The 72,089-nt window shown below is 35.1% G+C and overlaps 3 protein-coding genes and 1 long non-coding RNA gene across 9 annotated transcripts; 1 reads left to right on the forward strand and 3 right to left on the reverse strand.

The window, feature by feature from the left end:
- Window positions 1-10,712: 10,712 nt before the first annotated feature.
- LOC145048407 (Protein kinase superfamily protein) lies at window positions 10,713-16,695 on the forward strand. Of its 3 annotated transcripts, none has more exons than XM_078996881.1 (16): window positions 10,713-11,146; window positions 11,556-11,662; window positions 11,766-11,972; window positions 12,045-13,064; window positions 13,143-13,315; window positions 13,389-13,614; window positions 13,679-13,771; window positions 13,851-13,991; window positions 14,068-14,160; window positions 15,018-15,302; window positions 15,376-15,464; window positions 15,629-15,680; window positions 15,758-15,814; window positions 15,918-16,064; window positions 16,141-16,221; window positions 16,351-16,695. In XM_078996881.1, the coding sequence occupies exons 1-16, from the start codon at window positions 10,930-10,932 to the stop codon at window positions 16,447-16,449; spliced, it is 3,087 nt and encodes a 1,028-aa protein (XP_078853007.1). In that variant the 5' UTR covers window positions 10,713-10,929; the 3' UTR covers window positions 16,450-16,695. The 3 variants fall into 3 exon arrangements, with proteins under 3 accessions (XP_078853007.1, XP_078853008.1, XP_078853009.1); XM_078996882.1 differs by having other exon boundaries at window positions 16,144-16,221; XM_078996883.1 differs by having other exon boundaries at window positions 11,556-11,650.
- Window positions 16,696-19,253: 2,558 nt separating this feature from the next.
- On the reverse strand, window positions 19,254-20,724 carry LOC145045276 (uncharacterized). Its single transcript, XM_078993613.1, has 3 exons — window positions 20,286-20,724; window positions 19,903-20,166; window positions 19,254-19,780 (listed from the first exon to the last, which is right to left on the reverse strand). Exons 1-3 carry the CDS (start codon window positions 20,722-20,724, stop codon window positions 19,254-19,256), a joined length of 1,230 nt encoding a protein of 409 aa, XP_078849739.1.
- Window positions 20,725-20,835: 111 nt separating this feature from the next.
- On the reverse strand, window positions 20,836-21,240 carry LOC145045277 (uncharacterized). Its single transcript, XM_078993614.1, has one exon. It carries the CDS (start codon window positions 21,238-21,240, stop codon window positions 20,836-20,838), a length of 405 nt encoding a protein of 134 aa, XP_078849740.1.
- Window positions 21,240-24,833, reverse strand: LOC145047696 (uncharacterized). 4 transcript variants are annotated; one of them, XR_013682336.1, is made up of 8 exons: window positions 24,476-24,833; window positions 24,062-24,358; window positions 23,900-23,949; window positions 23,569-23,799; window positions 23,089-23,317; window positions 22,577-22,762; window positions 22,268-22,486; window positions 21,240-21,753 (listed from the first exon to the last, which is right to left on the reverse strand). It is a non-coding gene; the product is annotated as an uncharacterized LOC145047696 (long non-coding RNA). The 4 variants fall into 4 exon arrangements; XR_013682338.1 differs by having other exon boundaries at window positions 23,084-23,210; window positions 24,476-24,832; XR_013682335.1 differs by having other exon boundaries at window positions 23,084-23,317; window positions 24,476-24,831.
- Between the last annotated feature and the right edge of the window lie 47,256 nt (window positions 24,834-72,089).

Here is a 72,089-nt window from a genome sequence, read left to right on the forward strand (position 1 = left end):
CCGAAAATGTTGTTTTTAGCCCATTAAGCTTGAAATTTATGTTTTTAATCCTCCAAAAGAGTATATTTTCAGAAAATACATTATGGAAACTGTTTTGACTCATCTCACCCATCAGATTTCGAAATATTTCATTTTGGGCCCTTCAACTTTGTATTTTTAACATTTTATATCTAAAAAAATGAGTTTTTAGCCCAAAGTATGTGTTGTTAAGCCACTTAGCTATTTTTCTTGGTATACTTTGTATGTAGTAGTATATTTTATGCTAGTATCATTTAATATAGAGTATATCTCGGTTTTTAGTGATTCATGACTAGATCCAACATCATAATCATACAAAACACACATATAAGCATAGAAATCATACAAGACATACACATAATGATAGATCTACACATTTGCTTGTATTCTCCCCCACAAAACTTATAAAAACCGAAAATAAAGGGGGTATGAAGCTCACCTTAGGGGGTAGTTTCGGTTCTTGAAGAAAAGATGGAAGAAAACTTGGTGATTTTCGGCCCTAGCACCCTTGATGAAGTTCTCGAGTTTATGGAGTTTTCTAGGACACAAGTTTATGATTTCATGAGAGTTAAGAAGAGATTTTTGGATATAAGAAGGAGTCCATAGTATGGTTCCAAGCATTAACTTACCTAGATAATAATTTTAGTGGAGAATTCTCCTTGTGAATCTCTTGATTCTCGAAATTTTTGAAGAGAGAGGGAGGAATGCTCTTCAAGACTTAGAGAGATTGGAATTGAATTTTTGTGATGTGTGTGTGTATCCTCGGCCGAGAGTGAGAGGGAGGAAGAAGAAGAGTGACTTTGAGGTGACATGTGCATGGAGAAATGGGATTGCATGGAGGTTTGGAGTGTAATGCATGGATATCCATGAGGTATTATTGATGTGGCATGATGAAGTCAACTCTTCATCTTTGTCTTGGGCTTTTGGGCCGAAATTTAAAAAAAGAAAGAAGGGTTTTGGGCTTTAATGCCCTTAAGCCCATTATTAGAGTTAAGTTGGATGATTGTAAGATACAAGTGTGATTTTTATGTCTTGTTGGGCTAGTTTAGGTTAATTATGATTCACAATATTTAATTTATTTCATGCTAGGCCCAAAATGACCCCAAAATGTTGAATCAAAATTGATGTGGGTCCAATTAGAGCCCATTTAAGGGTTCTAAGCCTATGATAGTCAAATTGGAAGCTTATTGGTCCATTTGGGTCCAATAAGGGAGTCCTAGTCCAAAATGGACCTAAACAAGAACTTCTAGGGTTTCCAATTGCTTGATGTAGTGAATTGGGGTTTAGTTTTTCCATTGAGTAAGCATCATACATGCTCTTGAGTTTTTGAATTCAACATTTACTTGAGTATAGTGATTACAAGACACAAAATTTCTAGTTGTGACAAAAAATTAGAAAATGACAAATGAAAAAAACATTTATTCAAAAATATCACAAAATGACAAGTATCAAAACTCATAAGAGATTGACATGTGGTAAAAAAAACTTTCATTTATTAAGGAATAGTTTTAAGAAACAATCCTTATTTTCAAGATTTTGTAACTTGGTAGGCTTTGGTCCTGTATAGCAAATAAATTATAAAAATTGTTTTTGTAGTTTACATAAAGGTCTTTGTGTATTTTTTTAATTATAGAAACGATCCAAATGTTTAAAAAATATACAAATTCGAATATAATATATTTTTTAAGCTAACGAACGAAAGTTGTTATATGTGACCTGAATAATACGTAGGAATATATATGAAATTAAGTACAAAAATGTAAAAAAAAATGACATCCAAACGTAGACAAACTCGAAAATAATATATTTTTTAAAATTAACAAACAAAAGTTATTATATATGACCCGTCTCATACGAAAGTTATTATATTTTACCTGTCTTATACGTAGGAAACGTACATAAAGTTAATAAAAAAAATATACGTCGAAACATAAAAAAACTCGAATTTAAACCGATAAGTTTATAAGAAGACCCTATAAATTTTCTTTTAAATTAACAAAAGAAAATTAAATTATATATAATATAGGGTTAAACACGTAAATTTAGAAACTTTATTGGGTGAAAGTAATATTTTTCAAAATACAAAATGATATTTTAAAAAATAAATGAATATTAAAACCACAAACTCATAAACATAAAATAAAATAAAAAACATTAACAATAGTAATAAACCTCAGTCTCTGCTACTTGAAGAGACCTAATACCTTCATACTAACGGATGAACAATAACATCGTCAGAAAAAATGATCTTTCACGCAAGTTTTAGAAACAATAGGAACCATGTCTGTTAAAAAATTAGCAATGACTGAGTTTGCGATCTCCGATAAACCACATATTCCATTTTTGAGTTTGTATATAAAGAATGTTTTAAATGTGTATGATTTCTTTTATAGAGTAAATTTATTTGAAAGTAATCAACTCCTTTTACAGACTAAATAATGTGTTAAAAGTATATGATCTTTTTTATAGAGTAAAATATTGTGAAACTAATGAAATCTTAAATAACGTGTTGAAAGTATACAAACTCTTTTTAGAATAGAGAATGCTCTATAGTACATACAAACTCTTTTTAGAATAAAGAATGCTTTGAAAGTATATGATAGTACATAGTAAAGTGTGTTAAAAAAAAAAAAACAAATTCTATAAAGTAATATACGTTTAAAAAGTAACGGATGAAGTATGATATGAAAATTATGAGCATAACTCTCCTTTTTATTGCGAGCAGTGTGTTATAAAAGTATAGAAAGAATTGTAAAAATAATTTATGAAATCTACTGAAAGTTTTTTTATCACATGTTTTCTTCTCATTTATTTGGATCCATGATATTTTCTAGAATTTGTAAAATTGTTATTTTCCACTTGTTATTTTATTGTAATTTTTTATTTTATTAAATTAAAATTTCACATCTAATGTGTAAGGTAATATATATAATGTATTTAATACATTAAAATCTTATTAATTTTAATAAATCAAAGTTTTCTTATTTTTTTTTATAAATTCAAACTTTTCAAATTATTTAAATTTTATATTTATTTTTTTTAATTAAACCCATGTAATAAATGGATCTCACACCTAATGTTTCTATTACGAAAAGCTTTATGTGTTTATTTTATAATGAACGAGTACCAAATTTATTGAAATGGTATAATAAGAGAATAATAAAGATAAAAAAGGGATAAAAATATCATTTTTTACATAGAATTAACAATGATTATCAATGTTGTTTGACGAAAGGACCAATAATCGTTTTTATGAGTATTAATGTGATTATCATTTTTTACAATGAATTAATGATGTTTATTATTTTTATAACAGTGTTTGATTTCGAAACAATAAAACCAACAATATAATTTTTAACAAAATTGTTTTAAACTTGAGATTTTTGAAACCAAAAAATCATTTATACAATTTTATTTTAACGCTATGTGCATTAAAATTTCTTAGATATGATAAAAAGAAAAATCACTTTGACTTACCACTACCAACCTTCTTGAACGTCATGTTCAAGATAAATATGCACTAAAATAGCAATCTGTATGCAATTTAAAAATCAATAAATAGAGGATATCATTTTTTTGGAAATAATTACGACTTTAGATTATTAGGAATATTAGATGAAATTTCTCATATATGCATCACAAATTTAAATTTGAGTTGATATATGTTGTTTTTAAAAACCGATGAGGATTTTATACAGACATAAATAACCAGTTATCTTATCTTATTTTATCTCCAACCCATAACTCTAACAACCGACCCATACAAACAACCCCAAACTCATTGACATACCTTAAACCCAAGTGATATATTTTATTCAAAACCTCAAAAATGTTACCTCAAATAACCTACAACCCTAAAAACATATATCTACCTTATTAATTAGGCATTAACAAGAAATAACTAATATATTTGTCCATAGAAGCATGTAATGCACCACAATTTGTCTAACTTTGAATCACTTGGCGGAGGTTTAGTTACATAGATGATTTCTTAATAACTAAAAGTATTAAAAGATGAAAAATACTACCAATTTTAGTTGACTTTTTGTTTTTCAACAAATGATAGTGACTTATTAGCAAAAATTGATGATATAACAAACATCTTATATGGGTCTTTAAAATAGGTTGGTAAGCACGTTATAGAATCGGGATGAACAAGGACCAAGAAGTGGAAAAAAAAAATCGTAAGGTGTTGATTCACGTTAATGTTTAAAACAATTCTCTACAATTAACGAGTTAAATATCTATTTATTGCATGATTTTAACGATAATGTCATAACCTGATAACTATATAACGATGCAACTACAAGAATAAATTATTCATAAACCAAAATAAAATTGAAAGTGGTAAATGAGTTTTATATAATTCATTAAAAGTAGTTTAATATAATTCATTAAAGGTATATCTGCAAAGAAAAATTTAGTTTTTAGCTTATAAACTATCATAAATAGCTTATAATAAAACTAACTTACGAGCCATTTTATAACTTGTGATTATTGTCTCATCAAAGAGTGGTGTGTCCTGAATAGAAAACAAAACAATATAATTCACTAACCAGGTTCAATCTGATTTAAAAAAAAAAAAAAAAAACGGTTCAACATATATAAAAACAAGTGGTGAGAGAACCAAGCCAAAACTGTTTACTTCTTATTTCTTAAATTTGGAGTAAATCTCGTATGATGCCTCAAAAAAAAAAAAAAAAAAAAAAAAAAAAAAAGATGTTTGAAGTGTGAAAGATGAAATATGTATTTATAAAAAAACCTTCCACTATTTTTTATTGGAGTTCATATCACCAAATATGATATGCATTCTATCGTCTATAATTATACCTCTTTTTTCCTTCACTTTTTGTCCAACATTATATTCATTAGGCCCTTCATATTTTTTAAATAGGTACTCGAATTATCCTTGTGGTTTGGGGTAGCTTACGCGTTTGGTCTCTATTTTTTTTTTTTAACTCAGACAATCCTAATGTATATTTTTGTTGTGTGATTGGTCCCTAATAAGTATGAAAAGACTAATATGTCATTATTGATTTCTTTTACCTTTTTTTTAAATTATTAATGATTTGAAAATCTATTAATTAAATAGCCTATAAAAAGTATATTTTAAATAACTATGTGGTCCCATTTGAAAAACCTAGACTACCGCATCCATTCCCTCATCTCCTCCGTCCCCCTTTTGTCTTTGGTCATTGGAAAAACACCTCTAGCCACCATCACCACTAACCATGGTTGCAAGCTTCTTAACTGAAGGAGTTCACCACAAATCAAAAAATAAAAATTCAATTCATGGCTTCTGAACTGAAGGATTTGGAGAGAATGTGAGAGGGAAATAGACGTTCGATGCTGGATCAAAGACACTGGAAAACACCTCTCACCTACAGTCATCGAAAATCTATGCCTAACCTTCCACTTCTCGTTTTTTCTCCCTCGCAACCAAACTCACTCCGTTCTTGCAACCAAACTCATTCTGTTCTTTCATCATATTTGAGACACTCAATGATAACCACCACCGATTTTCTTTTTCACTCTCAAATTGAGCATTATCTCCTGTAATTAATGCAAGATTATGCTATTTCAATGAACATAGACTTGTTTCAAACTATATTTTCAATAGATAACTTACTAAACCTATACAGTTAGCCCTACAAGTTGAATCAAACTAAAAAACAACAATCATTAGATTTCAAACCCGAAAATAGTAAAACAGTTCCAAAATACAAAAAAATGATTTCCAGGTTTTCCAACATGTGGTGCATTTTTGAGGTCCGAATTCAATTTCGATTTCAATAAAAACAACAATCAAAGGTGTGGGGTCAACTTTAGTTCCGATTTCAATAGGCATTTTCGAACCAGAGCTCTTCCTTTCTCGAAATAGTGATTTAAAATCATCAAATCCTTGATGCGATTACAGAGGCTTCAAACATGAAAATAGATGAAGTGATTGCAAAGAAAAAAGGAGATAGTCCAGAAGATGTACCATTAGGTCCGTCTTCCATCTTTTACTCTTGGGCTGGTTCTTCCCAGCCTAATAGATTGACCTAAAGAATAAAAACAAAAGTGTAAGCAAGTCGGCCGAGAAGAGATCCCGGACGACGCTCCGATGGTTAAGCTAGCGAAAGGCTATGTTATCGATCGATTATACAAGAGAGTTAAGAGAGACTTCTGTGTACTTACCTTCTTGATGAGTCCGGCTATCTATTTATAGCAGAACAAGAAGAGGTAGTGAGTTCTTCCCATATCGATCTTGACATGCCATCTTATCGCATTTATGACATTATGCTTGAAGGTATGACTATCGGTATTGTGTATGTTGTTACACAATTATCATGTGGCTGTGCTAGGATCCACCTAATCACGTATCTTTGTACATGCTATATTCGCATGGTTTTGAGGTACTATTGCTAATGTTTTGACGTCAATTTGTACTTTCTCGTCGTTCTTTCCTTTACTTTCGAGTTGTCGTGCCAATTCGGTATGTAGGTGAGCAACTTCAAGACGTGCGGGACGGGTAACTTCGAGCGACCCTGCAACATGTTGGTTCGGTATATTTGGGAAGGATATAGGTATTTCCGGGCTATATCCTATTAACGCCGCTGGATACATCGATTTAAATGAGTTCAACCATGATGATGGAGATGGTACTGTTGAAGATGTCGATTTCCAACTTTTACACGTTGAAATTTCATAGGAACTAAAGATGACAGTGAACCAGTGAAGCCTTAACCCTAATGACAATTTTGAAGCTGAAAAAGTCAAAGCCTTGAAGTTGATAGCCATGAGGGTGAGACATGGGTTGTAGGGCCCATCATATTTATTAATATTTTTCTGAAAAATAAATAACACATAATTAATAAGCAAATAAACAGATAAACAAACAAACAAATAAATAAGGGCAATATAGTCTTTTTAATTATAGTAGAGACCAAGCACGCAATGAAACCAAACTATAGGGACAATCCGAGTTAAAAAAAATAATTAGGGATCAAACGTGCAAATTATCCCAAACCATAGGGACGATTCATATAATTTTCTATAATATTTTTGGTACTTTATTTATAGTAGACAAAACTACACAAATGGTCCTTGTGGTTAGCCGAAAATTGCCACTTTGGTCCAAAAAGTTTTGGACTAGCACCAGAAGTCCAAAGTTTTCATTTTGTTGCGAATTTGGTCCAATTTGTTTTGAACTTTTTTATATTGATGATTTTGCCCTTGATATTCTATTTTTTAATTTTTTCTAATTATTTTAATGTTTTCTGAATAAAATAAAAATAAAAAATAAATAAACAAATCTCTCTCTCTCTCTCTCTCTCTCTCTCTCTCTTTCTCTCTCTCTCTCTCTCTCTTTCTCTCTCTCTCTCTCTCTCTCTCTCCACAAATCCATCTTCCTCATTTAAACTTTCTGAAAATGAAAATACAATCATCAGTGACTTAGGCTTCCGGTGATTGAGTGTTCCAGTGACTGAGGGGTTCGGAGGCCACCAACATGTATTACCTACCGTATGGAGCACCACCATCTCTTCTTTCACCTCAACCCACTCTAAAGCTCCAGACCTGCGACATCTCTTCGATACCGCAAACGACTCCGACTCCGACGACACCATCAACTTTGATTTCGGCGGAGCACCACCATTCTATTGTCATTATCGTCTGGTGTAACACATTCTCATCGAATCTGGAAAGACGATGGAGGCGTATTCAAACTCACCCCCATTGAACACATAGTGATGTCACCCATTTCTCCGCCTTATTTTCTCTTCATCTCTAACCTTCTTCGACGACGATTCAAGCTACGAGATTGATAAACGCTAGCGACATTACTCCAATCGTCCGTTTAGGGTCTCTACTTCGCTATATCGTTCGTCTCGGTTCAGATTTGACGGCGCTAGGGTTAGGGTTCCCAAACAGCGGTGGAAGCTATCAAATATGAGGGTTTTCCCGTTGAAGGTTGGTGGAGGCTTTCAGATTTGAGGAACGATGAAGCGCCGGAGATGTAGAGAAACGAAGGCGGCGGAGACCTAATATTTGATGAGGAGGATGGCGTCAAGCCTCCCTTCTTCAAGTTGCAGATAAGATTTGTCGTGGTTTTAAGTTACCAGGTGGTGGAAAAATAGGTGACATCGATGGTGGTAGTCCGGCTAAATGGGTGGTGGGAAAATGGGTTAGAACCCTTTTGTCGGAGTCGCCACAGAAATGGTAGCAGTGGCGGTGGTTTCCAATTATACTTTTCAGATATGAGGTTTTCAAGGAGATGGTGGTGATGTTGACTTACAGTGGTCATATTGGCTAGATGTTTTGACCTGCCGTGGTGGTGGTGACGTTCATCATTTTCGGTGGTGACATTTATCTTTTCCGACGGTAGTGTTCAGACTTTCCGGTGTTCTTGTTAGCTGAAGAGAGAGAGAGAGAGAGAGAGAGAGAGAGAGAGAAATAATATTTAAATAAATTAAAATCTAAAAAATATAAAAGTAAGGGCAATATTGTCATTATGAAAAAGTTTAAAGGAAATTGAACCAAACCCGCAACAAAATAAAAACTTTGGACCTCTGATGTTAGTCCAAAACTTTTTGAACAAAAGTGACAATTTTCAGCTAACCACAGGGACCATTTGTGCAGTTTAGTCTTTATAATAAGATTTAAACTTTTCAATGGATCAAAAGAGCCACCTTGGCATGTAACAAACTCACTTCTGTCACCAAAAACTAATTGCCATAAGCTAAGTTATGCCTTAGGGTGTGGTTGTTTCAAAAACAATTGATGGCTTATATGTCAATATGGCGGGGATGTGGACACATCACATCCGCATCACCACTTCCACAATTACCAATTGTGGTGCAAACCATATATAACCACATCTAATACTCATATTTTTTCTTTTTCTCTCCTTATCACTCTCTCTCCATATATATATATATATATATATATATATATATATATATATATATATATATATATATATATATATATATATATATATATGTGAGTATTTTATAATGGTGTTATTTAAATGTTGCAATAATATTAATATATCATAGTGAGGTGATAATGCTTTTGGTGTGGTTTTGTAATCAAACAATTTTTTTTTGAAAAATAAAAAACTTATAGTAAGAGATTTTTTTAATTTCAAAGTTTTTTTAGTAAATTTTTTAATTAACAAGCTCTAACCAAGATATTTTTTATTTCTAATATGGGACCCAAATATTATATGTTAAGTTTGAATTTATTGTTGGGTTTATTATATATATATATATATATATATATATATATATATATATATATATATATATATATATATATATATATATATATATATATATATATATATATATATATATATATTGTATATTAAGTTTGAATCTAATGTTGAATATTGTTTGAATTTATTGCTGTAATAAAACTCAAGTTGCATTAGTTTGTGTTGCATAGTGCTACTTTTGGACAAAAAACCCGCCGTATGACCATATCCACCAATGGTAGTGAGGTCTACAAACCTTAGATATAATTATATCCTAACAAGAAGTGGTTTTCTACTTTGGTGCACTAACATGTCCACCAGTTTTTAGAAGTTGTTCGCAAACAGTAGGTCGACATATATCTACACAAATCAACGGATAGATGTAGATAATTTTTTGAAATAATACAACAACTTATATCCAATGTCCAATATTAGTTAGAAACTTCTTCTTTTAATTTTAGTCATTAAACTTTTTATACGATATACACCTAAGGTTCCTAAACAAAAACGACCATGTTTAGAGATAGTTTTGGTACAAGTTTTTTTTTGTATGCCTTTAAAGATAAAAAATTCCGGTATAACCAATGGATTGTTCTGCATTTTTTATGTAAAAAAAAATTGGATATAAATAAAATTTGATGTACTATTATCACGATGAGTTTTTGGCACTGTCGCACAATAATGTTTGACGAATTTATACATTTAGTTACTCACGTATTTTTTGTGTTCAATTGGTCCTTAACGTTAGGAAAGACCGACTAATTAATGGTTTGAAGGAACTTTTATCCGGTTAATGAGTGACATGCTGACGTGACTTCATATATATCAATTTTTTTTGACACTGTAGCAGAACAAAGTTTGACGAATTTACATATTTAATCACTTAAGTAATTGACTGTTCATGTATCAGGTCATATAATGGTATAATTTATAAGTAAAATTCAACTTTAATGGTCTATTAGACACAAAAAATACTTGAGTGACTTAATGTATAAATTTATCAAACTTTGTTGTGCTACAGTGCTAAAAGCCCTATTATGATTATTGTCGAGTTTAGTTATTAGTTGGTAATTTGTTTATGTTGCAATTACAATTACATTGGTGATGTTTGATTAATATTATTGGTTTGATGTTTTTATATAAAAAATTTGAGGTTGTTGTTATGAATTTCATATTTTACATTCTACTTGGACACATCTTTTTGGTCTCATGCTTTCTCATTTAGTCTTTGGTGTAATTTACAACACGTTTTTAAAAGAGAATAATTATATTATAAAAATAAAAAAATCAAACCAAAACATCCCAAATATCCATAATTATCTGATTTTAAGCATGATACTTTTAACCTTATTTGAATGGGCACCATTTCACATTTACCATGTTTTACATATTCTAAAACCAAAATATTTTGACATTTTCTTTCATATTTTATTTTTATAATTTGTAACTTGTAAATTGTAATTCAATCGACTTCTTTCGTGACAGACTCATTCAGCAGCCATGAAATTCGAACACACCCACCGTTATCTCTCTCTTTCAATCACCAAGCAATCAGCATAAGTTTCACAGTTTTAGGTTTCATATGATCATATTCATCTATGGTATATGATAGTTAGGTATTTCATTTTCACTTCTCATGAACAAGATTCACTAGTGTGTATAGAATACAGATGGCTGGACCGACTCGAAACGACGGTGAATCGTCGGAGGCGGTGGGGATTCCGACCGGTTTGAATCGAATTAAGACTCGTATTACGTCTTCTTCCAACGATAACAATCAGCTCAGCTCTAGTAATTTCCATAGAAAGTCTATAGCTAGTCGTTTCAAGCAGAATCATCAGAGGTCTTTTTCCAAAGGATTTGTGAAGCTTCATTCTTCTAAAGAAGGTGCTCATATTGTTTTTCCTTTAACACACACACAGATGAAAATATTTGACTCTGTTACTGTTGTTGTTGTCGTTGTTGCGGTTTGCCTATTTTAATTCGTTTCCTGATTAGTGAAAATTATGGTTGATTTTTTGTTACTCGATTGCTTGATATATTCAATTCGTTGTCGAACTAATCGAGATACTGTATTTACATGTAAATATGTAGAAGAATTTAGCACTAGAATGGATCATTTCTATTTTATAACAATCAGCGACTTGGCTAGCTTAAATTTTGCGGTTAATTGTAAGGGTTGACAAATTCAAATTATCAACATATGTTTTTCACTTACTCCTAAAAATGCTTGACATATTCAATTCGTTGTTGAATTATATTTTGAAATCTGAAAAGAGCATCTTCTATGTACCAGGATTCCGCAAAGGGAAAAAAATTGCTCGATGGTTGACATCTCATCTTTCCAAGGATTCTGATAGAGCTCTTAGAGATAAGCCTCCTGAAACTGAGGTGAGACTTCATGTAAGCATGATCAGATGAGTGTTTACTCATTTTAGATGATACATACTGTAGTTTTCAACTGGAAAATTTCAGTTATTGAATAATTCAATCTAAAATGTGGCAGAAAAGACAACATGAGGTCAAGGCATTCGATAAGGAAGCTGTTTCAAGTAAACAACAGAAGGTAAGAAGATCCACATTTGGAAAGCAAACTGAAGCAGGAAACATAGATAAAATGCCAGAAGTGATGAAAAGCTTTTCACATGAACTCGGGCCTAAAGGTGGCATTAGACCTTTATACACACGATCTCATAGCTTTAGTGATTTGAAGGTATACCTTTATTACCTTTGATGCGATTAAGTATTCACCTTTGTTCTTGTTTTCTGACTAGTCAACATTCAGGAACTTTTGGGATCATTGAGGTCAAACTTCAATGCTGCAAAAGATTTGGTAAACACAGAGCTAGCATGCTTCAAAGGGGAGGTGATTGAGGTATCACAAAAGTCAGAAACATTATCTTTAGAAGATCAAAGATCAATTCAACACCTTCTCATTCTTTCTAAAGAATGTATAGAGATGTCATGCCAAGACTTTCGCACCAAATGTGAAGCCATTGTTCAAGATTTAACAAAAAAGAGGCAAGATTGCCAAACAGGCCCATTGAAATGGCTTTTTACTCGGATGCTTTTTATACTAACACGCTGCACAAGGTTGTTGCATTTTGAGAAACACAGTGAGCATATTGATGAGGTGTCCCTTCTTAAAATGAAAGAATGTTTAGAAAAGATTCCTTCATATGAAATGAGCCGGATTTTAAAGTTAGGAATCGTTGATTCCCATTCCACTGATGGTTTAAATAATAAGTTATTGGATAATGAAAAAAAATTACATACACAAAAGGAGGATTCAACAGAGAGATGGCCACAATCTGAAGATTCGGGCGATTTAGTAATTTGTCGGATATGTGAAGAATATGTTCCAGCTTCACATTTGGAGTCTCATTCTTATATATGTGCATATGCAGAAAAATGTGATATAAAAGGTTCAGATGTAAATGAAAGCCTTTTAAGACTCTCAGAGATACTTGATCAAATCATCATATCCTGCACTCCTGCAGATGATAGCCCTCAAAATTCACAATTTCAAAATTTAGATGGATGCTCTCCTAAAATGAGTGAGTGGAGAAATAAAGGCGTTGAAGGTATGTTTGAGGATCTTCATGAAATGGACACTGCATGCATAGAAGATTCAACCCCTTGTAACTTTGTAAATCTCAAAGGGTTTCCTGGTGTGAAAAGTCTAAATGGCCCTCCCTCCTCAACAGGAAGCATGACATCAGCATCTTCCACACCAAAAGCTGCAAACTTTGACTTCTTCTGGTTAGAACTCAACCATCCTTCCGAGTTAGAGGATGTGCAACAGGTATGTTCTTTAATCTTTTACCTTTTCTTGCATTTGGTTTCTATAAGGGTATATAAGTAATTTTCCTTGTTTCTTTAGATGACAGATCTTAGAGACATTGCTCATTCTGCAGCAGAGACAGATCTAATGGAAGAAAGTTCACATGAGGCCTTGCTTACTTGTATGGAAGATTTACAAGATGTTTTACAACATAGCAAGTTAAAAGCACTTGTTATTGATACATTTGGTCATCGAATAGAAAAACTCATTAGGTGAAAAGCATACACGCATCTCTACTTTTAACAACCATGTTTTTATTTTTCACATTTCCTTATATGTATACAGAGAGAAATACATATTTGCATGTGACTTAGAGACTTCAAATAGAAGAATGAGTGATGTTGTGGACACTGCATCTCCAAGTAGTTCAGTTTCAACTCCTTCACATTCTCTACATAAAGAGAGAACAAGCATTGAGGATTTCGAGATTATTAAACCAATAAGTAGAGGAGCTTATGGGAAAGTATTTCTTGCACGTAAAAGAACAACTGGTGATTTATTTGCTATAAAGGTATAAGTAGAGTAAAATCTTTTCCTTTTTTAACACCATTGTTAATGATCACTCATTTGTACAGATCCTCAAGAAAATGGACATGCTAAGAAAAAATGACATTGAAAGGATAGTTGCTGAACGTAATATATTAATCACAGTTCGAAACCCATTTGTGGTAATGAATCATGAATTATGAACTTTGAAATTGTATATGAGAATATGTGAATAAACTGAATATTGGTTTTTATTTGTAGGTTAGGTTTTTCTATTCATTTACAAGCAGAGATAATCTTTATTTAGTGATGGAGTATCTAAATGGAGGTGATCTATTCTCTTTGCTAAGGAATGTTGGTTGCCTTGAAGAAGATATAGCACGCATTTACATTGCAGAATTGGTTTGTCAAAAACTTTATTTATTTATTTATTTATTTATTTTTTTGACTCTTTAAAAGATTTATTTTCATATCACAGGTTCTTGCTCTTGAATACCTTCATTCACTAGGCATTGTTCATCGAGATCTTAAACCTGACAATATATTAATCGCACACGATGGTCATATCAAGGTGTTAATGTGTTAATACTTTTTAGAGTAAATTACACAAATGGTCCTTATGGTTTGGGGTAATTTGCACGTTTGGTCCCTAACTCATTTTTTTAACTCGGAAGATCACGCTTGGTCTCTATCTTACATAAAATGACTATTTTGCTCTGGATTTTTTAAATTTATTTAAATAAAGTTATAAACACAGTAACACACCCCCATTCCATCTTACATTACTTTACCTTACCTATCACATCTTATTTAAAAAATCAAGGGCAAAATAGTCATTTTAGGTAACACAGGGACCAAGAGCGCAACAAAAACAAACTGTAAGGACCTTCCGAGTTAAAAAATTAAGTTAGGGACCAAACGTGCAAATGACCCCAAACATTAGGGGCCATTCGTGTAATTTACAAACTGTAAGGACCTTCCGAGTTAAAAAAATAAGTTAGGGATCAAACGTGCAAATGACCCCAAACATTAGGGACCATTACAAACTGTAAGGACCTTCCGAGTTAAAAAAATAAGTTAGGGATCAAACGTGCAAATGACCCCAAACATTAGGGACCATTCGTGTAATTTACAAACTGTAAGAACCTTCTGAGTTAAAAAAATAAGTTAGGGATCAAACGTGCAAATGACCCCAAACATTAGGGACCATTACAAACTGTAAGGACCTTCCGAGTTAAAAAAAATAAGTTAGGGACCAAACGTGCAAATGACCTTAAACATTAGGGACCATTTGTGTATTTTACTCTACTTTTTATTAAATATAATCATATCAAATCAAATGCATGAATATAAAAACGTACTTTAGTCTTGTTTATGCAATTACTATATAATTGTGGTTCTAATTATGTTATATATATATTTAATCAGCTTACAGATTTTGGGCTGTCTAAAATTGGTCTAATAAACAGTACGGATGATTTGACGAGACCAGAGTCAAAGGGTGTTATTGTTTCAGATGGTCAAAGCGTTGACCATGAATGGAGTAGTGTTGATAGAAGGGGGCGATCAGCTGCTGTTGGTACACCTGATTATTTGGCCCCTGAAATACTTCTTGGAACTGAACATGGTTATGCTGCTGACTGGTGGTCTGTTGGTGTTATTTTATTCGAATTATTAACAGGAACCCCACCTTTTAATTCAGATCATCCAGAGGTAAATTTAATTTTTTTTTTTTAATTCAATCGTAACTTTTATTCCTAACATATATTTTATTGAAATTTCTCAGAGAATATTCAACAACATTCTTAATGCAAAAATCCCATGGCCTTCTGTTCCAGATCAGATGTCGTATGAAGCCCAAGACCTGATTAACAGGTTGGTTTCTTCAAGTCTTCACTATATATATATATATATATATATATATATATATATATATATATATATATATATATATATATATATATATATATATATATCCTATTGTTGGAATGCAAGGGTAAAATGGTCATTTTGTCTCGTTTGAATCCATGTTTTTTTAGGTTTCTTATTCATGACCCTAATCAGCGTCTAGGAGCACATGGATCATCTGAGGTTATTACTTTTTATTTTTTATTTTTATAATTTTATTACCAAATATATCGACTCTTATACTTGTTTTTCACTTACAGGTAAAATCACATCCGTTCTTTAATGGTGTAAACTGGGATACACTTGCCATGCAGAAGGTGGGTCATGTTATTTCCATTTTCCACATAATTTGCGTTAATAATAATTTATTTATTTTTTCTAAATTTAGATATTTATATATATATATATATATATATATAGGTTGCTTTTATACCACAACCAGATGGCATAGATGATACTAGTTACTTTATTTCAAGACATAGTTGTAGTTCAACTGGAACACCTGATGATCAAGACTGTAGTGATGCAGCTTCAGACACTACTGAATTCTGTTCAGACACTAGAGAAGTACACATTTATTTTCTCTTTATTTATTTATACTAAATATTTTTCATAGACATTTATCTTTATTTATTTTTTTCAGAAGATGGATGTATGTGGAGATCTTGCAGAGTTCGAAGCACCTCCCGATGATGATCTTTCATGGATAAATTTCTCTTTCAAGGTACGCATACCAAGGGTAACATTGTCATTTTCCATGTTTCTATACATGTAAAATGACAAAAAGGGACAGGGGTAAAAGGGTAAATTGGTATGTGTAGTGTAAATCGTATGATATTGGTTATGTATGCAGAACTTATCACAATTGGCATCAATTAATCATGAAGTGCTTCAACAAAACAGCAAGGATGTGTCAAGATGTTCATCTCCACAAAATGCTCCAACCTCGTAGATTCTTGTATGCTTTCCTTTAGTAGAAAGCATACGTAGTTTAAAGTTGTCATCACTACCATAAATGCCCCTTTGAGTGTAAGATTTCTCCTTCCTTTTTCCTCATCGAGTGAGGGCAATATTGGAAATTCAATGTAGCATTGTTATAGCTAGCGACAAAGTTAACTTCCAACACCATATGGAAAAAAGCAATATTTGAAGTTAATGATTGTTATGTGGAAATGTAGTGGAAAAACTTTAACTTTTTTTTAACAGTTTACAAGTATTCATGAAACATAATGGCACTACAACTTTTTATGAAAAAAAAAAAAATTAAAAATAAACTTGTGTTCGACATTGCATTTGTATGTACACAAACACAAAACTCATTTTCATCGGTCAAAGGCTTAAGCCTTAAGCAACTGTATTTGGATTTCATGGTACGTGACTCGATATATCACATATGCACGGAGATTGTTGCTACTAATAAATTAAATTAATTTGTATTGAAATACGTGGGGTCTAATGAAATGTGTGGAGTTTTGACTCGTGAAACTAAAGAATATATAAATTGCACTGATATTCACTCGATTTCATGCATAGCTTCTTCTTTTTTTTTTTTTTTTTTTTTTTTTTTTTTTTTTAGTTTCCATTAACTTCATCAAACAATGATTAACTAAGTTATTCCCATCTTATGAAATGCATTAAAAGACATATTCATTTAAATTTCTCATTTTTACGCAAACATGTCAATTTTATGAAATAAATTATAACATGACAAAACGTAAAAACACGACCTTTTCATTTTTGTTTTGAAATATGAAACAAATAAATATGGTTATAGAAAAAAAATCAAAAATTATATTATAGATAAGAATTTAATGTGTAATATTGAATATTAAAATGAAGTATTATCTAATATTAAAAGTAAATTACTAAAATTGTCCCTGTGGTTGGATCAAAATTGCACGTTAGGTCTTTTTTTTTTTGCACTTGGATCGTCCCTATGGTTTGATTTTGTTGCGTTTTTCATCCCTGTGATTTGATTTTGTTGCATTTTTCGTCCCTTACATACATAAAGTTAGGGACCAAACATGCAATTTTTATCAAACCATAGGGACGAAAAACGCAACAAAATCAAATCACAGGGACGATCCGAGTGCAAAAAAAAGTTAGGGACCAAACGTGTAATTTTGACCAAACCACAATGACGATTTCAGTAATTTACTCTAATATTAACTAGATGAGGAACCCCGCTTTGTGAAGTATGAATTTGTTTACAGTATTAATATATTTGGGTAAATGGTAAAAAAAATACTCTTTTTACACAGAGATTCGATTTTGACACCGTGTTTTTTTTTGTGTCAATTTTGATATTGTGTTTTCCAATTTGTTACAATTCTGACCATTTAACCGGTTAACCAGGTTACATGCTGACGTGTCAGTTTTGATGACGTGGCATGCTGACATGATATGCTGATGTGTTAATATTGATTTTTTTTTCCACAAAAAACACTAAGTTTTCACTTTTTTTTCGATTTTGACACTAAGTTTAATTTTTTATTTCAATTTTGACATTATGTTTTTTTTTGTTCTAATCGAACATCATTTATCAAATTTTGTTCAATTTTGTCTATTTTCCATTTGATACCGTATAAATATATTTTTTTCTATTACATTTTAAATTGTATAAACATATTTTTTTCGTTTAAAACCCACATTTTTATTTAAATACAACGTGTTTTTTTTTTCTTACATTCAAAGCATTAGTTATATCATGAGAATCAAACTAACCATAAGTTTCTAATAAGATGTAAAAATTTGATGAATTGCAAACTTGATATCCGAGTTTTGATCGACTACACGTCTTCAAACCTTCAAACACATTTTAAAGTTGCATATTTAATATAAAATACAATTTTTATATAACTAATACATATTTATACATAAAAATATGGTTTGAGTGTAAAAAAATGTATTTATACAAAACTATGGTTTTTAAATGAAAAAAAAAAAACATATTTATACGATTTAAATATATTAAAAAACTATTTATACGGTTTCAAATAGAAAATTGTCAACATTGAACAAAATTGGAAAAAATGATGTTCGATTTGGAACAAAAAACAGTGTCAAAGTTGAAAAGGAAAATTAAACTTAGTGTCAAAATCGAAAAAAAAAATGAAAACTTAGTGTTTTTTGTGAGAAAAAAAATTCAATTTTGACACGTCAGCATATCATGTCAGCATGCCACATCATCAAAACTGACACATCATCATGCCACATCAGCATGCAACCCGGTTAACCGGTCAAGTGGCCAGAATTGTAACAAATTGGAAAACACAGTGTCAAAATTGACAAAAAAAAAAAACATGGTGTCAAAATCGAATTTCTGTGTAAAAAGAGTATTTTTTGTGCCATTTACCCAATATATTTTCGTCTATAACACGGCAAAGTCCAAAAGTAAAAGCATACAAATTCACCTCTAAGTAAATAGTTTCTTCCTTTTTTGGATATGCACTGCAATTACTGTGAACTTTGTCAAAGAAAGTCGAATTAAAGACAAATATACATGGTTCTGTCTTCAATTCACTGCTTCCACCACAATGTTGGTGCACACTGCAATTACTTTGCTAGTTATAGGTAAAAGAATCAAATGTGTTGCTATTTATTACCTTATTATGAATAAAAAGTCAAACTGCATGTAGTGGCAGACCTTGAACAATTAACTGGGGGGGGGGGAGTATTAGAAATTGAAATTAACGTTCTTAAAAAAAAAACAAATTGTTTTCAACAAATAAAAACCAAAAACACTTAGAAAAAGAATTACAACTCAGCCCGACAACTTTTAATGTCTTTAAATTCATCAATTACAGACTTCAAATCAATGTTTTCAGCGATTTCTCTTTCTATGTAAATCACCAAGTTGTTTGCGAGAAAATCATCCGACATCTTATTGCGAAGACGGTTCTTGAATATTTTCATTGTTGGAAATCCCTTCTCTGTTGTTGCGGTAGAAACTGGAAGTGTTAAGATTAACCAAACCACTCTATCAAGCAAATAATATGTCTTACGTTTCTGAGTTTCCACAAGACGCTTGCATAGGTTAGCAATAGTTGATACACCACTTAGTCTGCGATTCTTTGTGATATCAATATTAAAAATCTCCAATTGATATCGTAATTGAATCATCTCTTGCTCCGCAAAATCTTTAGGACAATACATCTCAACAAGAAGACAATTTTGATCAACATTAATCACTTTAGAAACTAAAGTAGAACTAAGTCTTAACAACTTCATCGCCCGATCATTGAATCTACTATTCAACTCATGTAACTGTTTGTCCAATGTGGCTATAAACAAATCCACTCGATAAAATGTTCAAAAGTAACATGATTATCTATTTTTCAAGGCCTGTATCGAGTAGAAGTATATGGAGCATTCATATCTGACATATTTATTTGATGTTTTTCACAAAAAAACTTTACTTGTGCAAATAAAGACTCCCATCCCTTGTTTCTGAAATCATTTAGACCCTCATTTGTTGCTGAAGCTAACTCCATGGCATTACGAATATCTTGAGATTTCTTTTGTAGAGCTTGAGAAAGTATTTCAGTTTTTCCCCTTACTTCCTTTATCAGGTGAAGAATAAACACAAACTCAAATGATTTCAGATAACAGTAAGCTGCATCAGCATCTCCGCGTTGAAAATAGGTAGCAGACACGTCATTAATTATTCCTTGGAGAACAACATGAGTACAAGCAAACATATTAAGAAGACTACAATGGAACGAAAATGAGAACCCTAACGTGTATCACCAGCTCTTCTTAAAGTCCCAACTTGATTCAATCATTTACCTGATTCGATTTCACCTACTTTCAATAATTTTTCAATCTCAGTTGCCTTTGCTTTTTGTAACTCATCATGACGCTTACTGGAAGCACAAACTACGTTAATTGTAAAAATTAAATTTGTGAAAAATTGGTGAACTGAAATAATTTCCCTTGAAGCAGCCACCAAGGCTAGTTGCAATCTGTGAGCAAAGCAGTGAACATAATATGCATAAGGACAATCCTCAAGAACAAGTACTTGTAATCCGTTCCATTCCTCTCTCATATTACTAGCACCATCATAACCTTGGCCACAGATTTTACTAACATCAAATTGATAGTGTAAAAGTTGTCTCCACATATTTGTTTTCAAGATTAATGATAATGTATCCCTAACATGAACCAAATCCAAGAACCTTTCCCGTATGATTCCTTCCGCATCAATAGATTTCAAAACTATCGCCATTTGCTCTTTTTGAGACTCATCCCGTGACTCATCAACCATGACAAAAAAGTATGAATCCTCCACTTCACTACGAATATGCTTTCGAACTTTATTTGCAATAATACTAAGAATTTATTTTTGAATTTCCCCAGAAGTATACTTTGAATTATAAGTAGCTTTCTCTAATACAATGTTTGCAACTTCATCATTATACGATGCTAGAAGTTTTAGAAGTTGGAGAAAATTACCACGATTTTTGGAATCAGGTGTTTCATCATGTCCTCGTAAAGCACAATCTTGGAAGGTCAACCAACGAACTGTGTCAATTAACACTTTTAATCGTAAACGATTCTTCAATATTTGTGCTTCATTTTGCTTCACTATGATATTTTCAATGTGTGCTGCTTGGTTCATCAAGTTTTCAGCAAATGCAACAACATTTCTATGTTCTGAGCAACCAATATGTTTCAAGAGCGCACAATTTTTCCCGTAATTAACTTTTTTTCCAATTGTCAAATCCTTTAACAGTAAATGCATTGTAACCATGACACACACTTGGTTTATCATTAAATATTTAACAAATAAAACAATAAGAAGCGCGTGTTGTTGGAGAGTATTCTAGCCAATTAGGGAAAATGTTGAACCAAGAATATTTGAATCTACGAGGATGTTTTGTTGAACCTTTACCTTGATACTCCTTAAGATCTATTTGGAAAGGTCCTAAATTCAGATAAGCTCGTCTCACTTGTTCTATTAAATTAACCGGATAATCCCACATTTGCTTTCGTTTAGCGGGATCTCTTTCTAGATTATTCAAATCAACTTCATTAGGATTTTCCTTTTCTTGTGGTTGTGGCTTGTTCTGTTGTTGTTTATCCTTTTCTTGCAATTGTGGCTCATTCTCTTGTTGATTTTCTGTTTCTTGCGGTTGTGGCTCACTTGTTGAAGCTTTGTGACGTTTACTCTCTTCATTTTGATGATTAGTTTCTTTATCATCTACCTTTATTTTGTAAAAATAGTCTAAGGTTTTCATCTTTCCCATGATTATATCTATAAAAATCAAAATGAAGGAACAATTGATTCAATCAAAATCAAAATTAGAAAAATAACCAATAACTCATTTACCAATTAACAGTGCGTGAAAATTGAAAAGTGAAACCAAATCAAATTGATAAATTGATAGCCAAATCCATTTTATAAAAATAGTCTAAGGTTTTCCTCCATCTTTGTTTTCAGTTTTTTTGAAGCATAACAATTAACAAAATCATTTTTTTTTTCTTTTCCATACTTCCAGTTTGGTGTCCAATGTCCTACTATCCTACAACTTACAATAAATAGACTTAGAAGAGAGCTAAACAAATCATAATTGAATACTAATAAATCAAATTGATAAATTGAAATCCTAGTTAAAAAAGAAACTCTAACTTCTAATTTGGAGTTTGGACCGAGAGAAAAGAGGAGTCAAGAGAAACTCGCAAACAACATCAACAATGCAACACAATATTCAATCAAAACAAAGAACAAGAGAACTGGAAAAGAAAGAACAAGATTCGGGATTGCATACTTGATTTTTGGTGAATGGCGCTTAGCGATGGGCGATGGAGAGAGTGAGAGTGTGAGACCCTGACTCAACAGCAACAGTAGGCATCAATGATTCAACGAACGAGGAATTGGGGAAGAACTAGTTTTGATTTCTGGACTATTTCTTGGAGAATTTGGACTATGCTTGCTGCTTGGAGTCTGATTCGGGAGGGTCCAAAGCCCAAGTTTGAAAATAACAGGCCTGTAATTAAATTACGACCGCAAATGAAATAGAAAATAATTTTAAATAAATTAAATTTAAAATCTTGCTATCATCGAAGAATGTATATACTTATTTGGAACGGGTCATCTTTGAACTTATATTTTCCAGCAATCATCCCAACCAAACTAATATGGTCTGTCAATTTGGCACGAAGCATGCGATTATTTTTATCAGTTGTGATCATTAATATATGCTTGAGAGGAAGCATGACAGATGCGATGATGCCAAAGCATGCAAAGCCCCTTCTTGTAGAACCTGCTTTGGAAAATACAAAAAATGATATAGTGATCATTTATTCACATCTTAAGCTTATTGCAAACCATTCATAAAAGTTCTTTTCTATTCCAAAAAAAAAAAAAAAAAAAACTCAATTTTTTTTTTCAAAAGACCCTCAATTGTTTTTTCAAAAAGACTTGTGTTATAGCAACTTACTTTTATTTATTTATTTATTATAATATCATACTTTCATTTCCATAAAAATCATCAATTAATAGCTAATTACTTTTATTTATTTCTTTATTATAGCATCCTACTTTTATTTCCTTCTACCATAACAATCTACTTCTAAAAATTTACCAAACCATAGCAATATCACGCATATGTGAGTCATTCGAGAGCTTTTGTGTAGTTTTGTTTAACTGCAACACCTCCTGCATAGATCTAACCAAGAAGCTCCAGACTTTGGTGCACCTTTGTCTACAACCTTTAAGAACCACGACAATGCATTGGCATGATCAGGCCTAACACCTCTAAAATGAAATTGCTTCGAGGTGATATTAACGAATTTTGTTCAAAACCGTATTGACGAACCTAAATTCATCAAAGCAAAAATATCCAGTAAAAATATAAACAATCACTAACACCTACAAATAGAAATTGAGATTGATAAAACATATTTTTGACTTAATGAGAACATAGGTTGATTTGTTGATATGATATGAGTCTTTTTTTTTTTTTGACGTAATGTAAAAAGAATAACTCATTTTTACAAATTTACCCTCAAACTGAATGATGTGTCTCAAAAGTTATTTGAGCATCAAACATAAGAAAAGAGTTGAGACCTGAAAAATAATTTTGAAGCTGGGAATCTGAAAATAGCTGGCGACTATAAATATATCATAATACTTCCATTGGGGATGTTGTCGATAAGATTAATTTGATAGTATAGAGAGAAAGCTAGGGTTAATGAAGGCGAATCACTAGAGAAGTAACTAATAGTCCTTTCTTAACGATCTCCCCATCTCAGTTTGTTTTTTCCCCTTTCCTCAATCCATGTTTTAGCAACCAGAAACCTACAAAAATGACAAAATCTTTTAGATGACCCAGAAACCCAGAAAGCAATCACAATACATGAACAGAAACATGAGTGAAAGAAGCAAGTGACTCTTTCACCTGAGTAAGAACTAAGATATGATGTCCAACAACAAAAAAATCCTCTGTCCCTGATTTCGCATCAACCAACCAATTTCATATATAATTTTTAAGCACAAATCAACTTTACTAAATATAAACAAAATCAAGAAAAATCATCAAAAGAAAAAACCCTATAATTACCTGATATCAGGTTATCGATGTAGATGGAATCCAAAGGAACCGAGGAGGAATCGATATACAATTGCTTGAATCTGTGATAATTACCTTGATATCATGCTATCAAAAATCGAGGCGGCGCTCTCCAGTGGTCATCATAGAGGAATCGAGAACCCCTGCGGTTCATACCTTCATTTTTCCATTTATCAACCTCATGCTCGATAATCAATTGGGTCGTGTGGTCATCAAAATCTAATCAATCAATAGTACCATGATAAACCCTAGAATTTGAAAACCCATCGAACGAATCTATAACAGATGCTACAAAAAACAATTCATAATTAATTACAACCATAGATTGAAACATATTAAACATAGAAAAATGTGTGGGGAATCGAATGATATCCTTTATATTTCGTTTAAACAAATAAAACTTACAATGTTAGGTTTCAAATGTGGATGTAATTAGATGAAACGTGATGGTGGTGGAGGCTGTGAGAAAGCGGGAGCGTGCTGGAGGTGCAAGAAAGGGGAGCGCCATAGTATTGGTGATGGGACGACGTTAACACGAAGTGAAACAGACGGTGGTTATGGCTGTGCTCAATCGCTTCTAAAGAGAAACACTTACAGACACTGAAAGGATCGAGATAAAGAAGCAGTGAGAGATAAAAGGAAGACAGTGGAAGGATCGGGAAGTAAAGACATAACCTAACCTGTGGTAACCCGTGTGGTAACTGAAAAAAAAGGAAAAGAAGTACAACAATCCAAGCGTAATTGGCTAGGAAAACAACTAAGAAAGCATACAACAAAGACATGGATAGACCAGAAGACTAAGAGCAAAAATATCAGAAAAACATCAAATACCGCCCACAACACAAACCATTCCAAATTAGGAAACCCCGGTATAAAGTGAGGGCCATTTGTGAAAAAAAAAACCGTGAAGTTTACTATTGCTAACTTTGAAATATATATATATATATATATATATATATATATATATATATATATATTAAAAGAAATCAATTAGTTAATAACTAATAAAGTTTCAAAGTTTAAATATAAGTAGGAAGGAATAATGAAATATCATTGATTAAACTGGAGTTAGTTGTGTTAAAGACTAAAAAAGAAATTTCATTATGTTTTTATTTGGATATTAAATAACTTATGTTTAATTTACATTTTGTACGATAATTTTTATTTGGATTTTTAAATGACTTGTGTGTAATTCACATTTTGTATGACAATCTGTATGTTTTTATAATTATTCATCAACTTCATCCATCACTATACATAGTAGCAGGGTAAAATGATCATTTTTTATTAGTCAGCACATTCAGTCAGATGTACTATCAAGCAACATGATTTCTTACTCAGTCAGGATTTCTTACCCATACAAACATTTCTCAGTCAGCACTTTCTTAGTCGGCATATGTCAAACGAGGCCTAAGTCTAGAAATTAAAGAGTCCAAGAAGCAAATGGTCATTATATATATATATATATATATATATATATATATATATATATATATATATATATATATATATATATGAGATGGTTCAAATAAAATATTAAATAAAATAAGAATGAGAAAATACTATTTTTATGTTATTAGGCTGTAATAAATTTTGTATATACAGTTTTATGACATTATTTAACAATGAATATATCAATAAATCATATGTTAATATTCATATTAGAATATACTATAATATTATACATACACAAAATTCATAGTTGAATAATAACATAAAAAAGTATTATCATGTTTTTATTTTAATTAATGCTTTTATTTGATCTTTTATATATATATATATATATATATATATATATATATATATATATATATATATATATATATATAATACCAGGTGTTTTAAAACTCGCCGAGTTGGCCCAATTACTCAACGGAGTACTCCTTAGTTGGCCTCTTACCGAGACAAGTTACAAAATCTAAGTACTCCTCGATCGGTCCGTTACTGAAACAAACAGTGTTGTAAAACTTGGCGAACTCAGTGATTGATATGTCTAATATACTTAATGGTTTATTATCTAACATACACACATGTGATTATTACAATATATATATCTTAAATTTTCTGTAATTATCGACGAAGTGAGACCATTGTGTGTTTTTTATTTTTTTGTGTATTCACACGTATCTAATTTTATTATATATTTCAATAAACTTATGATTTTGACATATATAATTTCCCTAAAAATATTTCTACATGAATTATCGAATCCGAGTACTCGCTACTCGGCAGTCAGCCAAACATGTATCGAGTAGCGCCTTCTACTACCATGCAAATACCTACTCCTTCAAATGTTGGTAAATTCTCATTTTCATTATAGTGATAAATTGTCTTTTCCCTCATCTTCTATAACCATATTATGCAATATGAAACATGCATAAATCAAACTACTTGTTCTTTTTTCGCTTAAATGATCATACTGTTGATGAGAGTATCTCCCAATGTCTTTTTTAAATACCAAATTCCCGCTCAATATCCTTCCTAGTTAATTCTGGGTCGACTTAAACTTTATTCTCTTTTCATCATTTAGACATGAGAAATATTTCACAACTGTACTATATCCCATCGGTAAAGTAATACCCGGGTTTGTATGATGTTTTATTTGCTTGAAATGACACATCATACGATTTTCCAATGTAGATGTCGTTGAATATCGTTGATTGGTCTAGAACATTGATGTCGTTGTTGGAACCCATTGGACCAAAAATTGCATGATTGATCCAAAGATCATAGGAAACCACTACTTCTAAAATTATTGTCAGCTGTTTCTGACCGCCTCACATAAATTGAACGCGCTACGTATTAGGGCACATTAACAACCCCCAATGTGTACAATCAATACTACCAAGCATTCAAGGGAACCTATGTTTGTTTTCAATACTACTAAATGTAGGATTGCATAAATACAGTGACAACCATCAAAAATATTAGGTCAAATAAACCAACAAGTCAACTCGGTCCTCTCGACTAAATGTAGGCTTGCATAAATACTGTGACAACCCTAAACATGTGTCGTATGTAATTGGTGGGATTAATAAATGTAGGCTTGCATAAATACTGTGACAACCGTAAAAAATATTAGGTCAAATAAACCAACAAGTCAACTCGGTCCACTCAACTTGTACTAATACGATAAGGTAAAAATAAATGGCTTGCCATTTTAATACAAAGTATCACTCGGAAGTTTCATATGTTTGAAAAGATCTAAACCCTAAATGGGGTGAGTGATGTAATGACTCGGTAATTTCAGTTTCCTATACTTCGGGGATTAGTAACATTCATAATGAGATATAGTGAAGTTCATAAAGTTAACATTTCGGGAGCAAAACAATGATACCGGCTGCAAATAAAATCTCTTTCTCTTTATTTCTCTCTCTCCCTCTCTCTCTCAAATCTCTCTGAAATCTCTCCAAAATCTCTCTCAATGTCCTCAAAACTCTTTCAAGCTTTTCCATAAACACAAACATCAATCCATCCCTACCTATATAGAAAACAACCCAAAACGGGAGTAGAAAACTCAAAAGAACAACACCACTTCGGAACTAGATCAATCACTTCGGAATTATAAGCTGACTTCGGATTTTGCCTCACTTCGGAACGTACTACTTGGTTTCGGAACCAGATGACTTCAGAATTTTGATTCGAATCCGGAAGCAGGAAGGGCCACTTCAGAATTCTGATTCGACTCCGGAATCAAGAAAGACCACTTCGGAACTTCTGTTTCGACTCCAAAAGTTGAAGGCCATGTCAGAATTTTTGCTGGATGACTCCGGAATTGGAAGATTGACTTTAGAATTCACCATTTGACTTCAGATTTTTGACCATCTTGGACATTCTTTCTATTCTAAGAGATTTTGACGTCGGGAATCCCACCAAACTCGTATTTTTATAACCCAGACCCCTTAAGCCCCTATTTTATGCCAATTTTAAATATTTAAAACATATTTACATAAAATAATATTTAAGATTTATAAATATATTATTTTAAATCATAAAGTGATTTGGCCAAATAAAGTAGATAAGAGGGTTTGACTTTATGACTTGATGTAATCTCCATCTCCAACACATTCACAATAACCTACGTATTACCCATCATATATCTATGCTTTAACCTCCATACCTCCAAGTAAATGTCCTATCACTACATTTCTTTATAATAAACAAAATCACACTTAGGATCTTCCTTATTTTCAACATTAAACTTCCAGTAACATCTCATTTCCTCTTAAAAGCAAACTTTCCAAGCTTGCAAGTTCAAAACCCTTTCAAGACATCCTTAGATCTTTGTAAGTATTTTCGAGATTCCTACTAAAACTTATACATTTTATGTTGATTTCACTCTGTTTACATCAAAATGTGTTAAAACCTTAGGATAAAGCCATCTCCAAGAAAGTTCATCATCTCCATCTAAGATCCTAGGCTCGAAATCTTCATCTCACCACTTCAACGTATACACATCAACCACTCAAGGTGAGCTTCATACCCCCATATTTTCGAGTTTTTCATTGTTTTTAGGGAAGGATACAAGTCAAATATCGTTTAACCATTGGATATTAACATGTACTTATGTGTTATGTGTTTAACCTTTGGATAATTGCATGAATCTTAAATATGGTGCTGAAAATGGAACAACTATTGGTGAAAAAGAAATTTTATCCTATGTATCTTCATAAAAATCAACATAAAAATATTTTGACTCAAAACTTTCAAAAACGGTAAGAAGGTGCAAAACGTAAATATGTGATTTGATATTTTACTAAAAGTAATTATATTTGTAAAATGATCGTAAACCTGTATTCACGATTTTGATGGGTTAAAACCCAAGATATTATGTTATTTTTATACCAAATGTTACAACTATTTACCTTTATGAGGACTATTTTTTTTTAATAAAAGTGTTATGAATAGTTTTTACCAAAATGGTGTACAAAAGAGTTCATGACAGAAATATTGGCATGCCATAAACTATGTACCATAAAACACCTGTCACAAGTTTGCAGTAGAAAAGTTATTTTTCTTATTCTAAAAAGAGACTAGAAATTTCCATAAACCTGTTAAGGCTCTTGTGAGATTTCCCTTCGTTGTACCTACCTAGCGTACACCGTAAGTCCTGTAGTTATAACTAGAGTCCCATGGAGGGAGAGTAGGGTAATTGTGTATAGATTTATATGGGGTTGACACCCCCACACCTGAGTTGTTTGTTATAGCTAGACGAGACCAGTCTAGGGTGACAAATATCCTACCGAAACCGACGCCCGAAGAGCGTCATGACAGACATTTTAGTTGTATCAAAAATGGTTATAACGGCTCACATAGGGATTAACGAAATGATTTTGGTTTACGAGAAGCTTATACTTCATTGGTTTTATTGGAAGAAATGAAACTATAAACTATTTTCTGTATGATACTCTCTTCCATCATGGCGTTAGGGTTTGAGACCATAGTTTACCTTTAAGAAAAATACTACATTTTTTTGGAAATATACATTATTACTTTATGAGGAAAAGATACCAATGAATTATTTTCAAGTTCAGTTCATATTAAGGAAAATATTGGATTTTCTGGGAACATACTCCTTACAAATATAACAAAAGAAAACAAAGGACATGCATGCATATACTCACGTTTTTTTAGAACGAGACTTACAAACTCTTTTTATAGAAAATATCAGATTTTCTGAAAGTACAACAAGAACTATTCTAAATAAGTGCAAAACTATTTTATACAAAAATGCTTATGAAGTCACCAAATTTTTAGTTGACACTTTTCAAAACGACTCGTATTCTTAGGATGCCAGCAGACAGGTGCTCAACCCTACTTGAGGGCCGACATCGTCGTTTCATGTTTTTCCTAGTTTTCAGTTATCTGTATTCTTCTTTTGAACAACTGTGTTTGTAACCAATGTAATACGTGAAATCTAAATGTATGGATGTTTGTGTTGCTATGTTTCATTACTAAATAAATTGTTATGATACTATACATGAAGTCACTCCATCCACCGCTAGACGTTTCCGCCGTTCTGGTTTGGAGGTGTGACAGATTGGTATCAGAGCCAGGTTTATAGTGAACTAGTGTATCAAACCATACAAGATATACATCTATAAATACCATGGGACTAAAACACTCTGACTAAAAGTATATTTTAGAAATATAAGTTTTTTTATAAAAGTATACATATTAGGGCAATGTCATAATAAGAACAAAACAAAAGTAATTAGATGTTGGACACTACAGTCAAACCTAGACAGTTATGTAATCATATCTGGGATAAATATAATCTGATCAACTATATTTATTTGAGATACGACCAACATGTGTTTGGGAGTGAGAGTGATGTTGCAAAAAGTCTAAAATTACAAAATATACATGCAAATGAACATTGGGATCGAACATAAAGTTTAAAATACTATAGGAGTATATTAGGATACCATATAACACTCACACCTAAATCTTCTACATACATCTCATACCTCTATTATCGTATGGGCAACATGGATGAATTTTTGACCATGAGGACCCCCACTACCCTTCCGTAGTAGCCAACAAATGGATCAAGGAGGATCCAGAAGAGGCTCATGAGGAAAACCCAGAAGTGGGTCCTAAAGAATACCAAGAGATGGACTATGAGGGGGAGATCCTTAGCGAGCCTTACCCTTCGGGGCCAATACCAAACCAACACGCAGAGCAGGAGGAACTTACCGACCGTCTACGCTCCTTAAAGGAGGAAGTGGCCACCGTAAGACAAAAGCTCATACGACATAGGCTAGGGCAGCCTTAGCCGAGCAGAGAGCGGAAGAGGCCACTCATGAAATGAGTGAAATGGCTGAGCACCTAGTACGCTATTTCGGCATGTGAGCGTCACTACACTACTCGCACTAGGTCCTAGGTTTACTATGTACTTCGTTACAACTAGTAGTAGTAAATCAAGAGAGGTATGCCCTCCAAGAACCCATGTAATCCAAACCAACTAATTGTACTGATATCTGTATCCCATTTTGTTAAAATTAACGATCGTCCAATACCTACTACTACCCATTACCATAAATACATCATAGGGATGTAGGTCGAAACATTGAGAATCGTGCAACAAAACATGTGACTTATATGTGCGCATGCATGACTGTATATCTATAATCATAGATGAGATACAACAAGAAATGACCATAGTTACTTACGAACTTGTTTCTCATCATGCATCAGAATCATATCTTCCCATGAAAATAACCAACACATTGGCGAACCATCAATTCTACAGATCGACTCCACAACCTTCCAAGTCGCTGTAACGGCTGCCGTGGCAGCTGTCATGGCGCAACTCAGTGCCAACAACACAAACAAAATGGATAAAGTGCCGACAATTCCAACCGTAGTAACAACCAAGGAAACCAACGGGGTACAACTTTCCAAGACACCCCAAACCCCAAACCTAAGATCATGAAACGAAAGTTCGGGAAAGAGAAAGGGAGCAGTTCGACTCAAGGATTTACAAAAAGGCAACGAGTTGCAGCAGTCCTTATCCCCACTGACCTTATTATCTTAGCACCGAGAAAACCATATCATGGAAACCTCCCACGTTGCAGCAAGTGCAACTACCATCATCATGGAGTCTGTCGGGAATTATATTGCAATAAGTGCAACAAGATGGGGCACACCGCATGTTTTTGTAGGAACCTGGCCCAATGCATCACTCCAAACCCCGAGGCTGGAATAAGTCCAGTATGCCACAAGTGTGGTGAGACAGGACATTTCAAGAGGGATTGTCCAATTGAGAGTCTGGCTTGACATCATCAAATACCCATCCCGTGAGTCTGGCCCCATGTCGAATGTTAGTTGACAAATTACACTTGTATATTTTGGAATTGTAGAGAAACGTTTGTGACCTATTGCATCAATCTTCTGTTGAAAATATGAAAATCGATTTTTCACATCTTCAATAATGCGTAGAAATAATTCTTTCCTCATCCGGAACCAAGGTTTGAAATTTTCAATGTAGACTGTATCATCGTGAAAGTAATCATTCACAATGTAGTTGTGACCGACTTCACAATTTCTCTATAAATGAGGATTTCTAATTTTTGGATGCAAAATTTCGGTTTCATTTTCTTATAGATAAACGAATGTTGTTAGCATAACATATCCGATGAAGACATTTTCATATTGCATATATGAAGATTATACGTGTCCGCAGGTCGCGCCCATGCACGAGTTCGACGTGAATAATCTTTCTATAATTTTTTAATGATAATATATAATATTTTTTTTTTTTTGGAAAAGCTTTTTTATAAAAATAAATAAATAAAAGCTAGCTAGATGCTAGCAAAGAACAACAAAAACTTAAGGAATCATAGGATTAGAGGTCTTAAAAGAAAACCAATTAAATGCGTACAAGGTAATAGTGTCAATAATCGTTTGTTTCCAATACTTCTTTGTTCCTAAAACCAAAGCGTTCCAAAAACAACAAATCACCCAAACAACTTTCATAATGATTGAAAGGACAAGCTCCCTCTTTGGTTGTCGTATAGGGATCAGATCTTACCAACGATATAGGTATGCCATAGATCCGAAGGTAGGAATACTCAAGTCAATCTAGGAAGCTATTCTCTCCCAAACTTGCGCCACTATGTTACAAGTAAAAAACATGTGTTGAATTGTCTCCAAACCTCCATCACAATTAAGACATCTAGTAGAATCCAATTATATTCCTATTCTGTCCAAGTTAATATGTGTAGGAAGACGATCCATGTTAATCCTCCAAGTTAAAATATTGACTATAATTGGAACATATCTATTCTATTTGGTCTCCAAACTACTAGTAAAAAAATCGTTCATCTATGTCCATCTTAAGAGAGCTAACCGCCTATCACTAACTATCCCGAACATCCGTGTAATTCACATTTTATAAAATCAAAAGCAATTCTTAGTATTGTTCAATCTCTAATCCCCCTCTCAAACCATGATGGCATTCAGAATCCTAACCATTTAACGACCAAAATTTTCTAACAACATTGTTTTTGGAAAGAGCAAATAATCTATCAAATTTAAACACAGAGCAATCGGGTTACTTCATGTATCTTTCTAGAAGCGAATATCTCTCCCATTTCCAAGGGCTCTTTGTATCACTGACTCAGTTAACAAGTGACATTCTCTAGTTTTCAGAACCAATTAAAACTTTTATTTACACTTTTAAAATTTATTTATTTATTTTTGCGGAAAACCCTAGTACAAAAGATCATTTTGATTACAAATGTTTGTTTCCAAAATGTTAAAACCCTAAGTATGTCATAATCAATACATATACATAAGTTACAATGTAAAGACTTGATGTTCCTGAATACTATTGCAGGTTGTCTCTCAATCACTGAACATCCTAATCAAGTTCCAGTAGCTTAAGTCTTGATACTTGTGATGCATATAAACTAAGTGGGCCAAGTTGGGGAAACCTGATGATATATATAGGGATTTCAATCCCACAATATTGGCTTACATTCCTACATATCCATTCCAACCGATCCTCACAGATCCTAGTCCACGATTATCTGGGAGAAATTATCTCGCCTATTTACTAAGTGCACTAGATTGGGGAAACCTAGTGAGATATATAGGGATTTCAATCCCACAATATTGGCTTACATTCCTACATATCCATTCCAACCGTTCCTCACATATCATAGTCCATGATTATCAGGGAGAAATTATCTCACCTAATTAACAATTACAAGTTTTGACTACACAACCAGAGGCTTCCTTGGCATGTGTAATTCATAAGACATACGAGCATTTAGAGTGTTTGTTGAATATGATATCCCATTTCATCTACTTCTGTGAGTAATGAGCACACAATAGCAACGTAATTCACACAACTTTCTAGAATGATCAAGTGTTTTCACATACTATGAGAGGTGACCAAACATACCATTATACTTATCTGATCTGGACCCACCATTTATAATCATCCAAGGGGAATACTATAATGTACTCCTGTATGGAGCTACCGTAAATTGACACATGAAAGTGTCATGGAACATAAATTTACTCTCCGTTCCTAGCTTATGCACATTCTCCTAATGAGACTACATAATATCAAAATTTAATTGAACTAGGTACCTTCCATCTATCAAAGTTTATCCCTAGACTAGATTACAATGCCTATAACCAACTTCTACTACCAACTTTATTCTTGGGCTACACTAACCTATCTTTATATATATATATATATATATATATATATATATATATATATATATATATATATAGAGAGAGAGAGAGAGAGAGTAAGGATGAAATATGAATTGCAATTATGTGTGAATGTATAACTATTTCTTGTCTATTTGATTTAAAAAAATGAATGAGTGTGATTTGAGGGTACATATGATTAACATATGATAACATGCACTATATAATTACACTTATTTAATTTTAAGTGTATTTTAGTCTACTAACTTATTTAAAAAGGAAAGATTACACATTAATTACATAATTTAATGAGCTTTTTATTAAAAACTTATTTATCTTATTTTACAAAGTAAACATGGATAATTAAACATCATTTTAAAAAAACATAAGTCCATAAAATTATTTTCAAGTATTCTCCTCTGGTAATCGTTCTTACACAAGTGGAATCCGTTCCAATGTCGTTGCTATCCCAGGTGTATTCTACTGTGACTTACGTCAAAACCAAGGAGCGAGTCTACTTTCAGATCCTTACTCACAAGGCTTCAATCTCAAAAGGGCGATTTTGTTCACTGCTAGGGCTTGCTGTAGATGCTTCAGTCATCTCTCCGGATTTCATCACTACAACTCAACTATTTTCGATGTTTTATGAGATGGGCTACACTGAGGTGCTTACTACCTTCACCAAATTCAAGAAATCATGCTTACCGCCTCAATGGAATGTGTTACTCACTCTTCTTCACAAGGGGTTAGTTGAGTGTGTTGGTGGGTCTGATGGTTCGAACAAGTGTTTTATGATGCTTATGTATGGCCTTTACAACAGAATCAACCTGTACTATGGTTCATTGATCTGGACCCAACTGGTGCAGAGCTTGAACTCTTCAACGAAGCATTCAGAAATCTCATGTGGTCGTTTTTGGACTCTTGTCACACGGAGGGCTATAAACGCTCTTGAGATTCTAGTCATGAAGGATGCTTTGCTCTCCTCTGTCTCAGCCTTTCACACTAATAAGATCATAGTAGTTGATCCAACCAGGTTCTTTCAGAATGGTTCTATTCCTGAAACTATGTATCGCTGTGTCTCTCAAAAGATTAAAGTAATTTCAAAATACAAGCTGCTTCCTCCCATAAGTCCACGCAAATTGACTCCAGATATGTAAGCTGTTTTGGATGAGGTTGAGAAGCCATCTAAAAGAGGGAAGAAATCCAATCCCAAGAAAGACGCAACCGAGGGTCCCTCCTCTAAACTAGCCAGGTCCAAGAAAAGGAAAAGTGAAGCAGGTGACTCTTCTGCTCCAAAGAAAGTGAAGAAAATGGAACGAAGAAAACAAACTCCTTCACTTTCCCGTTCAGAAAAGAATGATGAACAGTCTGCTGGTGAGGAAGAGGAAGAGCAAAATGAAGGTTCTCCTAGGGGGAATACACCTCCTCGGTCTCCAACTCCAGAGGATGTTGTTAATGATTCTATTCCTACTCCTTCTCCATCTCCACCCAAGTCTATTGTTCAGGACTCGGTTCCTCCTCCACTTCCACCTACATCACAACCTTCTTCTATAATTGCTCCACCACCGTCTGTCAGCTCTACTCCTATCACTACAACTCCATTACTACCTCTTATTTTTTCCCAAGCAACTTTCACCTATACACCTATCATCACCTATACCACCGATTCTTCAGTAAAAGTCAACACATCTGATGTGGGGGAGAAGAATTAAGATCCTCCTAAAGTCACAACTGAACCAATTTGCCCAAATCTTTCTAGTGATTCTAATCTAGCTCTCGGAGGAGCCAAATTTGAGTTTGATTTTACTTACTACAGTCCCTACAGAATCCCAAGTGATGAGGATGAATCTGCTCCAACGACCAAGCAGTAGATAGACAGTGTTAATGAAAAGCTTGATGCACTGATTGAGTCCTCTATGAAGTGCAATGATGTTGTCATGAAAGCCTTTCTAGATACATCGTTGCACCAGTATCATTAGTCCATCGACAAATGCACTGTTGCTGTGGATGATTCTACTTCTTTGTGCAAGAACGCTACAACTGATGTCAAAAACCTTATTCATGATTCCAAGGTTTTCCTTGATTCTCTCAAGGGTTATGCTCAGACAAATGCTGCTAAGGTGAATGCATATGTTTCTTCCCTGTCTCAGTCTCTTCAAGGAGAACAATCCAAATTTGAGACTCTTCGGTCTGATGTTTTTACTAATAACAAGAATTTTCTGGCATCTGTTGACTCTCGGTTAGACAAGCTCAATGCTGATTTCCAGGTGGAAAGGAAACTATGAGATGATCTTGCTCAACGGATCGCTATCAATGAAGTGCAGAAGGCTGAAATTGCCAGAGCAGAAAGAGAAATTTCGCTGTTAAAAACCGAATAAGCGGTTTTTCGTAGTTGTGCTGGGGATGTTCTTACTCAGCTGCATAATGTGATTCAAGATCATGACCCTATTCTTATGCTTACAATTCATAATCATCTATCCTCCAAACTCCTGCCAACAATTGAACTCTTACGAGAAATGAAGGTTGTTTCGGATAGGATGGCCACTCCGCAACAAGGGGGAGAAGGTACTGTGAAGATCCCTCCTGATGTTAAACTGAAGGTGACTGTAAAAACCGAACCGAAGGATAATGTAGCTTTGGGTTCTGGTAATAAAGAAAATAAGAAACATGTCATTGGGGAAGATGATGATAGTGAAGAAGATCAAGAAACTATATCTGAGATCCTGAAGCGAAAGAAAAGGGATCAGGAGATAGATGAAAATCTTTGAATTGAAAAGGAAGAAGAAGAAAGAGAAAGAAAGAAGAAAGAAGAGGATGATGCTCTTAGTTGCAAGAAGATGTTGTTCCCCCTTGGACTAGGGAAACACTAATCAAAGAAGCTATAGAGTTTCCAAGCACATACTGGTTGGAACCTGTGACTTCGTTTAACTGTGATAATACGAGGGATTCACAGTTTGATATGCCTATAAAACGAAAGGCACTCATTTTTCATTTTTTGATTCGACTACTGAAGTCCCTTCACATCATCCACAAATTGACCGAGAAATTATTGATTTTTATCTTCAGTTCGGTCAGCCTCAGTATGGAGAGCACAGAAAATTACAACGATCAAGGTGCTGAAGCCTTTTCCTGCAGGGAAGTTCATTAATGTTCAATTCAAAATATCCCGAGGTTCAGATAACTCGGTTTCTTTGATATCCCTGGCAGATCTTCCCAATTTAATTCCTCATGATTAGATCCTGCTATTAAATATTTTGCTCTCTAATGCTGTGACAATAGTCAATTTCGGGTCAAGTCAAAGTCAAACCGGACGACTCAATTAGCCCTTGTATATTAGGGTTTACATTGTGTAATTACTAAACAACTCGCTATGTTAATGAGAAATCATCATTTGGAAAATTCGTGTGTTTGAATTTCCATAGCCGTGATAAGGCTAAACATTGAACCAAAGCGATAAAACACTATTACACACTCATCAAGAGTGTGTAGGAAACTAAAATGTGGCTTAATGGGGCTTGCGGACCTTGCATTGCGAATCCGGACACTCAAAAATACCACAAAGTAAACCTCTCTCAATCGTATTCGCTCTATCTCTCTCTATTTTAAATATCTCCCAAATCTCTCCCATATCTCTCTCAAGAGTTCCCGTAACTTTTTATAATCACTCGGTCATCCTGACCCTTAACCGGGTCAAAAACCACTTAAAACGGTGTAAAAATGAGTAAAATAGTCTTAAGGAGCCGAAACCCTCTTAGGAGCCGAGGCCTTCTTAAGAGCCGAACCCTAGGAGAATCGAAACCCCTGGACTCGAGAAGCAGCTAAGAACAGAGACCCCTGAGAACCGAAACCCCGTGGACCGAAACCCCTAAGGATCGAAACCCTTGAGAACCGAAACCCGCCTGAGACCGAACCTCGCTTTCGGCTCTCTCCTTCCCACTTTCGGTCCGAGAGGCGACCCATGCAGCCGGGACTATACTCTCGGTTCCTCTTCTACTCTCGGTCCCCATGTACAACCGAGCCCCGCCTTCGGTTCTAAGCTCCTAAGGAGCCGAACCTTCGCATCCTCGGCTAGAATTTCGGAAATTTACAATTTTTGCCCGGTTTTCAATATTTTTAGCATTTTAAGCCCGTTTTTCATCATTTTAAAGCGGGATTTTCACCTAAAACTTTATTTTAACATATTAAGACCCATAGGTCTTAATTAATCACGTTTTTAATGCAAATCTTATCCAAGATTTAGTGGTTGGAGTAATTAAAGTGGAGTGTTAACTTTCCTTTAGCTTATGACACAAGCAACCACTCACACCCACTCCTTGACCAGCCACACTCTTTCTACCATGCCTAGGTCATGTCAATGTACTTTTTTTTCATCATTTTCAACCTTTTCCCACGTTTTTAGAGCTAGAACATCTCTCCTCACTCCTCACTTCACTCATTTTCTCTCATTTCACCAAACATCAAACACAACTTTCCTCTCACTTTCTGTCTCTAAAAATTCGAGATTTCAAGGCTGATCATCAAATATTCTTCCACTTTTGGTAATTAATATGATCATTTATATGATTACCCCACCTCCTTCTACTCAAATCATAGGTTACTTACACAAACTTCATCATATTTGTGATAGATCTTCGAATCTTCAAGCAATCTTCTAAATGTTCTTGAGTTGAACACTTCCCTTCTCCAACATCCATCCATAAAAATCACACAATGCGAGTTCATACACCTACATTTTCATATTTTCTTAAGTTTTAAGGGCGGGGGGGGGGGGGGGGGTTACAAGTTAAATCACCAAGAGCACAACTAAATGCTTCTAACAGCTTTCATCAGAAAAGTTGGACTCCATTCACGGAGTGTTTTGGTCAACTAAAACATTTTAGTTTTCAAAATTGTACAAGGTGCAAGTAGTTCAAGTTCTTAGCTTTAAAATGGATACTTTTACATTTCCATAAAAATTTTCTACAATTTATGGTGATTTTTACAAAACTGCCTATCTTTTCGAGAACCAATCTGGACTAGTATGTGTTTATGGACGTTTTCACCTAAGTTTGAGGCACTAAAAATCATGGGAAAATTTATGAACAAACTAGACTCATTTTACTAACTTCAAGAATTTATGGATTCTAATTTGGACCTGTTATGAATTTGCTATAAATTTTCTAAGAACAGTAATGAAAAATGTTAATAACAGAAAAATGCTAACAATTTCATTTCACCTTGTAACATGTCGAGCAAGGTGTATATCTTTATGTGAACATATGTTATTGCAAATAAATGACATTTTGTCGTGGTATATAGATATGCATCAGTTAATAAATGGATTTTGATATATATATATATATATATATATATATATGGAATATAAAAGATAACAAATTGTTATAATCAAAGTACATCCATTACATACAAACATTTGAATAAACTATGTTAAATATAGTTTACGTACATTACCACTACTACCCTTGTTTTGATAAACTATAATAGGTATAGTTCATGATGCATTGCATAACACACTCATATAAAAAGGTTAGATTTATATGAAAATGGATTTTCATTACATTACACGTAAATTCGTTAATGACTTTGTGAGACATTCGCTTCACATTTACCAATAAGTCTTGTATTGTAACCAGAGTCTCCTGGAGGGAGAGCATGATAGTAGTATATAGATCTATATTGGGTTTGAAAAACCCACACCTTAACTGCAAGCAACAGTTAGACCGGCAGGTTTGGGGTGACAAATGTCATAACATTTCCGACGCCTGAAGAACGTCGTTTCAGGCCAACTAGGTCATAGCATGGTTATAATAACTCACAGAAAATATTAACAAACATAGGAATCTATGGGAGTTTCATTGAAATCAAAAGAGTTAATGCCGATTTAAACTTGCATTATTTACTATAAGTAAGAAAGGTTACTTATACATTTTGGTCTCTGGATATAAGACAACATTACACATTTTAAGGAAAATATCGGATTTTTCTGGAACAAACATTTCATTTGTAAGAGAAAGGCTTGTATCAAGTTAAAACAAAAGCTTATGAACTCACCAACCTTTGTGTTGACACTTTTCAAACAACTTGTATTCTCAGGAAATCACTAAACAGGTAATCAAGTGCATTTTGAGGATGGGACGTTAAGGCGTCAAACATCTCACATTTTGTCAACATATTGTAATTGATTTGGAAACATGTAATTCATACAATGATGTAACTCTTTCAATTATATATATGTTGGTTGTGTTTGCTTGAATTACTATTGCAATTGTGGTTATGATACTATACAGGAAGTCCTCCACCCCGGACGTTTCCGCCATCCTTGGTTTGGGGGTGTGACAAATGCGAAGAGTATGAGCCAATCCTAAATCATCTGAAGGGGATGTTGGCTTCATACATCCATGAAGTTGCCAAGATAGATAAGGAAATAGCTTCTGTTTTAAGGAAGAAACAGACGATGAAGCCTACTGCAAAGCTTGAAGATGTCAACAAAATGCGTCTTGGTCAATTTGATTATGCTCACCTCACTGTTATGTTCACAAGAGCTAAAGGTGAAAAGTTTCTATTTTCTCCTTTTTACAAGCATCTGTTCTCCACTGATTGCTTGGAATTCATTATCAATCTTATTCATCGGTGTAAGGATAATTCTGCTTCAGATAAGAAGAACTTCACAGACATGCTTCAGTGGTACATCACATTCAGGCATACTCTTTTGGCCATCATACCGAGTGTGTTGAAGACGGTCAAGAAGTCTTCTATCGCTCAACCAAACAGAGCTCTTGGCTCCATTGATGCAAAGGGGGTGATTGTTGGGTATTATGTGTTGCGTCATGGGCCATTCTTTTGTATATAGTGCATTCATGTATGACTTAGTGATACGATAGTCATTTATTATCTCTGTTGCATTGTAACCCTTAACACCTCTACAGTCGAAGTTCTTAATCGAGCTCTTCTAAGGTGTTCAAGTTAATCATTCGACATCAGTTAAACCATTCTTGTGTTCATCATATCTTTATCTTTATTTTTCTAGCTTGAATCTAACGATCTATAAGAAGTTTTTATTCCAACAGTGTGGCTATGGAAGAAACTCGCCGAGTCTATAAGAGAACTCAATGAGTCGAGTCGGGGTTGCCCCGCGATTCATGACCAGTGGTAACTCGTCGAGTGGAAGGTTCACTCGATGAGTCAAGTGAGGCTTTAGAAGGACCCAGAGGACATGCTTGGACTCGCCGAGTCTCCCATGTACACTTGATGAGTTTGGTCAAAGTTTAACCGTTGGCTAGAGTTGACTTCAGTTGACCTTAGGGTTTTGGTCAAGATGGTTCAAGAGAGGTCAGGGAGGGATAGAATGGTCTTCTATCCATTCTTTAGAAATGAGGACAAGAGAAAGTGTTGATTAGAGATGTTATTATAATGATAGGAGGAGGCTAGGTCGAGTTATCGAGCACGAGAGGTTGTCCGACGTGACAACCCGAAATTTCCATTCTGTACAACATTTCCAGTCAATAGAAGTCAGAACAGTTTCTGGAAAGTTTCAAGCTTTTTGGAATAAGTTTGAGTATTTTAGGAGTAAACAACTTAGGAGATATCGGGAGAGAGGATGCCCTATGGTTTATTGTGCAACAATAAAGTCCCGACACATCAAAAGTTTAGAGTTTACGACCTAAACAAGGAGTTTATGGTCGTAAACCCTAATGGGAAGTGGTATAAAAGTGACACTTAGTTATTTTTATCACTTTTCCAAATTTCAAGATCCAAATCTCAAACTCTCTCAAGTATCATCCAAAACTTTCTTCAAGATCACCATCTAGTAAGTGTTTCTAGCCCTTTTAAGTTAGTATATCACTTAATCTAGAGAGTTAACACACTTCTATCCATGAAATCTTTCCAAAAGGTTGAATCTTCAAGTTTCACCAAGAACACCAAGAACACACACTAGTGTTCTTGGCCTTTTGGTACCTTTTCAAGCTTCTAACTAGTAAGTACTCATACCCTAGTGTATTTTAGAGCTTGTTGCACTTCTTTACATCAAGAAAACACCATTGAAACTCAAGATCAAAGGTGTTTACGGTTCAAGAACACCTTGAACCGTAAACCCTAATTTAGGGGCCAAAGTGACCCTAGTCCCTTCACAAGCTTTGGAAAATAGTCTAGGCTCATTCCATTATATGTTTAGGACTTGAAAACATCAAAATTCCATAATCCATATGGGTTTACGGTAGTAAAACCAAAAGGAAATGGTCTTGGGGCCGTAAACTCCTCAAAGGAGGGAAATGGTGCCCTAACCTCTTCCAAAGGCCTAGCCATCAAATAGAAATGCTTCAAAGGACTTGTAGAACCTCAAAACAACTTATGGTTAAAGAGTAATGAGATTAAGACCATAAAATCATGAGTTTATGACTGTAAACTCATTGGGTGATGGTCACAAAACTGTAAACTCCAAGGGAGTTTACCCTTGAACCCCAAACACAATAGCAAGGTCCTACAACACTTAGATGCAATCCTTAGCACTTATAATACTTATATAAAGTGTTTATCATGTACTAGGATGTATTAAATTTGTTAATTAGTTGTTTAAAGACTAATTGGATACATATATGTACTACTATATGTTAACTAGGATCCTTGTGTGTGTACAAGTCTTCACTTGACACTTAGCATCCTATGTCAGTCAATACATCCAAACCATCAACTACAGGTGAGTTCATACCCCTTAATCAATGTTTTAAATGCTTTTATGGGGGGGGGGGGGGAATACAAGTTAAATCATGCTAGTTATTATATCAATCGCATGTGATTAATAACCAGCATACAAATGGATTTACTGCACTTTTAGCTATTTTATCAAACTGATTACTTCAAATGGCTTTCCAAAATGTTTTACTTGTTTAACAACTTTTTATTAAATTGTACTACGTTCTGTATGTTTTCTTCCAAACTCTGTTATACTTTGTTATCAAAGAAATTACTTTTGAAATGCTTTATAGAATGACTTCAAGTCATTAATATTTATTTATTGTTCAAAACCCTTAAATGTTTTACAAATCTTCTTTTATCCTTTTAAATTGTTAAAAGCATGCCTATATACATATAGTTATATAAGTAATGTTTGAAGGACTTAGGAAGGCTAGCTTGCATTATTTTCTTTTCCTTGTTGGGATGTGGCTTTAAGGTATCGGTTATCCGTCCGAAGGTCGTTCAACTATTAGTTATATATCATGTATACATATATAGACATTAAAGTGTCCTCAGTCAGTTCAGTACCTTTGGCTAAAAAAGGTATACCTTCGTTGATACTTGTACATTACTAGTAACTATTATATGTATAGTTAGGAGATACTACTTGCTATTCCTATTACAAGGAATTACACCAGAGTTAGTTCATACACGAGTCTATACTAAATGCTATATGAAGAGATACATTTACTTGGATACACTTACATGGATACCTTTACATAGATACCTTGTTAAAAGCATGCCTGTATATGTATAGTTATATAAGTAATGTTTAAAGGACTTAGGAAGGCTAACCCATTTTATTTCCTTTTCCTTGTTGGGATGTGGTCTAGGGGGTACCGAGTATCTGTCCAAAGGTCGTTTAAATATTTAGTTATATATCATGTGTACATATACGAACATAATAGCTATGATCAGTCAGTTCAGTACCTTTGGGTAGCAAAGGTATACGTTCATATATCCCTAGTAAGCTATTATAGGTATAGTTTGGGCTTATATATGATTTGGTAATAAATATGGATTTCGACCTAGCGATTCGTTATGGAAGTCACCTTTAGTTCCAAATGTAGAATAGGGACTACCAATCATATTATTACTTACTTACAGTGGGTCTCGTGAGAAGACTACTTACTTACAGCGGGTCTCGTGAGAAGACTACTTACTTGCTTACTTTCTTTCACTCAAAGTCTTGGTAGAAGACTACTTACAAAACAATCTAGTTTTCGTAGAAGACTACCTTTTTATACGAATAGGAAATATGTGATTTTCTAGGAAATTCAAACGTTTACAATTTTACTTATAATACTTTTCATTTATACTTATTTAGATAACGACATTAAATACTTATGAATTCACCAGCTTTAAAGCTGATACTCGCTTTCAAAATAACTTGTATTATCAGGTCACAAATAGACAGGTCCCGATGCAAGGTTTAGAGAAGACGGAGCAGTCAAGACTCGTCTTTTATTTTGAGTACTCATTATGTTGTTATTACTATGAAAGAATACCCTTGTAAGTAAAATTATACTAATAATGGATGATGTTGTTGCTTGTTTACTACTTTGCATTGTTGTGATACTGTACATGACGTTCTCCGCTCCCAAACGTTTCCACCGTTCCGGTTTTGGGTGTGACATCCGACATCGTACAAGGTGAGTCTTCTCACTATACTTTACCTAGAGTGGTAATTATGTGTGACTAGAAGGTATTATATGCTATGTGGAGTATGTGATATATGTTTCTATGTGATATGTATGTGTTATGTTATGTTATGAGTATCATGGTATGGACATGAAGGTCATTATGATATGGACCGAAAGGTCAACAGTGTATGGACCAGAAGGTCAAGATGATGAGGACCGGAAGGTCATACGGGTAGGACCAGAAGACGGATGTCCCCTGAGACACATGGATCGGGAGGTCCCATAGAGCTATGGCCTTGAGTGGCGTATGTATTGTATGTGGTATTTTGTTGAACTCACGAAGCATTTATGCTTACCGTTTATGTGCTATGTGTTTCAGGTACCTGCGAGGATCGCGGGAAGGCGCCAGCATGATCCGTACACATTGATGGGTTTATTTAATTGAGATCTTGGGAATATTCTATTCGGATGACATGTGTTACATTAAGTTTTGACATTTTATATACATGACATTATGTTTTTAAAATAATGAAAAATTGTTTTGGAAAGTCTCGTTGTTACAAGTGCTAAAGGGCAATATGAAAATCGTGTAATGCACTAAAGCCTAATTGTCTAGACCTTATGTTCAATGTGCTAGTAGGCACAAAGGATTCAAAAGGACTAGACATTGATTGATCATGAAATGACTAGACAATATGGACTTAGATAGTTTCATTTGGACTAACCATACGATGCTCGGGTAGATTGAGCAGTGAGATAAACATGGGAACCTATAAGATACACTAATAGTTAATTATCTAGAACCGTGGCTCAACATTTCCGTGATATATGGACTCATGTACTTAATTCCGGTATTGATAGGGAAACTAGGGGTTATGATAAAATAGGTCTGTAGGAAATTATTTTCTTGCTTTTTATCTGTCAGTCATATGTGTCTTCCTTTGTGTGATTGGAACATATCTGACTTGGAATGCAACATATGCAGCTCTATCTCTATGCATATCCATATCTATGAAATTCTTTCTATCTATTAGCCATATGTTGTCCCCTCTGCGTGATCGGAAGATCCGACCTGGGACACAACATATGGACTCTACTACTTCTTTAACCCCTATCTATGTAAGTCATATGTTGTTCCCTTTGTATGATTGGAAGACATCCGACCTGGGATACAACATATGCACTTCTATATCTGCCTTCTTTCTTAATGATTGAATACTCACATAAAGTAAGGAGCTCTTTGGAAGTTCTTGATTATCGTGGTATACTGGGAAGTGGGAAACACGTTCTAGTACATCTAAAATTGAACTATTTAATAGGTTGTCTATAGATCTTGCTGCTTAATTTAAGTGAACAACAATATCCTTGGTCACCGTCAGCTAAATGTCCATTTAAGAATATAGATCACAATGACTTGTCACTTATAATATGTACAAATTGTCAACATCCTTTTACTTAAGTGGATCACAATACCGGTGATTGACCAGATCCAGACATGCAAGTGTGTATTGATAAACGATATTGGATTGCACGACAACTTTGATACCAAATGTTTTTGTTTTTATTAAATTTGTTCATAGTTTTCCTCTATGCAAAAACTTAGGAGGAGAACTAAAATTTTAAAAATCAAACTAAAATCAGAAAAATCAAAAAGCTAAAAATAGTATTATTTTTGTTTTATTTCTTATTCAGAAAAATAAAAAAAATCCAAAAATATATTTTTTTTCTGTTTTATTTTTTCAGAAAATATGAAAATTCCAAAAATATTGTGTGCTAAGTTTTTTTTTAGTTTAGTTTTGTCTTGAAAAGTAAATTCTGATGTAGATGAGACTCATGGAGATTGTATCGAGATTTTCTAAGCCAAGGCATCATCCATGCACAAACCAAATTTTTTTGTTTTTATTAAATTTGTTCATAGTTTTCCTCTATGCACAAACTTAGGAGAACTAAAATTTTAAAAATCAAACTAAAATCAGAAAAATCAAAAAGCTAAAAATAGTATTATTTTTGTTTTATTTCTTGTTAAAAAAAATAAAAATAAAAAAAATCCAAAAATATATTTTTTTTCTATTTTATTTTTCAGAAAACATGAAAATTCCAAAAATATTGTGTGCTAACTTTTTCTTTTAGTTTAGTTTTGTCTTGAAAAGTAAATTCAGATGTAGATGAGACTCATGGAGACTGTATCAAGATTTTCTAAGCCAACACATCATCCATGATTATCGAAGAATTCTCATTCGAAGGAACAAGAAATGAAGACTATTCTTTCAACATTTAATATTTCAACCGCAGAAGCAAGGTGAAGCTGTTCTTAAAGATTATGTGACGGATTGCATTGAAGCCTCCTCAATCAGTCTGCTGCTATCTATGAACCTGCTAAAGTGATCCAGAAGATTTGTTCTCTCTGATATTCTCTCTGAAGATTCTCAAACTGAAAGTGCTATCTTTCAAGAATCAGTACATCAAGCATCCTCACCCAATGTACGTTAAATCTCAAATTCTGAAGAAAATCCCAACTGCTCAAGATGAATTCATTTATTAATGATTCATCAAGTTCATCTTGAAGATGTGAAGAAATTGAAGATTAAAGCTAAGGTCAAGCTACAAATAAAGATTGACAATAAAATCCAACTATGTTTTTAGGGTGAGCTTGTTGGGTCAATTATAAAAGAAAGTTATAACCCAAGGGGGATATTGTCGCGTCTAAATTATGGTTTATACTTTACTTTTCTAGGAAAATGTATTTTCTATAGTGTAATATGTGTTTGCAATTGTGTTCACGGCCCAGGTGGGTGTTTACGGCTGTGAACTGGTTCACGACCGTAAACCCATTCACGACCCATGTACACTATATATTGTATTAGTGGTGAGGAGTGCACGTGTAAGGGACTGGACGGCCATGAGAGAAGAGAGAGAGAGAAAAAGGAGCATAAGTGTGTGAATCTTGTGTAATGGAACTTCATTCTAATCAAATCATACAAGATTCATATTATTATTCTTCTCATTCTCTTCTATTTTGATCTGGCATCATCCGTTTGATTAGGATTCCGCACCAACAAACGGATTTGATTGATACTCAAGCGAATTTGAGACTTACAAATCTGATAACCACCCTATGATAAAAAATTACAAAATAGAAATATGCCCCATCTTCAAAGAAAGAATAATCAACATAGAACATGTGGATAACCTTTACATGCAACACGCGGTAACTGGTTTGTATAAACCGTAACTCCATTATTTCTCTTCTTACATGATCAAGCAACCAAGATTTCAAACAAAAATTTATTTTGAGTTTTCAAAGGTTTCAAAAGGATAACTTCCAATTTCTAATTATTATTTTTCCATGTAATGTATTGCGTGTTGGTTTAAACTTCTTAAACAATATTGGTTTACTCTCTTTAAGTTGCTGTTATAAATCAGGAAAACAAAGAAGGAAGAAAGCAAAAGAAAGCCAAGAAGGAAAAGTGAGAGAAATGAAAAAAAACGTACAGGAAAAAAATTAAGAAGAAGCAATGAGAGCTTTTCCTCTTAATCTCAAGTTCATCATAAAAAATAACAAAACACCTATTTATAGGCAAACAAAAACGTGACAACCACTTATTTTCGTAGACTTGTTGACAAAGAAAAACATCCTAATTTGACTCTATTACAAATTTTCCATATTTCTGAATTACATTTACATCCTCCCCTGTAATTCTTAAACTCTTATCTCTTCAACGCTAAGCAACTTTCACATGCTTTCAAACTTCACTTTGTTCATAGGCTTGTTCAAGATGTCAACTTTCTGCTCATTAGTACTCACATGCTTTACTATAACATTTCCTCTTTCTATATGCTCACGAATGAAGTGATACCTTGTGTCAATATGCATACTTATTCCATGAGAGACTGGATTTTTCATCAAATCCAAAGCTAACTTGTTATCCATTCAATTTAAAAGGACCAAGTTTTCTTCCGGTTAACACACCAAGAAGCCTACTTATCCAAATTCATTGACATGTTGCATTATTAGCTGCCATAAACTCTGCTTCACATAATGACAATTCAACACACTTTTGCTTTTGTAAACTCCAAGTAACAAGATTGTTGTCTAAGTAAAACGCCATTCCATTTGTACTTCTATTTTCAACATATCTTGCTAGATCACTATCAGTGTATCCAATCACGCTATTATTGCCACCTTTTGTATATGTCAAGCAATAGTCCACAGTTCCTTTCACATACCTTAGTATGTGCTTCACAACTACTTGATGTTGCTTGGTTGGTTTCTCCATCAAGCAACTCTAAATGCCTACAAAAAAATCTATGTCGGGTCGTGTGTGAGTAAGATATCTTATACCTTCTATGATGCTTCAATATGAGGTAGGATCTACGAGTTCACATTCTTTATCCTTAGGAAATTGTATCTTTGACTCCATGGGTTAGCTGAAAGGATTACAATCAAACATCCTAAGCTTCTTTAGGATGTTATTAGCTTAATTTGTTTGTCTCAAAGTGAGACCATTTTTATGTTGATTAACCTCGATGACTAAATAGTAAGCTAGCATCCCAAGGTCACTCATTTCTAATTCCTTGCTTATTTGTTGTTTGAACTTCATTATCTCATCCTTATGACTTCTAGTGATAATGAGATCATCAACATAGACACCGATTATTAGTATGCTCCAATTCTTTTTCTTCGTGTAAACTGCATACTCTTTTGGATACGTTTCAAACCCCATATCTTTCATGCATTGGTTTAAGCGAAAACTCCATGCTCATGGACCTTGGCATAAACCATACAATGCTTTTGCTAATTTATACACCATTTTTTGTTTATCTTTTTCACACCTCCCTCTGGTTGTGTCACATAAACTTCTTCTTCTAAATTACCATTTAAGAAAGATGATGTTACATCAAGGTGATGTACGTTCCATCCGTTTGAAGCGGCAAGAGCAAGTATGATTTGAATGGTTTCCAAACGAGCAACTGATGTGAACAGTTCATCAAAATCTATGCCTTGTTTTTGTACGTAGCCTTTAGTAACTAGCCTTGCTTTATATTTTAATATTTGTCCGTCCGGGTATCGTTTGATCTTGTATACCCACTTTAAGCCAATGGGTCTTCTATCGGTTGGCAACTCGACTGAAATCCATGTTTTATTTTTCTCAATTGCACTGAACTCACCTTTCATAGCTTCCATCCATCATTCATTTTCACTTGCACTTGAGAAATTTACTGGTTCTTCTTCATCTTGTAAAAACATATGTTCATCACTTTCTTCGTAAATATCCGCCAAACTACGATATCTTTGTGGAGCTTCACTTTCGGATGAACTATCATGTGATGATTCAGGTGTAACCGAGCTATCTTGTGGTGTATATTCTTCATCAAAATTTGGATGGATATCGTCTGCCTGTTCAGCTTTAATATCAAGCATGATATCAAAGGTGAATGTTCAATTTGCCATGGCTTTGAACTTTGTTGTAGGTCCCCACTCCCACTTAGCATCGTCTTTGAAAATTACATCTCTTCCCACTCGAATTGCTCTAGTTTCCAGATCAAGTTGTCGATAACCTTTTGTACCTTTTCAATTCCCAAGTGTACTAGCATCTTACTTCTATCATCGAGTTTTTTGAGATGTGTGCATACTATTTTTGCATAAGCAACACACCCAAAAACTCTCACATGATTAATGTTGGGCTTTCGGCCGGTCCATAGCTCATACGGTGTTGACTCTTTCAATGCTTTTGTGGTTATTCAATTTAGAATGTAGATTAAGTGACTCACTGCTTCACCCCATAGGACTTCTAGAACTTTCATTCCTTTTAAATTGCTTCTCACCATCTCTAGTATTGTTCGGTTGCATCTTTCTACAACACTGTTTTGTTGCGGGGAATAAAGTGTTGTATAGTGGTGTTTCAACCTGGTTTCATCACAATATGTAGTGAATTGTGTTGATAAAAATTCACCACCCCAATCGGTTAAAATTTTTTTTAATTTTAAACCCGTTTCAACTTCAACTTTTGCTCTAAATTTCTTAAAAACAATTAAAGCTTCATCCTTTTTTTTTTTCAACATATAAACCCACATAACTCATGTATATTCATCGTAAAGTAACATAAAACATCTATTTCCGACTGGTGTTGGTGGTGTGATCGGACTACAAAGATCTCCATGTACAACTTCTAGTCGTTCTTTAGCTCTAAATTTGGTGTGCTTTGGATAAGATTTTTGAGCTTGCTTGGAGATCAAGTAAGCTTCGCACAAGCTTGTAGAAACTTCAATTGTTGGTAAACCTTCCACCATTCTTGTATCAGCCATGTGTTTTAGTGCATTGAAATTAACATGTCCAAACCGCTTGTGCCACAGCCAAGATGCCTTGCCCTGTTATGCAAGTAAGCATTTCGAAACTTCTTCTTCAAGTACGACCTTATACAAACGATTGCTTGATTGTTGAACTATCAATAATAGTTTTCCTTATGGATCATGAATCCATAAATACAGTCCAAGCATCATAATCCAATCTCTATGTTAAGCTAATTGTCCCAACCTAATAATGTTGCTACATAACCTTGGTATATAGTATACCTCTTTCAGCAATCTACTTTCACCATTCTTGCATTCGAACATGATTGAACCCTTCCACTCTATTCGAACTCTATATCCATCGCCAAATTTCACATAACCTCTAGTAGACAGATCAAGGGTTCGAAATTTGCCTTTTTCGCCAGTCATGTGGTTGCTTGCTCCATTGTCGAGATCCCACACGTTTGATTGGGTTGGAGTTTGTTCACTTGATCTTAGCTTGGGATTAACTTTTTCCTCATTCAAGTAAACTTCATCGTTTACTTGGGCTGCAAGTAGAAGTGCCAGCTCATGATCATTCTGTCCTTAAGTTAACTTAGCTTCATGATTTCTCTCACAACGTGGGTTCTTACATTTAGTAGCATGATGACCAAACTCTTGACAATTATAGCATTGGACTTTAGGTTTATCACGAGGTTGATACGATTCATTATTTACTTTGTTTTGTTGATTACCACCACCTCGTCCTTTGTTGGAGTTGTTGGAATTGTTATAACCACCTCTTCCTCGTCCACGTCCTCGTGTTCCACCACCTCGATTATTATTATATGTTGTTTCATTGTTTTGAACGATCTTCATTATTTTTCTTCTTTGCCCGTTCTGACTACTCTTCATGTGTTAACAATAGCTTCTTCTCCTCGGGTTCTTTATGAACCCCAATACGAATCTCATGAGCTTTTAATCTTCCGACCACCTCTTCAAAAGTCATCTCGTCGAGATCTCCAAATTGTTCAATTGTTGATGCAAGTTGAACAAATTTGGAAGGTACGACTCGTAACCATTTTTTTTACTGTGTAGGATTCTTGAACGGTTTCACCAAGAGCATGAATATTACTCACAACACCTCCAAGTTTTGCAGACAAATCGTCCATAGTCTCTGATTCACTCATGTTCCTCATCTCAAATTCATCTTTGAGAGTTTGAACTTTGGCTGTTTTGACACGATTTGCTCTCAAGTACATCGTCTTGAGTATATCCCAAGCTTCCTTTGCCGTTTGCTTCTCCGCAATCGTCAATAGAGCCTCCTCCGGAATTGCTTGGCAGATGGCAGCCATCTCCATCTTGTCTCTCTTCACACTCATCGGATTTTGTGGGTTCTTCGGCTCTATGGTTTCCCACACCTCTTGAGCTTGCATGTAAATCTTCATCTTTATCGACCATGCTGCATAATTTGTCTTATACAACATTAGGTATTGAAGAGTAACCAAGCCTTCTTTGTTCGACATCGCACCAGATTCGTTCTGATACCAAATGTTGGTTTAAACTTCCTAAACAATAATGGTTTACTCTCTTTAATTTGTTGTTATGAATAAGGAAAACAAAGAAGGATGAAAGCAAAAGAATGGCAAAAAGGAGAAGTGACAGCAAAGAAAAAAAAACGCGCAGTAAAAAAATAAGAAGCAAGGAGATCTTTTCTGTTTAATCTCAAGTTCATCATTAAAAAAAAAAACAAAAGACACCTATTTATAGCAAACAAAAGGTGACAGCTACTTATTTTCCTAGACTTGTTGATTAAGAAAAACATCTTAATTTGACTCTATTACAAACTTTCCATATTTCTGAATTACATTTACATTGTGTGTCTGAGCGTGTATCTTAAAAAAAGAAAGGATCATGGGCAGCGAACAAATTTCTTCAAGCTAACAAGGCAGGGCGTCCGTAGCTTTCGCGATTTCTTTAATTTCTGAAACGAGTTATGAGATATCCAATTTGGACACAATTTCTTATTTGGAACTCGAATTGAAATTGCATGCAGTAATTTCCTTTCTTGTACGTCCACCATCAGTTTGATTCTTTTATTTTATTTTTCTATGATCCGATCATGCAACCGACGAAAGTAGTGGCTCAAGTTTGACGAGATTTAGATGACACAAACCTTCTAGAAACCATGTGTGGATCCCATTTAATTGGAATAAAAAAAACAAATTGGCCTGCAGTCATACACGAGGCTTCCATTTAAATAGCTGCATGCATTTGTTTATCTATCATTACACCATGGAGCCACAAGCTACCACCGATTGTGATGATCGCGGGTTATCATGATGATTGTTCGATCGGGATGATTTTACTGGAAACACTGTTGCATTGGTCAACGACACTAACCGTCACCATGATGTGGAGAAGTGATCAAACACTATAATTTTGGTCAATTGTGTGTGGTCGTTGGCGAATGCACGGTGCTTTCTTGTAGAACATCCTGTCGAGTGGAAGATGTGTGATAAGTCCGATTGGTATGTAACACTGTCTTTATATCTGAGTATTTTTGATGTTTAGATTGATCTCATTTTTGAAAGGGTTTATCTATTTTTAACATTGTTTTATGTAGATGATGCAGTCAAGTTAAGATGTAACACCAGTTAGTTAGCGTAAAAGGAAGGTTCAGTCATGAAAATATTATATGCATGTTTACATTTCTCTTATTTGTTTCCTTGTATTTGCAGAGTTGCTTTCTGAAGTATCAGATTGTACACTTGCCATGAAGTCCAAATACACTTGCTTGCTGTTTTGGGACGATGATCAGTAACCATGGGAACAACAAAATATTGGTGCATACTATTGAAGCTCATCTCCTTTTCCCACTTTTGGAAATCCAAACCCAACAAAAATTAACAATAAAAGGGCCAAGGATAAGAGTTAAAAATGGTGAATAGAAGTACATGGGGCCATAGTTGTTGACTCGTGACTCCTCGTGATTCGAAACTGTAAAATTTCGACTCGCGACTAGAGTACTCATGACTTGACTTATAAGAGTCATGATTATATATTTATATATATTTATTTATATATTTATAGAATAGGGAGTATAATACACATGTTTACACATAATATTGGTTGAATATTAATGACCATTTACTTATGAGTCGGACTTAGAATTTGCTCCATATACATGTCACATGTGCAAAAATCATACAAAATAGAACATAGTATAAAAAATAACACAACTAGTGAGATAGTAATAAAGCAAAACACAAAACACCAAAACAATTAGCACAAAATCGTCTTCAAGCTTCAAAGTTGCCATCGACATCTTTTTCATCTCTATCTAAAACAACGGTTGTTTCATGGAGTCGAGTCTCATCTCTCTCCTCAATTTCGATCTCATCCTCATTATCAACAAGTATTGTTTTTCTTTTGTCACTAGCAATAGGTACATTATATAGGTTCCTCGGTCATACAAAAGAATTAAAAGTTTACATAACTGTCGAGTACATTATAAATTAAGGTAAAATGATATTTATGATTTGTATATCGTAATAAACATAGTTACCTCTCTTTCTTCTATTGCTACTAGTCCTCATATCATCTTTAAAGCATTCATAAAGATCTAACCACGAGATATCATCTGGGAGACATGCATCCTCCTTCTCGGTAATCCGGTTATCCATTCATCATCCGAATTGTAACACCCCATCTTTCAAGTAACTTCAAACTCATCCCTTGGATTTTAATTATATCATTTTTGGTCCTTGGTTTGGAAGGAAGTGGAAAGGGGAGGCCCTAGTTGGAAAATGGTGATTTGGGGACCTTTAGTAGTACGATGGGCGTACATGTGAGTACGTTGGGTGTACACACATGTATGTTGGGCGTATGAGTGCCATGGTGAAAACTTAACATTTAGGGTTTGTGGAGTATTTAAGCATCTTATGGACTATTTTCTCTCATCTTTTCCAACCTCCAAGTTCTTGAGCCGTTTTGAGTAAACTCTAACCCCAAAGTGAGCATCTTGAGATTATGATGTAGTTTTTGTGTGCCAAAAGACGAAGTTAGTGCATCAAAGGAGTCACGAAAGGAATCAAGCTTGTAGATCTGGGGTTATCACCATCTTGGGAAGCATTAGAAGGTATAAAGCTTCTTGTCCAAAGAGTTGCAATGTTGTGCATGCTTTGTTTTAATCAAGTTAAGCTCTCCTTTCAGACCCTAGGTTGGGTCATAAAGCATAAAAATGAGATCCCTTGAGCTAGTTGGTCCCTAGTTCTTTGTAGGAGGTCTTAATGGATTACGACCATGTATTAAGCCTTTTTTAGTCGACCAAAGTTTTAAAGTTGGAGACTTTATGGTTCTAGAGCACATTTGAGTAGTGGATCTGAAATTTGGGCTTAAGTGCTTAAGACATTAAGCACTTACCATGATTTTGCTCTCTGCGAGGGTACGCCCCGCGTTCGGAGTCAAACCCCCGTAATGGGTCAATGCGAACTGAAGTACGCCCAACGTACCGAAGGGGTACACCACGTGTATGCCTCCTTTTGGGCTTCAAACTTTAGGCTTCGGGTATTGGGCCATCTTTTAGGCTTTGATACTTGAGCCCTAATGGTTTATCTGGATGGGTGTGTCTTGGGCTAAGTAGAGGACCAGACCTTTAGATAAGGCCCAATAAGGTGTTGGGCCCAATTTGGAAAATTAGGCCAAGTGTAGGCTTGAAGTGGTTTGGGCCTTTGGATCAATATTTTGGTTTGGCTTGCATTGAGTTGTGATGGACAGTCTGGGATTTTATGGTTTGGGCTTTTAGCTTACTGGATCTCCTTAAGTGAAGGCCATTAGGCCCAAATTAGGAAAAGTGGGTCATAATTGGACTTAAGGAGTCTATTTTGATTTTGGACCTTTTGTCATCTAGTTGGGCCTTGGCTTTGGGCCAAGATTAAGGAAGGGTAATAAAAGGTCTTTTACCCTGATTTGGACTCATTATATGAGTCAGTGACTAGATGTTGATGATTGTCATTTTTGTATCTACTAGCGGATCTGCAGTTAGAGACTATTCATTGAATCAACTATTGTAGGGATGTTGTCTTGATGATGATGGCTCGGGATCTGGCAGTCAGCAGTCAGGGATCGTCTACGTGTTTCAGCAGCATGAGGTGAGTTTTCCTCACTATACTAACAGGGTCGATGGCACCAAGGCCGACCCTTTTGGATTATTATCTCGGTATCTTATGATTGAGTATTGTAGTGATCTATTAGATTGGTATCCTGGTAGATAGGATGTGGTTATGCTTGGGGATTGATGAGATCTGCTTGTTATATGTTCTAGCTATATGTTCTCCAGTAGCTTGTGTCGATGTTGTAACACCCATAAAAATCATGCCAAATTTAAACTTTTTAAAACATTTAAAAACCAGCAGTCATTACAAATTTGTTTTTAAAATAGTCTATATCAGAGTCTCCCAGAAACAAAGTCATAAAAAATGAGTAGGGGTACGATCACGCTTTTACCTTGTCCCGGTCCCCTGATGTACTTGAAACAATAAACTGAAACTGCAAGTCCGAGAGCTTAGTGAGTTCCCCTAAAATACGCACACATACAACAATACACATATAATCATAAACAACATGCTATGGGTCCAGTCAACCATCGAGTTGGAATACCCCAGGCCATCAACCATGCGGTTGGAATACCAACATACTACGGGTCCAATCATCCTTGGGATGGAATACCCCAGGCCCACAACCTACAGGTTGGAATGCCCACATACTATGAGTCCAATCATCCTCGAGATGGAATACTCACAGTAATACCAGGTCTATTGGCTTTCACACAAAGCAGATAAGCCTCAACCGTTGAACAAACAAGTGCATATAGCACAGATAATCACATAACAATCTATAGACAAGCAAACCGATCTAACGGATCATAACCACATAAGAACATAATACCATCATATCTACCAGGATACTTATATAACAGATCATACTAGCATAACATATCAGAATAAGAATCCAAAGAGACGGCCTTGCCTTAGAACCTTGAGTACAGTGAGGAAAACTCACCTTGCAAGTAGTGTCGAAGTACTGAAAATCTCAGATTTCTATCTCACCGGAAATCCTGAACTATAACACAATATATACTAAGTCAATACACAAAATAACGGTCTTGACTACAGCCCACACAATCCATCATGTCCTTTCTTTCTATTGGGCCAAGAACCAATGCCAAATCCAAAATCTTGAAAGTCCTTATGTAAAGCCCATAATTGGCCCACTTTTACAAAATTGGATCCAAATCCCTAATTAGGCCTAATCCCAAAATCCATTATCAAAATTTGGCCAAAAAGATCTTATTCATGAAGTCCAACAAAGTTATAAATCCAATTAGTCCATAAGCAGCCCAAACCCGAAGCCGAATTGTCGAATGTCCAACAGTGGACCTACGTGGGGCGTACTCCTCTAGTATGCGGGGTGTACTTGTCCTGATGTTTGACCACCATTGGGGTGGTTGACCCAGTACGCTTGGCGTACTGGATTTACGCTGGGCGTACAAGTGTATTGCTAAAATCTTATTAAGTGCTTAAGGGGTTAAGCACTTAAGCCCAAACTTTAGATCCAGCGACCTAACGTGACTAGGACCCATAAAATCATGAACTTTATCACTTTGGACGTCCAGAAAACTCTTAATACTTGGTCTTAATCCATTAAGACCTTCTTACTCCATGCATAGGACACATTCAGCTGTTGGGAGCTCATTTTTATCACTCAAATCCCCTTCAAGAGTCTAGAAGGATAGTTCTTTTCATCCAAATCACACCATGCACCATCTTGGGAATTTTTGGGACAAGAAATGATTCCTTAAAACAAAATGGCAAGATCTATACATATATGCATAAAGTTTGAATCTTTTTACCTTCTGGAGTTTCTAGGGCACAACCCAAATTCATATCTACAAGCTTGATCTTCTTCTCCAACTCCTTGATGCAACACTTACTTCTTAAAACACTCAAGAAACACTAAATAAGCTCAAACACTCAAGGAAATGGCTAGGGTTTGGGGAAACCGACTCTAAGCAGTGGAGGCTGGGGTAAGGAAAGGTTAGGTGCTCATAATGTTGCTTATATATATATATATATATATATATATATATATATATATATATATATATATATATATATATATATATATATATATATCCCCCAAACACTAAATATTAGGGTTTTATCTTGAGATTAGTATGCCCAGCATACTAAGGGAGACCTTAGTACGCTTAGCGTACTCTTATGTGCATGCAACATACTCCTTCTTGGCCCATGGTTTCAACTTTGACCCTTAACTTATCTTGACTCTACATTTTCAACCTAAGGACTATAAATGACAAGGTAAAAATAAAGGAGGGTTCGGAAATACCTATAAAAATGTCGAGATGCTACAAATGTAGTATGGTTGGGTTGAGACTGTACTGCTTTGTGCTGCCAGTCAACAAATCTGGTAATGTTTATATCGATACATTATATGTATGCTTATCTGTTATATGTTGACATGGCTTGTGTGTGTGTGGTTGGGTTGAGGCAGACCTACTTTGTGCTGAAGGCCAACATACCAAGGGCGGCCTGAATCGAATAAATACCGATCAAGGCGTACCAGTCAGGCCAAAGGCCCGGAGAGTGGCCAAGAGAGGCTAAAGGCACAACAAGGAAGACCACACATGCTAAAGGTTCTAAGAGCAGCCTAGACAGACTAAAGGCCCGAGGAGGCAGTCTAGAGATGCTGAAGGCTCTGAGAGTGGTCCAGATAGGCTGAAGGCTCGGTGAGGTGGTCCAGTTATGCTGAAGACTCTGTATGCATGTTTTTATTTGTATATGTGCTAGTGTTTGTATGTTGGTACTTTGGGGGAACTCACTAAGCTTTGTGCATATGGTTTCAATTTATTATTTCAGGTGCTTCAAATGTTTTGGCAAGGCGAAGGCGTGACCGTAGACATCCTCACGTTTTGTACTTATGGTTTCTGGGAAACTCTGATAATGCGAAGGTTTTGAAAACTATGTGTAAATGATTCCGGTTTTAAATAAATGTTTTGGAAACAACGGTTTTGTAAACGCTTCTAATAAAAAGGATTGTTTTGGAAAGTTCAAAATTTTACTGAAAATTTATGGATGTTACAAGTTGGTATCAGATCCTTGGTTTGAGTGAATTGGAGGAACACTCGTTTGAATCCAGTCTCAAACTAAGGAAAAAGGGTTTTTAAAATTTCTTTTTCAAATGGTTTTCAAAGTATTCAAAGAGGATGTGATGTGTACGATCAGTCGGAGCTAGTAAGTAGACCCCAAATTACCACACAATTATTTGAGCTTATGATATGTTATGATTTGTTAGAACATCATGATAGAAATGGGCTAGGGGTCTTTAGGAATTGCATGGTAGAATTTTCTGATTATGTGATGCCTTAGTTCCTATAGAGTTTTCTTGTTTGGATGATATGTAACTCTTTCGCGTGTAAACTGGCTATTGAGTGGATACACTAAGTCACATGTCGCATGGTTTAAAGGATCTTAGGTTGAGTGGTTTGGTCATGTAGCGCAACTCTTGTCTTATTCTAACTGTTGTGGGATTGAATCTTTTAGCCTAAGATTGTTTAAATGGTGAGGTATATTATCGTATTCATGCGATAGTCATCTAACACCAATGGAGGGTCGCGTTGTAATTAGTGGTATGGTATGTTGCGTGGGGTCTGCCGGCCAGTCGCATTGTTAGATGATGTTCAGTAGCTTTCTCTAAGTGGGCGCAATGTATAGCGGGTCGGCACGAGGAATGATTAGCCACTTTTGGAGGAGTGAGAGCAAGACGAAGGTGCACCCAAGATGTTTAGATTGGGAGATCGGGGGTTTCAAAAAAGGATCTACTTTATTTATCACCAGTCGGCTCCTTTGCATGAATGCTACTTACTTTGTGCTTTGTGGAACTCAGGAGTGATGTAGGTTAGCTATTAGGTGAATATGTCAAGTCACATGTGAAAAAAGTTGGATTATCTCAGAGTAACACAGTTGACCTTATTTCACAACTCTCGTTGGAGTCCAACTACTGTAGGGATGAGTCTACTACTCGAAGGATTATCTTAGCTTTTTCGCATATGATTGTGTTCATAAGATGGCTAACTGAAACTGTGAGTAATTCTTCAGCAGCTGATGGTAGAAGGGTGTGGGATCCTAGGATAGCCTAGGAAGTATGTTAGTGCAATTATTTTGTGGTTGAGCAGGTTTCAAGAGTATTTTATGACTAGGACTTAGAAGATCCGAGATGATTCTTCAGGAAATGATAGATAGGTTTGGAAGGTAGTATTGGGCCCGTACTACTTAAAACACAAGATCCATACTTGGATCAAGGAAGATCTTGGGGATTCTAAGGGCTGGTCAGGGAAGACAGCATGGTTGGATACCATGGTTCGTGGAAGTGGTTATGTTCCTGTCAATCTTTTGGTTGTGCCTACTCATTCATGGGGATGGGCCTGGTATGTGAGCCTAGTGGCATCTTGGATTTTGGATTGTGTGGTGCAGACCTAGTGAGTTTTGGTTTGAGGCCTTGGGGATTTTGCTCGAGTCCACGAATATGAGTCACGGGACTTAGGAAAGGAGCGATGATTATGACCAGCTTGAGTTTTATAGTTAGGAGTAGGATGGTTGATTGATGGATTGGAATTTCGTTATCTATGGTAAAGTTTGTACCCTTTCATTTTTTTGAGTTTGAAGGAGTGAGCATGCATATGACCCAAGGGTCAAGTTGTATCTCCAACTTAAGGTCAATTGATCGCAGTAGTTGGTGGCAGTATTTCAGCACTGGTTAGTGCAGGTGCATTGATGTGACAAGATTCCCTTGTGAGGCAAGTAAGAGCCCAAAATCTCAGGAGACGGGAAATTTAGCATTGGATTGTCATTGGGATTTCAAACAGGGAAGGGAATCATGTTGATTAGTTCATGTCACCTGGGATCGAAGAGGCGTCTTCCAGCGTACTCTCAGGTTGGTCAGGGTAACTCAGGAGAAGGAAGTTAGGATTTCTTCAGATGCTTTGAGGGTTTTTCATCACCTGTATTCTTCGGGGTTGTATTCGGAATTGTATTATGTTGGAATTTTGTTGGATGGGGTTGACTATTTGCTATTTTTCGGTAATTGGGGGTTGTTATATGTCATTCTGCATGTCGGAAGTCTTCAACTGAAATTCAGTTTTCTCTTGGGTTCCTATTGATCTGTAGCGGGTTGATCATTTTTCATGTGTTATTCATTCCGTGGTCAGGAATGATCGTACCTGGTTGAGTCGGTTTGAGTTGCGAGTTGATTTCTAACCATTGGGTGGTAGTTAGTGAAGGGTTTTGAGAATTCTAAGACTCCTAAGGTGTACATGCAACCCTAGATACATTGGATCTATGTTTTCTCTATTATACATGCAAACTTTCAATTTTCCAAGGTATCATCCTAACAAGAATATTATGAAGTATATACTACACAAAAATCTAGTTGAATGACATACCTTTTCTTTTAGCTTGATTCCTTGAGACTTTAAGAGCCTAGCACCCCATGTGTGATGCCTCAAATGCTTCACACAACACCACCAACAACGAAAGAACTTGAGTGGAGGTTACTTGCACTCAAAAATCGGCTAGCACTCTTATGTATCTCCTAGGTGCCGATTTTGGTAGATATGAGGTTCTTTATATAGTGTGACACAACTAGGGTTACATCATGCAAACCCTAATGTGCATGACCTTCCACATTCTTTATGCTCCATGAGTTTTAACCTCCATGGAGTATCCCTGGGTCGCCACATGGGATTAGCCCAACATAAAGAACTATGGATCATAAGCCCACTTTATAAGAATGAATGATTTACACAATCAATACCCATTTATTTAATTAGTCTCCTTTGATCACCAAATTAATTCTTGATCAATACTAATTAAATAATATGATTTCATATTAATATATTAGAACTTATAATATATTAACAAATCACAAATATCCTCTTCTCAAAAGTCCATCCTTAAAAATTGTTTCGATGCCATGCAACCCAAATGGACCATGCTACTCTCAGGTCAAGTACATACCAATTATAGTTATGGGCTTAGACACTAAATCCAACAATCTCCTACTTGGATAAGTCTAATAACTATAACTGCAATTATGACTTAAAACACCAACTAGCAATTGTAGCTCTTAAAAGCCTCTGTTGAACTGAGATGCTCCATTTTAGATAAGTGATCATATAATCCTCTATTCTCAAAATATCAGTCGGACAAATACATGAAACAACATCATACTTATTGTCCAGCAGTTTGTTTCTCGATCTCCGATTTGTTTGACATGGAACTTAATCGAACACTGTAAGGCCCTCGAAACAAGGATCTTAACCAGTGATCAAGAAGTTTGACAATCAAACAAGATAAGAATGGAGTAGAAGAAGATTAAACCAAGCTTTGAACACGTTTATATCAGAAAAATGTCGGGTACAACTTGGACACACACTAATGGTCATAAACTCTGTGGATCATCAACAACTTATGAGAGACTCAAACACATCCTATATATAGGGGGAAGACTGGCCGTAAACATGTTTACAACTATAAACCTGTTTACGGCCGTAAACACATCTCTTGGTCGTAAACTCACCAAAACACTCTATTACAAGATAAAAGACCCATTAACACCTATACATAGATAGCCTAGAACAAACCATAAAATAGACCCTTCAATATCCCCGTTGGTTTGGGGCTAGCCGTGACTCAGTCCTTTTTAATGATAAGCACATCGGACCCCCCCCCCCCCCCAGGTCGCCCCATGCCACATCTCTTTTCCAATGATCTCAGAAATCATTGTTGTGTATTCTTTAACAACATATTCGAAGATCTATTCAGCCACTTAGATCTGATGTAGAGCCAAATGATGAATATCCCACTTTTCGAATTGAAGTAGGTATGTTTTGTTGAAAGGGAGAAAGCAATCATATTGAAATGTAATGATAGCAGTCACAGTGGTTTCATCATATACCCACTAAAGCATGTTCGCAAGAGATCCATCACTGAAGATCTGCAACACTAGAATCTGCCTAAGTTGATTGGCCGAAGGCCACATCACAGTCTGGAAAGGCTGATTGTCTTGGGATCCAGTACGTGAAGGAATCTCTTAGTAATGGACTCAACAGTCTTCATATTAGGAAATCCCTTCTATACTTGGTTCTCCAAATAAAGCTTGAAATGAGTTGCCTTTGGATCTCCTAATGGATTTGCAATTGGAGCACTTGATAATTCTTAAAGATCAACCCTACTCTAGGAACTGAAATCATGGAAATCTTTATAATATCCATGCTTGAGCTTTTTCGTTTCACAATCCGCATGTTTAACCTATCATGAAAGCCCCATGAGACAATTTTGGATCTGTCACCGTACTCGTGTCTAAAGCTTTTCCTCTCAAGATCAGTGACGGTGACTTTGGGTTGATTTCTAGGAGCGTTCTGATATGAGCTCTTCTTGAACATTAATTACTGTTTCTTGGCAGATGCTACTATTTTTGCGTGTTTCAGAGCAACAACATTAGGTGCTTGAACTGGTTCTTTCTCAAAATGATCAACGACCCGAGATATCCTTTCAGTGGGCGGGTTACTAGGGGGATCTTGAGATGACTGGCCGACATTGAAATCTTGAACAGATGATTTGAGTTTGTTGCCAAGTTCCTCTGCCAGTTTCTTCTTTAGATCAAAATCACATGCAGTTAAAGTTCCCATGTGTGTTTGCAGATCAAAGATTTGTTTCAATTTTAGTGTCTTATCTGCTTCAAGATCTACAAAACGAATTTTAAGTTGAGCTTTTATCAGCTTCAAGATCAGCTACATGAATATCAAGCTCAATATTTTTCTGGTTTAGCACGCCGATCTCCTTTTTAAGTTCGTGTATGGTTGAATCATCCTATCCCGAGTGTCCTTCCTCTATAGAAATTCCTTTAGTGCGGGAGGACGGCACCGAGCTTTATTCTTGGGCCAGATGTATAGAAAGCCTCTTAGAGGCAACCTCATGAAAAGGCCTGGGAAGGGATAATTATGGGGGAGCTGAAGAACCACCAACTTCAAAAATGGTGCTCGGTGCTTCTTGAGATAGAATAGATGAAGCAACAAAAGTAGTTGTTGGAGTAGTTATTGGTTGAGTCTGAAGGCCTTGAGATAGTTCTGGAACGAAAACTCCCAGCCTCGAATCACGTCTTCTCCTTTTCGACGGAGGCTGGGAGGTCTGAGTTGTCAAAGGTTCACTCACAAGTGGCTTTGTAGTAGGAATAACATCCTCAAGGCGAGGAATCCTTTAATTTGTCTCCATCGGAGTTGTAGTGTCAGCCTTTTGTTTGGAAGAAAGAGGCGTTGTTTCAAGAATGTCTTATGTGTCCCGTATCTCCGTTGTTGGATGAGCAATATCATGGATATTGTCAAAAAACGAGTTAAGGTCTTCATTAGACAAGAAGTTATCATTGCCTCCAAAGCTCAAAGAAATATCATCCTTGTCAAAACCTGTAAGATGAAAATCAGTAAATGAATCATCGTCATCTCCTTCATTATCTGTCGCATCCTCTGTCGTTCCCTCATTATAATTACTCTCAACATGTACAGAGTGCATGTCATGCTCTTCACCTACTATCGCAACATGTTTAACTACATCATCTTCATGATCTGAAACAAGAATAACATCATCTTTGGAAATGATATCATCTTCAGAAGTCATGCGGTCTGATGATACATGAGACCCAGAGTCCTCGCATAAATCGGAAAACAAGCCAAACTTCACTAAAGGATACTTTCATTGAAAAGTAACTTTTCCCTTTCAGTTTTGCTTCATTAGCCTGACAGTGTTTGGCCCAAGAGACTTCATGTTGAGAGTTTCTCCTTCTTTAGTCATCTCAGGAAATTGCTCGTTGATGAACACTTGAATGAACCTAAGGTACAGCAAGAACTTGTCCCTTGTTTTTCCTTTGATGTTTGCAATCAGCTCGTTAAGGATGAACTTGGAGAAGTTGTGATTCAGTCTCGTAGCCAGTGAAATGATGGCAACTGTGTTCCTCAGAGAAATTTCATCGTATGCAGTTCACAAAGACATGTGCTAAGAACGTCCAGAAAGGTGGTAGCAGCTTCTTCATTGTTGGAGGGAAATCGCCTTCATAGACCATTTTGATAAGAAATTACTGAACTTGGACAATATCAATCTCAGTAGGGAAGGTTGATTGATCGTCGATTTTCAAAACGTCCCTGACGAATTGTTCTGTGATGATAATTTTGCAATCTTTTACTATAGCTTCAATAGACACAAATCCATAGATTGCTGGATTCACAGCCAGAGCAGTGGTTAGGCAAGATTCTCTTAATCCATGCACCATTGACTTGAACTCTCCAAGAGCAATAGGAGGGCAAGCCAAGAGAATTGCTAAGTTGTGACTATCAATGAATTTGAGTTCTGCCATTTCAATATGCACTAAACCAAGCCAAGTGAGAAAACAATTTATTTAAACAATAAAAATTGATGTTTTACTCTTGTTGCAGTTTAATTAGGCTTTTAAGTGAAACAAAAGATGAAACGTCAAAGTTGGGTTGACCAAAACTGAGTTTACGGTCAAAATGGAGTTTACGGCCGTAAACTCATAGCCGTAAACTTACGCCGTAAACGCTGAAAATGATATTTCTTCAATTAAATCCTTAATACAAGTCGATTTGGTGTGTGAACAGCCTATTGAGGATTGAAAACAGTATACCTTCAGATTCGAACAATCAATTTCATGAAAAAATCACAATTTTTTTTTGAAAGAGAGAGAAAGTTGGAATTTGCGGCCGAAAACGTGAGAATGAGGAGAAGTAATGGTTCTCGGCTGGAAATAGACTTATATACCTGGTCCAAAACTATGGGCCGCAATCCACAATGCATAAAATAAAATCCTATACTCAAAAACAATTTTTTTTTTAAATAAAACATTTTGAGGACAAAAATAAAGAAGAAAAAATAAAAATAAAGAAGAAAATAAATTAAAATAAAACTAATTTTTAAAACTAAATTACAATTTTTATCTAAATGAAAAAAATACAAATAAAAATAAAAATAAAATTGAAATGAAATTGAAATTAAAAAGAATTAAAGCTAATTTCACCTCAACTAACACTAATGATATTTTTGTGATAATGGAATCAAAGTTATTAGACAACCTTAATCCACTTATTGGTACTTCCACCTTCATGTCCATGTCTGGTCGATCGCCAATATTGTGGTCCACTTAAACACTATGAACTTATATAATATTCCTAAAACACCATTCAGCTGATGACGACCAATGATATTGTTGTCCACCGAAATTGAGCAGCGAGATCTACAGACAACCTATAAAATATTCAATTTTAATTGTATTAGAACATGTTTCCTACTTCCTGATATACTCCATTAATCAAGGTCTTCCAGTATACTCCTTACTTTAGATTAGTAGATAATTATTAAGAAAGAAGTCAGATTTAGAATGCATATGTTGTACACTCAGGTCAGATCTCTTCCAATCAGCAGAGAGTGAAACATATGACTAACTAGAATTTAGATGGATTAAGAAGTAGAAGGTTGCATATACTATGCACCAGGTCAGATTGTTAATCACGCAAAGGAAAGAGTATATGACTAACAGGTAGGAAGAATAGCATAGAAGAAGATGCAGAGAGACAGAGTTGGATATGTTACATTCCAGGTCAGATCTCTTCTAATCACCAGAGGAAGCAACATATGACTAACAGATAGAAAAAAAGAAAATAATTTTCTGCATACCTAATTTATCGGAATTCCCCAGTTGCCCCGTCAATACCGGATTTAAGGACAAAGTCCGCACATTGAGGAAAAGTTAATCCACAGTTCTAGATATAGATCATTTAATGTGTCTGCAGATTCCCATGTATATCTCTTTACACAACCTACCCAAGCATCGTATTGTCAAGTTAAATGGAACTATCAAGGTCATTAATTTGTCAGGTCTCTAGATTCCTTAAGTTCAACTGATCCTAATAAAGTCCATTTTAAAAACTTTCGTACCTACCGGCGCATCGAATACAGAGCTTAGACAATTCAACTTTGGTACCTTACATAGATTCAAATTGTTTTTTTATCACAAGATTATATCACTTCCCATCACATTACCTACAAACATAAACTATCAACAACATATTTTTTGATTTTTTGATTTTCTAATGTTTTTGGATATTGAGATTTTAAATTTTTGTTTGGTTTTTGTGTTTATTTCTCCCCCTAAATTTGTGCATGGGTGAGAATGAAAATAACATGCGTAAATTTAAACTAACCTAAAAATGTAATCCTCAAAACGAATCATTTTAAAAAAGCTCACAAGCATATCAAATCGAACTTTGTTAAACGGCTTTGTGAACAGATCCACCACATTATTAGCAGTGGGAACATGTTCCAGCCGAATAAGCAAACACTCATAACAATCTCTTATGAAATGAAATTTGATATCAATGTGCTTGGTTTTCGAATGTTGGACTAGATTTTTAGCAATTTGAATTGCAGCCTCATTATCACAAAATATAAGGGTTTCTAGATAATTCAAACCGTAATCCAACAGCTGATGTTGGATCCAGATAACTTGAGAACAACAAGCAGACGCAACAACATATTTCACTTTTGTTTTTGAGGTTGAGATGATGTGTTGTTTCTTGCACTGCCAAGACATCGGTCGATCACCAAGGAATTGACACCAACCTGATGTAGATTTTCTGTCAAGATCATCGTCTCCATAATTACTGTTAGCAAAAGCATATAAATCAAATTCCAAATTTTTCTGATACCAAAGACTCAATTTTGGGCTGCCTTGGAGATACCGAAAGATTCTTTTGACAACAATAAGATGTGAAAGTTTAGGATTAGTCTGATAACGTGCACATTGACATAATGCAAACATAATGTCTAGCCTGCTTGCAGTTAGATACGTCAACGAACCGATCATTGATATGTAATGAGTTTGATCTACAGATTCACCATCAGTATATGGAGATAACAGGGGTCTCTCGGCCATTGGCGTCAGGGCAGGTTTTACATCTCGAAACTCGAACTTCTCAGGCATATCCTCCACATATATGTTTTGATGGATCATGATTTTGGTTGATCGTTGTTGGACCTGAAGCCCTAGAAACATGGTCATTTCTTGTAACGAACTCATATTGAACCTCTTTTTTAGCACCCCTTCGAACTCTTTGCATAGTTGCGGACTCGTAGACCCGAAGATAATGTTGTCAACATAGATCTGAACTAGAATCTGATCATTACCCACATTCTTGATGAACAAAGTTTGATCGATTGTGCCACGAGAATATCCATGCTCAAGCAAGTGCTTTTTGAGAGTTGCATACCATGCTTGAGGAGCTTGATGTAACCCATACAACGCCTTGTCCAACTTGTAGGCATGATTTGGAAACTTCGAGTTAACAAACCTAGGGGGTTGATCAATGTAGATTTCTTCCTTTACGGTGACATACAAAAAGGCTGTCTTGACATCCATCTGGTAAACAGTGATGTTAATGTAGGAAGCGTATGCAAGCAAGATATGGATAGCCTCCAAGCGAGCCACCAGAGCATAAACCTTGGTGTAGTTAAGACCGTCGACCTATCTAAACCCACGAACCACCAATCTCGCCTTATTGCGTACTATGACTCCAGAGTCATCCTGCTTATTGCGATATACCCACTGTGTGTCAAGAGACTTTTTGCCCTTAGGTAGTTCAACCAAGGTCCGAACCCCGATCTTTTCAAATTTATTTAACTCTTCATGCATAGCATCTACCGAATTGGGTTCATTCAAATCCATTTAAACATTCTTTGGCTCAATTTGAGAGATAAAGCAGGAATAGAGACATGTGTTAACATCTCCAATCTGTCTTCTTGTTTTAAAACCATTACCAAGCCGACCAATGACATTTTTGATTGGATGATCGCGTTGAATACTGTCACACCCCCAAAACCGATGAACGGTGGAAACATTCTGGGGTGGAGGACGTCGTGTACAATATCACTATAATGCAAAGTAGTAAACAAGCAACAACATCATCATTGCATTAATAATATAATTTCATACAAGTGTGTTCAGTCAAGTTATATAGACACCAAAAATAATATATATCAAAATAGAAGAGGAGTCTTGAACTAGCTCTTTCTTCTCAAAACCTGGCACCTGTACCTGTCTACTGTCGACCTGAGAATACAAGTTATTTTGAAAGCGAGTATCAGCTTTAAATCTGGTGAGATCATAAGTATATTAGTGTCTGTGTTTGTATGAAAGCATTTGTAAGATGTTTGTATAAGTTTTGTAAAGTTTGTATTTGTTTGAACTCTCCTAGAAAACCCTATGTTTTCTACTAAATGTAGCCTTCGACCAAGGCATCTAGTATGTGTGTGTGTCTCATGTAAGAGTGTGTATTTTCCTAATCCGACTATCATTAATCAAAAATATAGTTGTTACATTACCGTGCATCGTGTGCATGTTCACGAAGTGAATGTAATGGGAAAATATTATAGTATTGTAGTGTCGTATTAAGTAACTACTGCTGTACTAGCTACCTTAAGCAATTGTAAATTTTAAAGGTAACATGTGATCGGCTTGTATCTTGCTACCGACTCAATAGTAAAACGACAATGTAAGATACCGTAAAAATGATGTTTGGCACCCGTAGACTTGCAAGTCCCACTGTAGCAAGCAGCAAGGTGTAGGATAGTCGATCCGGTATAGATCTATACACAAACTCATACGCCCCCCAATTAAGGAGATTCTGATACAAAAAAGTCATGGCAGGTAGTGTCATGCCCTATTTAATGGCTCACATAACTGTGTTAATGTATATGTGTGCTAGCTGTATTGTGCGTTCTTTCTCTGTCTAGCATGTATGTTTGTTTCTCATCATAGAGTCTATTGTTTGTTTCTCATCACTCTGTTTCATGTTTGATTCTCATCATAGTATGTATTGACTCATGGATGAACTGACACTTTGTATGTTTCATTGTTCTAGTAATAGTATCTTCCTAAACTACCCCTATGGTAGCTTACTAGTAAAGAGTTGAAGTACAACTATTTGACAATTAAAGGAGTTTGTAAGACAGTTTGAGGTAAAACAGTTTGATAAATAGTTTGGAAAGTAAGAAAACCATTTGCTTGGTAGTCATTAATCACATGTGATTGATATAATAACTATAATTGTTCAACTTGTATCCCCCCATAAGATCATTTAAAAACATTTCAAAGGTTAATTTAGGGGTATGAACTCACTTGTAGTGAGTGGTCCTGATGAAAATATTGGATCAGTTGCTAAGTGGCAAGTGGTGACTTGAGTACACACGTGAATCCTATTTAGCATATATTGATACATATATGGGTATAATTAGTGTTATGAACAACTAATTAATGAATTAGGACCACTTTAGGGACTGGTAAACACTTATATTGAAGTGTTACTACCATATATGATTGTACGAAGGGTTATAAGGCTATACAAGAGAGTGTATGGCCAAAATACACACTATATGTGTGTGTGCGGCCAGGTGTGCTGCCAGCACGTGTGTGTGGCCTGAAGGCTTGTGCTACCATAACACATGGTGTTCTTGGTGAAAGATGTTACCTTTCCGAATGATACTTGAGAGGATTTTCAGGTCCTAGCTTTGTAGAAGTGTAAGAAATGATCAAAATGACCAAGGATAGTATACATAGGAGGGTGAGTGCGGCTGGAGGGGTGTGCGGTTGTCCTGTGTGTGGCTGGCTGGCCGCACACACCTGGTTTGGTGTGTTTGGCCTGCTTTTTCGATGCTACATCCAATCGAACCCATCCACCGACACGTATCACAATTATACTAAGCTTTAAGCACTCTTTTAGACCCAAAACTTCATTATAAACTAGCAAAAACGAAGCTAACTTTGATAAAAGTGAAGAATGTAAACTAGAAATTTCGAGTTGTCACATCATCCCCTCTTTAGAAGGAATTTCATCACGAAATTAGAATTTAAGCAAATAAGTAATTACAGGTAACTAAGTAAAAAGATGAGGGTATTTCATTTTCATCTGATCCTCTCGTTCCCAAGTGAATTCAGGTCCTCGCTTGGCGTTCCAGCGAACCTTCACTATCGGGATACGACTTTGTTTCGTTTGCTTGACCTCTCGGTCCATGATCTATGCTGGTTCTTCCACGAAGTTTAGGCTTTCGTTGATCTCGATCTCGTCGAGTGGGATTACAAGAGTCTCGTCGGACAGACTCGTTTTTAAGTTCGATACGTGGAAGGTAGAATGTACGTTACTAAGTTCGCTCGGTAGATCAAGTTTGTAAGCTACTGGGCCAATTCTAGAAAGAATCTCTAAAGGCCCAATGTACCTTGGATTTAGCTTTCCACAGTTTCCGAAGCGTATCAAGTCCTTCCAGGGTGAGACGTTCAATAACACACGACCGCCCACCTGGAATTCCAATGGTTTTCTGCGTTTATCAGCGTAGCTTTTCTGTCGGTCTCTGGAGGCTTTCAATCGTTCACGGATCTGAGCGATCTTCTCCGTCATTTCCCGTATGATCTCCGGACCTGTGAGAGTGCTTTTAGGAACTCGTACTTTAGCTAACTGGGTATCGCCCACTTCAACCCAACACAGAGGGGATCTGCACTTGCGGCCATAGAGGGCCTCGAATGGAGCAGCCTTTATGCTTGTGTGATAATTGTTGTTGTAGGAAAATTCTACAAGGGGTAAGTGAGTATCCCATGCCTTCCCAAAGTCGATTACACACGCTCGCAACATATCTTCCAAGGTTTGAATATTCCTCTCACTTTGTCTGTCTGTCTGCGGATGGTAGGTTGTACTCATGTCCAGCCTAGTTCCTAGGGAACTCTGTAGCGACTGCCAAAACCAAGAAGTGAACCTACTATCTCTGTCCGAGATAATGGATATGGGAACACCGTGCAGTCATACTATCTCCCTAATGTAAGTTCTTGTAAGTCTCCATCTTGTCTGTTTCCTTGATAGGTAGAAAGTGCACGGACTTGGTCAGTCTGTCAACGATGACCCATATGGTATCAAGTCCACCCGTTGTCTTGGGCAACTTGGTAATGAAATCCATAGTGATCCGCTCCCACTTCCATTCTGGGATCTCCGGCTATTTTAGGAGGCCTGAGGGTTT

Source organism: Lactuca saligna, chromosome 5 (genome assembly GCF_052625555.1).
Source record: "Lactuca saligna cultivar CGN05327 chromosome 5, ASM5262555v1, whole genome shotgun sequence".
Lineage (NCBI taxonomy): Eukaryota > Viridiplantae > Streptophyta > Magnoliopsida > Asterales > Asteraceae > Lactuca > Lactuca saligna.

Bases quoted from the DNA above. Each gene is read 5' to 3' on its own strand.
- LOC145048407 (XM_078996881.1), top strand. From the start codon at position 10,930: ATGGCTGGACCGACTCGAAACGACGGTGAATCGTCGGAGGCGGTGGGG. The intron at 11,663-11,765 runs GTAAGCATGATC...AAAATGTGGCAG, and splicing joins AAACTGAGGTGAGACTTCAT to AAAAGACAACATGAGGTCAA. The intron at 13,615-13,678 runs GTATAAGTAGAG...TCATTTGTACAG, and splicing joins GTGATTTATTTGCTATAAAG to ATCCTCAAGAAAATGGACAT.
- LOC145045276 (XM_078993613.1), bottom strand. From the start codon at position 20,724: ATGGCGATAGTTTTGAAATCTATTGATGCGGAAGGAATCATACGGGAA. The intron at 20,167-20,285 runs GTAAATGATTGA...TTGTTCTCCAAG, and splicing joins AGTAGGTGAAATCGAATCAG to GAATAATTAATGACGTGTCT. The intron at 19,781-19,902 runs GTGAAAAACATC...ATTTGTTTATAG, and splicing joins TGCACAAGTAAAGTTTTTTT to CCACATTGGACAAACAGTTA.
- LOC145045277 (XM_078993614.1), bottom strand. From the start codon at position 21,240: ATGCATTTACTGTTAAAGGATTTGACAATTGGAAAAAAAGTTAATTAC.